This window comes from Uranotaenia lowii, chromosome 3 (genome assembly GCF_029784155.1).
Source record: "Uranotaenia lowii strain MFRU-FL chromosome 3, ASM2978415v1, whole genome shotgun sequence".
NCBI classification, from domain to species: Eukaryota; Metazoa; Arthropoda; class Insecta; order Diptera; family Culicidae; genus Uranotaenia; species Uranotaenia lowii.
Window position 1 is genome coordinate 193,550,304 of NC_073693.1, and position 72,089 is coordinate 193,622,392.

At 35.0% G+C, this 72,089-nt stretch overlaps 1 protein-coding gene across 2 annotated transcripts; it reads left to right on the top strand.

Annotated features, from left to right (window-relative positions):
- Positions 1–14,203: 14,203 nt before the first annotated feature.
- LOC129755872 (paired box protein Pax-3) lies at positions 14,204–56,312 on the top strand. 2 transcript variants are annotated; one of them, XM_055752563.1, is made up of 5 exons: positions 14,204–14,821; positions 14,897–15,209; positions 34,577–34,712; positions 34,787–35,196; positions 53,653–56,312. In XM_055752563.1, exons 1-5 carry the CDS (start codon positions 14,515–14,517, stop codon positions 53,894–53,896), a joined length of 1,410 nt encoding a protein of 469 aa, XP_055608538.1. In that variant the 5' UTR covers positions 14,204–14,514; the 3' UTR covers positions 53,897–56,312. The 2 variants fall into 2 exon arrangements, with proteins under 2 accessions (XP_055608538.1, XP_055608537.1); XM_055752562.1 differs by having other exon boundaries at positions 14,204–15,209.
- The last annotated feature ends 15,777 nt before the right edge of the window (positions 56,313–72,089 follow it).

Sequence of the window (72,089 nt, forward strand, 5' to 3'; positions counted from 1 at the left end):
GTAGTTTTTTGAATGAAATAAAAGTCATGGCTTCGATTTTTTTGAGTTTTTTTTTTTCCTTTGGGCGGTTTGTTTTTCGTCTCCAAGGTCGAGGCGTCGCGAGCAGACGTCGTTAGAAGATAGTAACCATGGCATAGCATACTGATCAGTGAGAATATTTTGGCGCGTATTTCTCAACCAAGCATATTTTCAATGCAAGTGGTGGCGATATGAAGCCTTGATGTGATTTTTTTGTTCTTGATTCCTAGCTCATTTCTACAGCACATGGTTATGAATGACGCCAAAAAATCTGAAATTGAAAAGTCGGGCATCCATTTTTAGAGATTTTCTTTTCTTCGAGAGGTTTGTTTTTAGTCTGCATGGGCGAGGCGTCGCTAGCAAACGTCGTTACAAGATAATAGTAACCAAAGCATACTGTTCATTGATCGCTGGAAAAATTTAAAAATTAGGCGCCTATTTCTCAACCAAGTACCTATATTTCTTATGCACGTGGGGGCGATATGCAACCTAGATGTGTTTTTTTTCTTGCTTATTTTATTTGTACACAGCACATGGTGATAAATGACGCCTAGATGTGACACGGATTGATATCTTATCGATCGAATCAAAACCATATAAACGATTTCAAATATCAAAACCATTTTTAATTCGTGTTAATTTAAGTATTAAATTGTTGCCGAAAAATATAAACTTGGTAAAGATAAATATGAAATAATGTTATGACACTTTGAGGACGTTTGAAAATAAGAAATTGGGAAGCTAGAATGCTAGACACACTAACTGAACAAGAGTCTATTCTCTTCTAATTTGTTTAATTATAGAGGATTTTAACCAATTTGGCCATTCGTCCTCTCAACAAGAGTCTGTTCTTTGAAATAGATTAAATAGAATTGAAGTTTTAAAAGGCCGAATGAACTATTTGATTTTTTGCAAACGTAAATTGAAGTTATCAATAAAATAATCTACTTTTTAATAACAAAAAGTGAGGATATGCATTTTCCGGAAGAATTTCTAACTATCAACTATCAAACTAATTAAGCAAACTATCAACTTTTACAAAAAATGTATACATTATTTCTTCATCTAAAAATTGTTGGGCCCAAAAAAAAATTGATTAAATAAACTTACCTTTTTTTCACCAAAACTGTGTACACGTTTACTGTTTGTTTACACACAATTCAAGTACAAACTTAACATGAAAATTGTGTTTTTGTTTTACATATTTTGGCTATATAGATTCACTTTTGTTGTTGAAAAGTTTTTTTGTGATTGATATTCCAGGGGCAGCAGATTTTTATGATGAACTTTTAATATGACCTGATAGTGTTAAAAATAATATTAATTCCTGTAATTTCTTAGGTGGAATAAGTGAAAACGCGCAATATAGCTATGAAACATCTACAATTTAAGAATTTTATCTTCAAAATGGCCGAGTGTTGAATCTGAAGCTGATATTCAAAATTATTATAAAGGTCTTTGTAAATCAAGGTCTTTTGGTTGAACAGCATTCAGTGAAATTGAAGTACCAAGCATTAATTTATTCCGGAGAAAAACTTAGGATATAGAATGAAAGTTGATAAAACAGACAAACAAGAACAAGTATTAAATTAATTTTAAAGTCTTTTCACTGACGCATCTAAAAAGAGCTATGTGTTTTCATTTACCCCAATAAATGGGACAAATATATACTTCGATATTTCTTTTTGTCAACATAACCAATATTTTTTTTGAAAATATTACTTTTTCCAGAGCATATGAAAGTTGAACTGTGGTGATATTCGTTAGGATTTGACCGGTTTTTCATTTTTGAAAATTAAGATTTAAAGTAAAATAGACACATAATTTTTATTAAGGTTTTGTTTATATGATAATTTCCAGGAAATAAAATGAACTCATGAAACCATCGTAGCCTGAACAGATTATTTATTTTCAATCTATTAAATTTTAAAAAAAATCTGCTTATCAATTAAATGTTATTAAACCTTAAAAATATAACGTAATCCTAAATGAAATCGCAGATTACCACCAACAATGTTCAGGAAATTTTGAAATCAGAACTGCTTGAATTAAAATCTTTAAAATAATGGGTGAATATATCTGAACATATGTTTTCCTCTTTTCAAAACCAATCGTTTCTTTGATTCATTGGGTTAAAGTTCAAAGGAATTAATTTTCATTTTTTGCTTGATTAAAAAAAAGGAATGAGCAATACACAACATCACCAGATTTAATGCCATGACAAGTGCTGTTGGGAACACTTTAAGTTGAAATGTGTAAAGTCTATAACTTAAGTATCAGACGAAACTTTTTGGAAATGATTTGGTGAAAATATGGATTTTAATTCAAACTGCTTCGAAGCATGTGAATGGTGAATAATAAGCTGTTTGAAAATGGTTAGTAAAAAATCTTTTCTTATGTGTTTCATTTCTACAGCTCTAAAAAATACACCATCCAAACCTTATTGGGAGCTGAAAGCGCTGCGTTAGGCAAAATATTCGGCAAATACTCCAAAAATTGTACCGATATTAAAAACAATAAATATAACAAAACGAAATAAATCTACTGAATGGAATACAGCAAATGAAACATACATATTATCAACATACAGTTATTTATTTAACAAGTTACAAAAATTGGATTTTAGAAGACCCGTTGAGTTTATATTCTTTGGTTTAATTTTGATAGAATTGAGCGGGACGATTCGAGTAAAGGGAAAGAAGGGAAATGTAAAGAAAACTAGGAAAAATAGAAAATGGACGCCAAATTGAACATGGTAAGACGAAGTTTACCGGGTCTGCTAGTATACGTATATAAAAGTTGGAGTCAAAAATTTGTTTTTCGCAGTAGCCAGCATATTTTTCTATGTCCCAAATTTCAACCCGGAATCTAAAAAAGAGAGAGCTGCTAGAAAAACAAAAAGAATTCTTCGTTGAGAATTTCACTTTCTAAGAGCCGCTCTATCGAGTATTTCTATTGCCATGTATCAGCATTGGATGCTTATAAACGCATAAAGCTGATTACCTCATCATTATTATTACAAAAACTGTAATACTAGCAGCGTGTCACTGAACCTGAAAACCACAACCGAGCGGCTCAAAAAGGTGGTGTATCCTGAAAAGGTGGCGTATTTTCCCGGTATTTAGGGGAACATTTAAATGGAAATTTTATGACGCTAAGAATCTTGTTTAAAGCGAATTCCTCCGAGTTAACCAACCGGAAAGGCAAGAACAGAGCACGTCCAATTCGTAACTAACAAAAAGTGAGGGGGCGCTAAAGATTCCAAATGGAAAGGTGGAAAAAGTCTTACACAAAGTGTCATGTCGAAGCTGGAAAAAACAGACCTTGATTACACAAAACCACATCTCCGTTCGTTGCTTTCCGCCGGCTGTCTTTTTGTATCGCAAAGCTTTCCAGCTTCCGCTGCTGGAATCAAGTTGTACTCTAGCTTTTGTGTGGGTGGTAGGTATAAGGCAGGCAAGTATCACACACCGCAGGCAATCGGGTAAGTACAAGGTATGAAGTGATGAAGGTACAAATTATCCGGAACGGAAAACACGAGCGAGAGGCTTCTTTATGGCGAAAAGACGATGGCGTCTGTTCCGTGGTGTTTGCTTGGGGCAAACGTTTGGGAGGTGGTGGCTTGTGAAAATCAGAATAAATATTTCTTCGGGAGCATTGGTCGGAAAACACCCTATTTGATTTATAATAGTGTTGAGTAAATTTGCAAACCTGTTGTGGTTTGGTTCTCCGCCACAAGCTCTAAAATTGATATGTTTCGTTAAGAGTAAACCAAATAATTATCCAGCACATGCATTTCAAGTTTATGGAATAGACAATGATCCGGCACAAAAACGGACATCCAGTTTCAAAACCCTGCTATGTCCTGGTTACAAAATTCAGTTAATGTTGTATTTCACAAATATCATGAGTGTCTCGACAGGAATAAAATTATTATGTACCCGGTCCCAGGAACTGAAATCAAAATACCTGTCATTGCTTAACTCAATATAATTTGTAGAGATACTCCGACACTATTTCTATCATTTGATTTTTTATTTCTATTGAAGCCTTTTAAATAAAAAAAAAAAGATATACCCATTATAAACCGGGTATCATGCGTGTCCAAAATGTAATGATTTTGAAAAACATAAGTCTCGTAATATAAGTCGTGGTGCTTATCGGATGCGCACTTTTTAAGTACACTTAAATATTAATACTTAATTACAAAGGATTAACAGCCTTGGACTTCATATGAAAACCGAATAAATTACAAATCGCTCATTCCTGATTGTGTTTATTATCAATTTACTCGGGAACTATGAACATCTTGTTCTGCGAACGACATTGTGCAGTCGTATCCTTCAACTGGCATGAAACTAGAGAAAAAGGTTTTCATTTTATGCGTAACAATTACGATGCTGTGATGATGATCCCAACGACCGGCAATAGTCAACAGAATGTGTATCGTCGTTTGACATCGTAAAAAACCAGCGGCGATATAGAATGAGGACATTCTTATCCTGCTGAAGAGACTTGAGCTGTCAGCGTGTGTAACTGAAGGGATTCTTCTTCAAAACTGTCTCCATCATCCTGCCCCAAACAATATCGCTTTCACCGAGGCAAAGGATATAAATTCTGCCCAGGCATTAAACTAGGATAATTTATTCATATTATGTTTTATCTTTTATAGCCAGCAGGAGCTGCGACTCGAGATTTGCATCGCCATTTAGCGTATCTATCGAAGCGTTTTATTTTATTTCGGATATTCCAAGCCCCTAAACCCTCAGTGTCAAAGGTCTGCGAAATTGTGATATGCCAATGGTAATTTATAGCTCTCTTTACTTTGGAGTGTTTTCCTTTCCAGATGGGTAGACTGTTTCCCATTTTGCTGTAACCGAAAGGATAAAAAACAAATAAATTTCAACCGCCAAAGGCCATGAGATAAAACCAACCGAATGTTTATCATTCAGCTTTTGAACTCGGATTGTAAACAGGATATCAGAACTGCTAAAGATTGAATGAAATTAGTATTCCAGCTTATCGCATTCGAGTTTGGAGTTCATTCAAAGAAAACACCTGGCAAAGGGGTTTTGGTACACGGAACAGAATCATACTTCAATCTTTCGAATTTCAAAAAATGCAACCTGCAAATGCACAAGGTACGAATCAAAAGAATAGTCAAAACCCAAATAAATAACGTTGGACTTCCACCTATCCTCCAACAAAAACTAAAGGACATAAGTTGATTTGAATCCAATTTCAATCAAAAAATAGTTTCATCTCACATTTGCAATTCCCATTTTTATATTGGATAGATTGCTTTTTCGCAAGTACAGTGGGATTTTATACTTAATACTTTCGAACGCTTTGAGCAGGTGGGAGAGTCACATTTGCTCGCTGTCCAAATGCTTTGGGCCAAAAAAGTTATCTTCTTGGTCAAACTGAACGTATGAACTTACGTTCAATATGAAAAATACATAGAGGATCGCGAAGAAATCCAAACTGGAAAATTCCTCATTACCATATTTGAGCATTTTCTCGATAAACACTAGAATAAATTCTAAAATTTAAGATTTTTCAAACTACTGGAATACACGATGCAATAAAAATTTCAATATCTAATTAAAGCTTACTGAAATCTTCATCGGCTACAGCTCCTCTGAAACGGCAAAGCGATTGGAATAGATATGAACAGGCTTCCGAAAAGTACTGGCGAATGACAGTACTCTTGCAAAAGTCGCACATGCACCTCGATGAAACCTTCCCGAATATTTCTTCCCCGACAGTTTTAAAAGGAGCGGTCGTGTGATGTACAGCGAGGCCTCGTTTTACCCCATGCGAGAGTTTGTTCGTGGGTATGAAAGTTTTTTAAGCTTCGTGACAGTTTTGGGAATATCTTCGTGACAGTTTTCAATGCGTTGAATTTCGCATGACAGTACTACTTACTCCGTCCGACTGTAGCCGAGATTCGCTCGGGCCGAGTTAATTTCGAACGAACGTATGAATTTTCCTTTTGCTTGAAGCTACTGCGGGTGGTGATCACCCCAATCACCCTCCCCACCCCTTTTCGCCTAACCTGCACCGGCACCACACATCGCGTTCGGCGCCGATCGTATGCTGCTGCTCGGTGCGAATAGATGGCTCGTTCGATCTATTCAAAACCGAGCAGCAGCGCATACGCTCAGGCATGGGTACGGTATGGGCACAACAGTCACCCGTGACCAGTGATGTCAACCTTCCAGATTTTGTCTGGATCTTCCAGACTTTTTGGACTTTTGCCAGACATTTTTTCAGGTTTCCAGACTTCCAGACTTTTGACAATTCTTTCAGACAATTCCAGACTGTTGGGTTTGGACATAAATTTTCTAAGAAACTATGAAAATTCAATTTGGTCATGGTGTAATATGGCAGGAAATGATTAGGATTTATAAATTATGAATTCATAAGTGTTAGAAACCTATAAATATTGGCAATTGGTTTGGAGATGTATGTCAAATTGAGATTAAGACATAATACGTGACTGATATGGTATGGGGATTACCTACATACATACATTACATACGAGATATAACACCTGACTGATATTGTGACAGAAAAATAGTAATGCAACATTGAGATCTGGGGACCAAAAAAACCCGATCTAATACAGTTAACAGTGGATTGAAGGCTTTCTTACAGAGTGTAAATTATCTTTGGAAACACATGAAACAATGATGGATACCTTATTTCTGAATTATATATGATTAATCTATAAAAAAGATTATGATTGAAGAAAATCGAAAGCAAAAATTACTAAATTCAATATAAAAAAAGATGACCAGTACGTTTTTTGGAGGATAAGCGAACTGATATTCAAGGAGTTCATTTACAATCAAAATATTTCAAACTGTTTAAGTTTGAGAGCCACATTTCTCGACGCTCACTAGTGGTCAAGAGGTTAACCTCCTCAACTCTCATGCTAGATGGCGTTTTTTTTTTTTTTACAAGATGGAAATTTGACTTCAAACCATAACAGCCGGGTGTTTGCTGCCGTGTGTGGGTTCGTCCCACTAAAACCACCTTGGGCTTCGTGTGCCAGATGTGCCCCTTGGTTTCACCCTATGATACTACATCAAGGGGTAGGCTGTGCTCATGCACTTATACATCTCACCCTTTTCCTCTTTCTCAATTTTTCCTCAATTTCTCCTTGATCATCGTTCTGCTTTATCCTTTTTCCTCCTTCTCCTTTTCCTCTATCGTCAACTTCAGACTGGTACGGAAGACCCCGAAACGTGTGCCGGTTAGGTAACGCTTTCATAATAACTCACGCCCGTCACAGCATCCACTATCCCGGGGACCTCGAAACGTGTGCCGGTTAGGTAACGCTTTCAAAGTAACTCGCGCCCGTCACAGCAACCACTTCCGCAGGATTTCTAACCACCAAGGCATGGCCGATTGAGAAACTACCAAGCTAGAATCCCGACACGACCACCCCGAATGGTATCTCCGCTTCCTTTTGCTGCAGGAAAGATCGTAGCTGAGTACGTGAGACCTTTTAAGTCCCACCACACGTATGAGTCCAGATTAAGGTTATACCGCGCCCTAAGATCGCGTTGCTTTTGAATTGAAGTGTCATACGAGGCCCAAGACCTTTCATTAGCTTGTCAAATTTGGTTGACTATCTCGCTCTCTCCGTTCATCATCTTTCCTGATCCTTATCAGATCGCGCATGATTTGCGAGATTTCGTCGACTATAGCACGCCATGACTGTTCGTCGCGACACATTTCACTCACTATGTTTTCAGCGTTCAAATTTTGAAGTTGTTGACGCCTTGAATTGAACCTGGGGCAGACAAAGATAGCATGTTCTGCCGATTCCTCCGTCTCTACGCATTCCGGGCAATAAGGCGAGCTGATAAGCTTAAACCGATGAAGGTATTGCTTAAAGCACCCATGACCCGAAAGGAACTGCGTCAGGTAGAAGTTGACCTCTCCATACTTCCGATTTACCCAGTCTGAAAGTCTCGGGATTAGCCTATGCGTCCATCTTGCGTTGTTCGATGCGTCCCATTGCTCCTGCCACTTGAGCATTGACGCTGCTCGTTGAATATTACGCACTCCTCTAACAGCTCTTGCTTTGTAACATTCCATATCCTCCGCCAGAGTTATGTCGATGGGAACCATGCCCGCGATGACAAAAGCTGCATCTGCTGATATGGTCCTGTACGCACAGGAAACTCGCATGGCTATCAACCGATGTGTGCTCCGTAATTTGGATCTGTTGCGCTCTACCTCTATCGCGGAGCTCCAGGCCGCTCCTCCGTATCGTAGTTTCGACAGTGCTACGCTCGCAAGGAGACGTCTCTTGCTACTCTTTGGACCATGGCAGTTCGGCATAATCCAGGCCAATGAATCTATGACTTTCGATGTACTTTCGCAACAGTATTTGACATGCGCACCAAAACTTAAGCGATGATCGACCATTACTCCAAGGTATTTCAGCTGCTGTTTCGAAGATGTCGTGTGCCCTCCAACAGTAATCTCCATGTGCGGCACAACTCTTTTATTGGTCACGAGCAGAACTTCAGTTTTATGGTGAGCTATCTGAAGCTTAACTCCCTCCATCCAGATGCCAACCCTTTCTACGGACACCGTTGCAAGGTCTTCTACCTCCTCGATTGTTTCGCCGGTAATCATGAGCACGATATCGTCAGCAAACCCGACTATCTGGCAGAGAGTATTGGGAACAAGCATCCTGTGAAGCGCTTTGGCAATCGCTTCCCAGCTGGCATTGTTGAAGGCATTCTTAACGTCGATCGTCACAATGGCGCAGTGACGAACACCTGTTCGCTTCTTTTTATATGCGCGCTTCGCGTACTCTGTCACCATACGGATGGCGTCCACCGTAGATCTCCCTTTCCGAAAACCGAACTGTCTGTCCGACAGTCCACTTCCGCCTTCTGTGTAGATAATAAGTCTGTTTAATATTATCCTCTCCAGTAGCTTACCTAGGGTGTCCAGCAGACAAATGGGTCTATATGATGATGGATGCCCTGGGGGTTTCCCGGGTTTCGGTAGTAGCACCAACTTCGCCGTTTTCCACGAATTGGGAAAAGATCCCTCGTCGAGACACTTTTGTAGCACCACTCTGAAGGTATCCGGAATGGTCTGTACCGCCACCTTCAGCACTGCATTTGGGATTCCGTCCGGACCAGGAGCCTTATTCACCGCAAGTTTCTTAGCGTTAGCCACGAGTTCTTCGTTCGTTACTGGCTCGATATCGTGGGCACCCGTGTCGTACGGGGTAAGTGGCCACTGCGTCGGGCCATGCTGCGGGAAAAGATGTGCAACGATCTCTCTCAGTTTTTCCGGACACTTTTCGGTCGGCGACCTTGGGCCACCGAATCTCGCCAGTGCAACTCTATAGGCTTGGCCCCATGGGTTATCATCTACGCTCTGGCATAACGCTCTGTAGCAGTTTTCTTTGCTTGTTTTAATAGCTCGCTTAAGTGCCACCCTGGCTGCTCGGTAAACGGCACCTCTCGTTTCTCTGTCGGCTTCATTTCTCGCCCGTTGAGCTCGTCGTCTCGCTTTTAGACAGCTAGTACGAAGCTCAGCTATTTCTGAAGTCCACCAGTAAGCCGGTCGTCGCCACCACTTCGGTGTATTTCTTCTGGGCATGGTCATGTCGCACACCGCTACCATCATTTTCGTCAGCTGCTCAGCATTATGGACCTGGGATGAGTCCTGCATGTATACAGCTTCGGTGCACACTTCCTTGTCGAACACTTTAGTCTTCCATCTCCGCTCGTGCACTGGCAGCTGCCTTACTGCCACCGGATTTCGGTTTCCTACGCTATAGCGTATCGCCTGGTGATCGCTGTGGGTATAATCGTCACACACTCTCCAATTCATATCAGTTTTTAATGATGGACTCGCAAAGGTGATATCGATCACTGACGTTCTGTCTGGTAATCCATGCTTGCGATAGGTGCTGATGGATCCAGTGTTGCACAGCTCAACTTCCAGTCTTGCGAAGGACTCTAGTAGACTGTGGCCCCTAGGGTTGTTGCACCTACTACCCCAGTTTACCGCCCAGGCATTGAAGTCTCCTCCTATTACAACAGGGGCCTTTCCTGCCAGTTCGTGAGTGAGTTCATCAACAAGTGATTAATATGAACGTTGCATGGACTTCTTTTGTCCAATTCCCATGAGTGAACAATATGTACTCATTACTGAAATTTAAAGTTGCAAAAGTGATTTATATGTACGTTGTAAGGGACTTACAACGTCACATAAAGGACAAAAAGGGCTCAAAACGGGATTTACTAAGTCATAAAAAGAGCATTGAGGTACTTTCTTCCTGGCTGGTTGGCTGTCTGGTTGAGCATGTGTGACTGCAGGTGTGCTACAAAATCATACCACTACCTCAAGTTTTAATTTCAGTTAGAACAACATCTACACGTGGTCTAGTGGTAGCGTGTTCGATTCTCACCACGAAGGTCGGGGTTCGATCCCCAAGCCGGACAAGTTTTTTTTTCAATATGTACAGTGAGGGGCAAAATAAAGTGTCCAAATTATTTTTTTTCAATTTCTTTTATTTTTCTGGTTAAAATTCAACGAAAACACATCGTAATCATTTTTAAAATATTGTTTATTATGTTCTTTTCAATTTTTGTTAATGTTGCGCTGGAAAAAAAAAAGAAAGTTTTTCTGATAGATAAAAAACAGTTAATATTCCAAAAAAAACAGGGGCAAAATAAAGTGTCCAGATCAGCACAGCTTCAAATAATTCAAACTGAAGGCAAACAAGAACGATTTAATAATGGGTATGGCCTCCTTCAGCCTTCAACACCTCCTGCAAGCGCTTCGGCACACTTTCAACAAGGTTGTGCAAGTGTTGTGGGTCGAGTTCTTCCCACGCATGCTCCAGGGCATCAAAATAAGTACTTTTATTTGTCACACCAGTCTTATCAATCAGAGCATCGAGGATGGCCCACAGATTTTCGATGGGGTTCAGATAAGGACTTTGCGGAGGCCATTCAAGGGGTTTGATGCGGCAGAAATGGAAAAATAACTTCGTCAGATTGGCCGTATGCTACGGATCGTTATCCTGCTGTAAAACAAAGCGCTCTTCGAGGCCCGTCTTGATGAGGGATACTTCGAGGTTTTCCCGCAGGATATTGCAATATGACTCAGCTGTCATGATTCCGTCAATTTTTACCAAATTTGCCTACCCCACCCCAAGAAAAGCACCCCCACACCATCACGTTACTTCCTCCGTTGCTTCGTGCTCGATATCAATCGAAAACGCTTACTGAAGAAGATAGTAAGTTGCTATCGAAATACCGGTATCTGAACTTTTCATTTACCGTGGTTGAATTAAAAGGAATCTTTCGATTGCTTTGATTCAGTGGAAAACATTGTTGTGGACCGACAAATCCAAATTTGAGCTATTCAACCGGAAGAAGCGGGATCATATGTGGCGCAAGTCGGGTGAGGAGCTCCAAGACCGCCATATCCAAGGAACAGTCAAGCACGGAGGAGGTAACGTAATGGTGTGGGGGTGCTTTTCTTGGGGTGGGGTGGGCAATTTGGTAAAAATTGACGGAATCATGACAGCTGAGTTGCAATTGCAATATCCTGCGGGAAAACTTCGAAGTATCCCTCATCAAGACGGGCCTCGAAGAGCGCTTCGTTTTACAGCAGGATAACGATCCGAAGCATACGGCCAATCTGACGAAGTCATTTTTCCGTTCCTGCCGCATCAAACCCCTTGAATGGCCCCACAAAGTCCTGATCTAAGCCCCATCGAAAATCTGTGGGCCATCCTCGATGCTTTGATTGATAGGACTGGTGTGACAAATAAAAATACTTATTTTGATGAACTGGAGCATGCGTGGGAAGAACTTGACCCACAACACTTGCACAACCTTGTTGAAAGTATGCCGAAGTGCTTGCAGGAGGTGTTGAAGGCTGATGGAGGCCATAATAACCATTATTAAATCGTTCTTGTTTGCCTTCAGTTTGAATTTTTAGAAGCTGTACTGATCTGGACACTTTATTTTGCCCCTGTTTTTTTTGGAATATTAACTGTTTTTTTTTCTATCAGAAAAACTTTCTTTTTTTTCCAGCGCAACATTAACAAAAATTGAAAAGAACATAATAAACAATATTTTAAAAATGATTACGATGTATTTTCGTTGAATTTTAACCAGATAAATAAAAGAAATTGAAAAAAAATAATTTGGATACTTTATTTTGCCCCTCACTGTAATTTGATACCTTTCCGATGCGATATATGTAGGAAAGAAAAAAATGAAGCAGCAAAGTGAACAAATCTCGACAAACCGCAATTTGTCGAGTTTGGAATCCGGCGCTTTGCATCATGGCGGCACCATGTATTGAACATAGTCAGTAATCAAGAAAAGGTGATATGAACTAATGCCAAGGGTGCAATTGAGATAGAGAGAGAATTTTTGCTCATTTTGCGATTTTTTGGAAGCTGAATTGAATGGGCGATGGAAGCTGAATAAAAGGTCATTGGGACTTGTTTTGGAACTTGAAAGTATCAATAAGAACTTAAATTTTAAGCTGCACAGAACGTACTTCATATCAATGATGGGGCTGAATAAGCTTTTTTGTACTTGTTTTATGGGACTTTTGGTTGCTTGGGATTTTCAGCCAAGGTCATTATTTTGCGAAGTTATTGATGAAAAACTGGGTTTTCATGTTTCTCCCGAACAAAATGTCTAAAAATTCTATACAAACTTCAGGCTCGTTGAGCGACCCCTTCCCCTGATGCGATCTGGCTCAAATTTGGCATGAGATTTTGTACTAAGGCTAGGATCAGTTTTAACCTGCAGCGCATATTTTTTTCAAAAGTCAGATCATTTGGGCAGTCCTTATTTTAAGAAACAGCATCACCACTTTCCAAAGCAGCCAAAAATAGTTTACCATAGTCCTATTAAAATTATGAATTTCAGAATTGTAACTGAAGCTGATACTTGAATATTAAATTGGAAATTATCATCTGAAATCCGACATTTGAATCTGATGAAAAACAGGACCCTGAACCTGAAATTTTCCTTTCCACAAGTGCACTAGAGTGGTCAATTGAATTGCTAATATAGATATGTTTGAAATTATTTTTTCTCACAATCGCCAGTCGACTTCTAACCATTTCCGAGTAATTTGCTACATAGTAGCGATTACGATTGTGTATCGGATATAAAATAATGCTTTGCATTTTCAAGTATTGTTCCACCACAGCATCCTCAAAAAAATACCTAAACTATTGATGCTTCAAATGACTTTAACCTCATGTGGGAAACACGAAAAACAAAAAAGAACCATTTCACCACTTCACTAGCTATAAGTCCGAGTGGAAATATATGACGATTCAACTTTAACCCGTATCTTTTCAATCGAGGAAAGAAATCATTCTCGAAATCATGTGGGACATCACAGCGAGACGATTCCAGAGAGGGTCCATAAACAATCCCTCCGACATGTTCCGACTGACTTCGGTTTAGCACCAACATAATATGACTGAAGCGATTTACGCAAACGCACGCTATGGCATAGGCACTAGCGGAAGGGTCGCGCTTTCGAAAACCCCGAAAGAACAGAGTACAAATATTATAGCAACTCAACTTTCCTATACCAACTTTACACGTTCCGCTCACGGTTATCGACTCGATGCACGTGACCCTTATGTGAACTGCTGTTGTCGGTGGCGCGACTTTCGAACCTTTTAAGCCACCACGCTTCGTAGAACTATGTTGAAAATGCTCGAATTTGATGCGCGTCATGCTAGTTTCGTGCGGGTTTGGCTCTTTTTTCTCAATCGCTCGCGTGACGGCTTTCGGTACTTTGCGATGCACAGTAAACACACTTGCTTGGCTAAATATGAATGGTGAGACGACGACGGATGCTATGAGCTGGACTGTGCTGCAGATGAGTAATATACCAGCATACCAGCACACTTCACTCTCTTGGACGGTCGGTCGAATCGGTCGAGTAGAGAAATGCGATGCGCATGGGAATATGGGTACGGGAAGAAAAGAAGATGATAACTCCGCCTCCTGCTGATCGTCGAAAGTCGGTAGGGGATCGAAAATGGCTGCACGGATTGTCCATACGAGGGAGGAGTCTCTTTATTGATTTTAATTGGGTATAAAAAGCTGATCAAGACCTATGCTTAATTCATTGATAATTTTGCATTCGCCCCGATATCAGGTCGTCGAGCTCGCGTCGGAATATTCGTAACGTGGAGGTAGCCGCAGAATCCAGATTTTGAGAACCAGCCGCACTTTCGTCCTCGCTAAGAATGATTGTGTCGCGCGTTTGATTCCGGTCCTCCTCCTGACGATCGTGGCCTTTATTGAGATAAATCAGTGTGCCTCTATTAATTACAGTGTTATTTATTGACTTAGTGAAAATATAGCAGTGATTTAGCAAAGTGATACAATTGAAATTAGAGTTAATTGAAATTTAATTAAAGCTGATTGGCTTTAATGAAATAGTTACGAAATGGAATCAGCCGGGTTTGATGATCAGATATTTAGTGATTTCAACGATTCGCTCAGTCCACTTGGAACAAAAGCGATTCATGGTAGTGGACCAAGTGGTCACAACATTCAGGTGGTACTGGGCATTAACCAATCATCACCTGACTCCTGCACACAGAGATTACCTGAAGTGAATAGTATCCTGGCGGCTGGCTCGCCTAGTTATAAAAATATAGATTACACCAATTTGAATAAGGTGGACTACCATGCAAATGGCAAGGTCGATCCTCAGTATTCTCCCAATTCCGGAAAAATGGAATACATCAACTGTAAGCTCGAATACTACCCAGCGCAGCTCAATATTCATAACAATCCGAATAAAATAGAATATGTTACAACCCTAGATTATAACGCCAACGGTCGCATCGAGTATAGCCCGCCGTCGAAACTGACCGAATATGGCAGTGGGAAGCTGGAATATGAAACCGGAATGACCATGTTCCAGCAGCCGCCACCGATGAGCTCGACCACGCTCAACGGACTTAACGATCCTGGCAAACGCAAAAATGACGATGTCAACAGTGCTTCCGGGTCCTCTACACCCACAACGACGACACCGTCGATCAACGGTTCTGGACCGGAAGGATCGGCCAATGCTAGCAAAAAGAACGACAAGAAAAAGGGGGACCCCAACGGAATCAAGAAGAAGAAAACGAGGTTAGTGATTGGTCTGTAGTACGTAACCGTAACTCTTAGGGTACGAACACAGTGAGCGCGAAGCGAACTGCGAAGCGAAATATTCATTCACCGGATGAATTTCGCAAGTTCGCTTTTGAAGGCCGGCCACAGTGCACGCAAATTGCGAAGCGGTTCAACACTGAAAAAAACCTTCGGTGTTGCAAAAATTAATCACACGTGAAAAAATCTTTGCAAATTAACAAAACTGTGAGCGAGGGATACGCACCGCGCAAAAAAAAAACTAATCAGCGTTAATTCCGAAAAACTCAATCAATTAGTAACAGTCGAATTTTGCAGTCTGACGCTATGAAACGCCATCTTAAAATCCAATACGGCGGCTTCCGTTCAACTTTAAAATAATTTGAATGACTGAAAATCGCAAAAAAAAATCTACTAAAACTATGACATAAATATAACAAAATTTTGAAAAAAAATACAATATAATAATAACAAATATTACGAAACGCTGACAAAACTTTAATAAAAATATGGCAATGGTGATAAAAATATTACAAAAATATTAGAAAAATATACCAAATCTATGATAAATTTGACATTGAAATGGCAAAGCCATGACCAAATTTTAAAAAAAAAATTGACAAAAATTAATAAAAGTTGACTAAATAATAACAACAAATTAGTAATAATGCCAAAACTCGAAATTAAAAACTTTGACAAATATTTGACAACATTATGGAAAATATGAAAAATGAAATAAAAATATGACAAATATAATAACCAATCAAAAATTACAAATACAGACCCAGTTCGTTTTGGCAACACGCCCGAAAATTTTATGTTTCCAAAATCGAATGTTGCCAAAATCGAACGGTTTTTTTTGTCACTTTTTTATTTTTGATTTTTAATTCAAATTAGTCAAAATTTATGTAAAACCTTATATTAGCATACAATTTTTCAATTTGACTCAATTATATTAGTTATGTGCAATAAACATGGAAAAATTCATGTTTTTACTGTTTAAAACTATCATAATTAAGCCGAATGAAAAAATTTCATGCTAATATTACGTTTTACATTAATTTTTATTTGTTTGAAATGAAAATAAAAAATAAAAAAAAGACAAAAAAAACGTCTTTTTTGGATGTTGCCAAAAACGAACGGTTTTTGCTCGGATGTTGCCAAAATCAAGCGGGGTCTGTATGACAAAATTTTGAAATAAAATAACATAAATCTGGCAATACTATGACCAAAATCTTACAAATGTGATGAAAATATATGCAACAAAAGTATGAAAAAATGTTACAAAACTATGATAAAACAAAACTATGACAATTGACAAAGGTTGTCATAGTACTGTAAGATTTTTGTCATTTTATTTTTAATTTTTGTCATAATTTTGTCATGTTTTCGTTTGTCATATTTTTGTCATAGTTCTGTCAGATTTTTTGTTCATTTGATTGTAAGTTTTTTTTATAGTTTTGTCTTTTTTCGTTCGATTATATTCGTTTTACCACCTTCTCTTCATACTGAAAGTCTTTTCCAGTACAAATGCATTCGATGATTACTCTTGTATTTGAACTCACGGACATTGGCTTAGGAGGGGACTAACATGCCAACTGAGTTACACATATCACAAGCCCATAGATTTGTATAGATTGTGTCATTTTTTCGTCGTATTTGCGATATATTTTTTACATATTCATCATTAATAAATTATTATTATTATTATTATATGTTTGGATTTGTCTTTTTTTTTAATGTTGTGATTTTTATGTCGTATTTGTCATCATTTTGTCATTTTTCTTACATATATTTGAAAGTATTTTGTTATATTTTTATCTCATTTTTCATAATTTTGTTAGATTATTGTCATTATTTTTGACAAATTTTTGTCATATTTTTTTCAGAACTTTGTCATATTCTAGCCATTTTGCCTTATTTTTTGTCAGATTTTTGTGATTTTATTGTAAATTTGTTGTTATTATTTTGTCATTTTTGTAAATTTATTGTCAAATATTGGCCCTTATATTAGTTCTATCAGGTAATTTTATTATCAAATTTTGATTATAATTTTATCATAAATTTTTTTTCTCATTTGTCATAGTTTTGCCATTTCTGTGATTTTTTTCTCATATTTTTGTCTAATTTTGTAATATTTGTCATATTTTTCGGCTTAATTATTAAACCACATTTGGCGTGTTTTATTCAAAGTTTTGTCATTTGTCACTATTTTTTTAGTCATATTTTTTAATTTTAGTAATAGTTATTCATATTTTCCCACAGTTTTGTATTATTTTTGTCAATATTACTTTAGTTTTATAACACTTGTTATATTTTTGTTTATTCTTTTCAGTGCTTTTTTGCAGTTCTCTCAAAATTTTTGTTAAATTTTTGTCAGTAATTTTTCATCTACTTTTTTATCCCTTTTACTCATTTCTTATATTGTGGATGGACCTTACGATTTTCAGTTATTTATTGCATTTTGAATTAAGCGGAAACCGCCATCTTGTATTTCAAAATGGCGTCGGACAGCCAAATTCGACTTCTACTTATTGAGTACTTTCATCCAATACCCATATTGTGGGAGTTTCATGTGCTTTTCAGTCACTTCCAGCATTTTAAAGTTGAGTGAAAGGGGCCATATTGGATTTCAAGGTGGCGTCGGATAACAAATTCCAACTTCTATCCGTTCAGCCCCTTCACCCTATACACATATTGTGGGGCTTTCATGCCACCGGTCGTTTATTGCCAGTTATAATTTGTTTCAATAGAAAAAGACTGAAACCGCGTTTGTTTCGAAACTCCGCGCTAAAAAACCGTGCATTTTTCATTACCAAAACAGAAACGGCAATGATAATTAAATAAATAATCTTTTGAAAAAATTTTTTTTGATAAATCATTTTACGATAGAAATATCCGAGAGAATATTTTCAGTGTATGTCCGGATGAACAGGATGAATTCGCGCGATCCAGCCGGGTCTTCGCACGAAAATTCGCTTGCACTGTGGCCGATCCATGTTTTTTTCAACGTGTTTCAATGAGAAGCGGTTTTTCGCGCGAATTGGAAATTCGCTTCGCACTTCGCACCGCGCTCACTGTGAATTCGACCTTAGGAGCATTTACGTTATGGTTTTATGGGCAGAGATTGAAGGAATGCGAAAAAACTAGCAAAAAATTTTTAAATATTTTTATAGTGATGATGGCTGGACAAATCTCGACATTGAATTGAGTTCAAGTTTTAAAACAACAAAACTAACTACTTTTGACCTTATTAGCGTAAAGCTCCAACAAATCCGGAAATCTTAACACGGAGTTTAAAAGACAAGATTCTACAAACCTTTATTGATGATTACAAATTTTTGTGCCAATTCTCAATAGGTACCTTGAACCCCTTTCTGCCTATGACAGTAGGTACCCTGAAATATGGAACATGTCTATAATTAAATGGAACAACCTAAATTTAGTAGACATTTTAAAAGCTGCATAGGTCTATAGATTCCTTAAAATTCTGTTTATTTGGCTGAGTCGATTTGCGGTCGACGAATTTCTCAACCTCTATGGTCCAAAAAGCTTTTGTTTTGGTTAAAAACTCATCCATGAATTTTTACAGAATTTTTAAGTAACGTTTACATGAGTAAATTTTAACTTTTAGGTTTGTAAGGAAAATTGAATATTTTGTACTGAAAAATCAACATAATTCTCGCTTCTTCTGTGGAGCCGAGCCTTATGGTTTTTGTGCCAATTTATAAATTCTCCAAATGAAATTTTCCGCTGAACATCTTTGCCGAAGACTTGTTATTTGTATCTTATTATCTCTCTAAATCTAGTTTTTAAGCTCAAAAGAATAAAAAACATGTTTTTATAGTAACCTGACCCATTTCAAAAATAAATCCTGCCTAGTTTCTCAAGGACTTATTTTGGACCACTAACTCAAATAGAGATGTTAATTTTATTGTTAAATGATCATGAACGTTATAATAACTTATGACGATATGAATAGAATGTTCATAAAGTTTTGAACTATGGCATAATTTTATTCAATTCATGATTCTAGCATAATTTTTGGGTGATTTAAAACCTATATGATGTGCAGACTGGCGCTAGCCCAAATCCAATTTGGTTTTGTAAGACAAGTTGCACAGTGTTTTGAAAACTCGGTATTGATTTTTCAAAAGGGCGTATGCGTCAAATATGAACAAATCAGGTTATTATCGAGTGAATCAACAGGCGTTTAAATGAGAATTTGATGAAAAAGCGGGTTTTACGCTCGCTCATGAATAAAATAAGGAGTGTATTCGAAAAATGAATGCAACACATTACTTTGTGAATAACTTTTGAATGCATGGATGGAAATTGATAAAATTTTCAGTGATAGGGGAGATAAGGGCATAATGGCCACTAGACTGCCCCAAATTTGTATGGGAAATTCAAAACCTGTAAAATGTTATGCGCTGCAGGCTAAAATTGATCCTAGGCCCTGTGCAAGATCTCATGCCAAATTTGGGCCAGATCAGATCACGGGAAGGGGTCGCTCAACGAGCCTGAAGTTTGTATGGGATTTTGAGACATTTTGTTCGGGAGAAACATGCCGAATCCATGAAAAACAGTTTTTCATGAATTATTTTGGTTTCCTTCGGCCAATTTCTTTTGAAAACGGGTTTTCTTGAAACCCAAATTATAACAAATATTTCATCCGAAGATTGCAATTAGAATTGAATTAAGATGAAAAAGTTATTAGGCTTAAAAAATGGGCTAACTTTTTTAAGGGTGCTATTCATCATTGTTAATGAGTCGGGGCGTTCGAACATTTCGACGCAGCATTAACCGTGATGAATAGCACCCTTAAAAAAGTTAGCCCATTTTTGAAGCCTAATAACTTTTATTCTTAATTCGAATCGAAATGCAGTCTTCGGATGAAATATTTGTCATAGTTTAGGCTTTAACAAACCGTTTTCAAAACAAATCGGCCGAAGGGGACCAAAGTTATTGATGAAAAACTGGGTTTTCATGTTTCTTCCGAACAAAATAGCTCGAAATCCCATACAAACTTCAGGCTCGTTGAGCGACCCCTTCCCGTGATCCGATCTGGCCAAATTTGGCATGAGATCTTGTACTAGGCCTAGAATCAATTTAAGCCCGCAACACATAACTTTTTCAAAAGTCGGGTCATTTGAGGCACTCTAATGGCCACCTCAAGGAAAACGCTTATTCAACCGGGCCGGGCCGGGCTGATCTCAAATTTTGTATAAAATATCCGGGCAAACCCGAATAAAACCGGGCAATCTGGCAACCTAACTTTAATTCAATCACGAAAAAAAAAACTTCAGATACCAGTATTTCAATAGCAACTTACTATCTTCTTCAGTGAGTCAATCGAAAACGCTCACTGAGAAGAGTGTAAGTTGCTACCGAAATACAGGTTGTATCTGAACTTTTTTTTCCGTGGTTGAATTAAAGAGAATCTTTCGATTGACAATTGAAGGATTTGACTCACCAAACTGATCGAAAATAGCAAAATTTGCATGTGATTTTGTGGTCGGCCTAGGATTTTTTTTAGCCGTAAACACTAAAATTTGGCTTTCGAATCTTGAAACTTTTTGAAGCAATAGATATTTAGTTCATTACAAAATGCAAATGTATTATAATCAAATATTAGTCTTATAATCTCTTACTTAACACATTAAGGACCGCGAAATAATCTCAACTGAAAAATTACAGATTTCGGAATTATGAATCTTGACGAAATTTAACGGATTTCGTGTTTTTGAGGAATTCAAAGTGCATCGTTTGATTTTTTTAGGAACGTAATTTATTTGTTGAACTTAAAATTTAAGATTATGTTGAAGGTTACGACCGGATGTTTTTCATTAAAAATTTTCGGCTTTTTCGGTCTTTTAAGTATATTTTGGGACACGAATGCCATAAGGATGGTTAAGTGTCACTAATAAGCCGCTGCCCGTGGCGTAGAGGACAGCCTTTAAGTCTTCTAAGCCAGGGGGTGTGAGATCGAATCCCGGTCACGGCATACATAGTGCACTTTCGGTGGGTTCGTGGTTTTAGCATTTGTAAGATGCTAGCCATCATATCCTCGAAAGATGTACGCTTAGAGTTAAGAAAAAGGGAATCTCTTCGAGGAAACATCATGTTTCATTGAGATCCTGTATGTGTTTGTGTTCGTTTTTTTTAAAAACGAGGAAGAATGACCTTAATGGGTTGAATTCCTATGAAAAGAAAAAAAAATATAAATTTTTATACGATTTCACTAGATTTTTCATATAAAACAAAGTTTATTGCCAGATACCACTTTTTCCTAGTGTGGTTCGTTTATTTTTTTTGAAAATTAAAAATTACTGAAGAAACAAATAATTTTTCTAACTGTGTACGCCAATTTTATGTTCAAACTTTTGATGCATAAGCGGTATGATATTTAGCGGTATGTGCGGTATGTGGATATATATTTTTCAGAAGCCGCTGAACTTGAAAAGTGTTGCATATGTTAACCCAGTTAACAGTATCTGAAATAACCATTAAAATACTTGACGTTAAAATCACAGAATCAGCACAAAACAAACAATAGCATTCAAAATCAATATGTATACAAAGTACATATTTCAGTACAAATTCCTTCCCGTGCTACAACCCGTGCTATTTAAAACGGCCATCGACACGAAAATAAACACCCAATCATTGTATGCTAGAGAATCTCATAACTATCATCGTTTTGAGAACTTTTATACATTGAGTTGAAGTCATTCAAAAAGCTTCTGGTTGATCTGAAAAATCAAATGCTTCAAGTTTATTCGAATTCAATATTTTCACTGCATAATCGATAAATTCCAACAGCTCCCATAAAAAGGTCTTCCAGATATTCAACTTAAATATTCTTTACAGATGTAATCACCGTTTGAAGTACAATCGAATAAAAGAAGAAAGAGGGGACTTTTTTCCAATGCGGAAATTGTCGCTTTGGATCTGTTTTGCTCTTCAGAATGCATCCAGAGAAGATACAACAAAAGTGTTCTGCCAGAAACTGTTTGTCATGCTCGGATTTTGCACATATCGATAGAAACGAGAAGACTATTGCCCGACCGACTATGTATGACAATCAAAATTTCATGTTTGCTATTGAACTTATGTTACCGAGCGCAAGATGTACGGTTCAAAATTCCCCAGTATCCTAGTAAAAGCTGGGTTGCTCAAACACAAAACTTCTCATGGAAATCTCACCAGAAGCAAGTTGCTCTGCTTAGAATAGTGCGACCAGGAGAAATCTGACAATATCAGAAGCAAAGTATTTGTATTCATTTGTATCGGAGCCGGATAAACATACCTCCAACTGATTCCGAACATAGCTATAACTAACAGCACATAAAAGATGCTGATAAAATAAATAGAAGTACATTCCTTCGCTTCGAACCGTACGTACGGATAGTAGTGCTACTCAAAGCCCTTTCGGAGTATCCGTTCCATGAATGGATCCAACTTCGACTCTTCCCGGGGATAGTAGAATGAACAACTTGTCCATTGTGGCATCAGGAGGTATTTGTCTATCTCCTAGAAAATGCGATTAGAATGGAATTGAAAATCACTTCACCAGTGCGTCTTGCTCTAGTGGCTTAAGCATTGGCTGTTTTGTATATTGACGTTGTGCGAGAATCACAATTTTTGGGCTTTAAAGTCGAAAATGTAGTTTAGGAATAAAACAAATTACTGTTGCAAGTTGTTTTCCATTGCTGTAGATCTATTAAATTTAAATTTACTCTACAAAAATGGAACTTTCCTAGAATAGAATACATAAGTACATAAAATTTATGTACGTTTAATGACATATTTATATTTTCAACGGTTGAAGTTGAGAGCTCTAAAAGTTAAGATTCAAGTACAGTCACAATTTTTCTTTTGGTCCTCTCACTTCCCTTGAATCAGAGAACAACAGTTTTTTCTAACAGAATTTTTTCTCATACATATTTTACTTCACATTACATAACACACATGTACAGAAGTGTATGCTTTTAACAGTTAACAAAAGTTATGTTGAGTGATTTACCAATCGTTGAGCTAAGCTTGCTCATGATTTTGGTCATTAAAACTGAGTTCGCTCGATTTTTTGTCGATTTTGCTCATACAAAACATTGCGCAACTTTAATTACAAATGCAAAAAAAAAGTTTAGCAATTCTAAAATTTAGGTTTCTTCGTTATACTGTTTTGAATTTAAGTGAACAATCATTTCTGATCATCGAGCAAGGATAAAGCGCCTTTACTCGCTCTTGAAAATAAACCATTCGAGGTCTTAAAAAGCTTGAAAGGTAAAAACGCTCCGCTAATGTATACCCGCTTAGAAACTGAGCCATTTGATCAACTTTACTTGAAAGCTGCTCAACTTATTAATGGGCAAAATTTCAATCCAGACTAGAATATGTGCAACTGATATGAACATCACACTGTCCAGTAGTTTATAGCTGTTTAACAGGGGTATGCGTTTGTCTTTTGGCATTGATAAACAATAAATTCAATTGACACCACTACTTGTGGCTCGCAAAGCATTGCATGAAAAGTAGTCATGAAATACTTCGTTATGCACCCAGCAGTGATGTCAATTGAATTAATTGTTTATCAATTCCAAAAGACATACGCCTTTTAAACAGCTAGTAACTTTTTTGCCTGATAAGATAAAAAGTTAATGTCTTGGACAAAGTTTTTCAGCGGAAAATTTACTATGGAGAATTTATAAATTGGCACAAAAACCATAAGCTGACTCGGCCCCACAGAAGTAACGAAAATAACGTGGACTTTTCAGTACAAAATATTAAATTTTCCCATACAAACCTTAAAGTTCAAATTTACTCATGTAAACGTTACCTAAAAATTCTGCAAAAAATCATGGATGAGTTTTGAACCAAAACAAAGCTTCTTAGAACCCAGAGTTTGAGATATTCAAAAATGACCCCAAATCGACTCAGTCTACTGTCCAGTTTTTAATTATGTACTTATAAAAAGAAAGAAAATAAATATTCAAATGAACCGAAGAAGTACTTAGCTTCGCATCACCAATAGTTTGTCATCTTTTGTATACTCTTCCTTCATATAAAAAACTTACTAAATTATAGAAATATTTGAATAGTTCTATTTTCAACCCAATCGAAACATTGAGAAAGGATACTTATCGTAGAGCCATCGGAAGGCTTCAGCAATCTTTCAGCGGTTCATCAGCAGAGAGCCAACAACTTTTATGATCGTATAGCATGCATTGAACTAATTATTTTCGATTATCCGGAAAGTTTTCTTTCTCACAATGGCACTATGAGTTTCTAGAGTTATCCAGATTTCAATACAAATAGAACATGGACTGATTTTCAAGATAAAGTAGATTTTGCTTGCCCGGCGGGAGTTCACTTCAGCAATGCAAACTATCTTTTTCATACATTCACCCATATCAAACTTTCGGAACAACTTGAATACCGTCAACTGGGGCAACATCCAACAATTTTCAACTTCAATGGCTTCTAAAAAACTTATGTTCACAGAGAATCCTAACCCTTATGCATCAAAAGTATTAAGGATGATGGGACATCAAATTGGCGTAGTTATTATTGGTTTCTTTAAAAAAAAGTATTGGTTTCATTAGTTATTTTTAATTATCTAAAAACATGCGATTTTCACCTTCCTTAGAAAATGGGGTAACTTGCAACAAACTTTGTTTTTAATGAAAAATCTTATGAACACGTATGAAAATTTATAGTTTTTAATATATTTACGATGCTTTAAAGACCATTACGCATGAAAACACCAATTGCAGTAATTTTTTGGTCTGTAAAACCTTTCAATTTTTTCTGAAAATAAGGATGCTGCATACATTTAGGGGTTAAATAATACTATGAAAAATTTTTCAAGCTGAAATCATAAAAATAAATATTTGGATAAATGAAATTTCAATGTTTACAAACGCGTGATGCAAAACATTCATATTCCAGCACATGAAAACGCGATTTACAAGGTGTTTCTTTGATTTGAATTATATTACATTTTATCCCAGACACCTAATTGAATTATAAAAATATTTATTTAAAAAAATGAGAGTTTGTTCGAAATACCAATAGTGTTGGTACAGCATTATAAAACCAGTAAAAAGTTTGTAGGTACTACTATCAAGCCGATCCGTCATACTGAGTAAAGTTTTTGACGGCATCGAAAATGTTAAAATTTGTACATTTAATGCTCGATTTTTCAAATTTTATCTTCTAATATATAAAGATGAGTTGGACTATATATGTTTGTTTGTTTGTATGCACCTTATACAAATCCACACCGCTTAACCGATCAGCTTGAAATTTGGTATAGTTATGTGTTTGGTCCATGGTAAGGTTTTAGTAATGGTTTTGAGCCCCTCCCACCTCAAAAAGGGACCCTCCCATACAACTTACGTTTTTATTCTTACGAACAAAAAGTCATGGCACCCATTTTGCCAGCCGATTTTCGTTTCCTTTGGCGGGGTTGTTTTCACCATCACCATGGGCTGGGCATTAGAAACGACCATCCAGAGTTCACGTGTACTGGAAAGCAAATCAAAGCTTGCTGAGTATAAAAAAATTGAAAGGGGAAATTTTGGCGGGTGTTTTATCCTTCTACTGTTCAAAGCACGTGGTACCGGTGCGAGGCATTTCATTGCAATAATGAGCCTTCATTTAGGATTAAAAAAAACTACTCGCCTGTTAGAAATATATTGATAAGCACAGTGGTTTTCAAATCGGTCTCAACCGTCGCTGGGGGGTCGTTGAGAATCTTCTAGAACATGCAGTGTGTAAAGTATGGATACATTAATTCATGTTCATTATGAATTGACTTTTTCAGTTGAATAACTATTTGGACTGAAAACTAATGTTCCAGCTTTTAGGAACCAACCATTTTCATATTTTTGGAACTCCTCATAGGGAAAAAAATAATATAACTGAGGGTTGTAAGTTCAAGTCTGCAATCTCAACACTTTGATTGCCGTGTAGGAATTTAATTTACAATAGGAATTAGACAATTAAACGTTCATTTTATGCAAAAAGTTAAAACCAAATTCAACGCACGAGACTTTTAGTAATTTAATCTGAAATGTTTAGTTTTGTGCAATTCAATTTCATTTGTCAATTTTTAAATTTAAAGTTATTATTGATCATCGATGTGTTCAATTCTACCATCCAATTAAGAAAACTTAAAAAACACAAAACATGCAGAGTAAGTCTTTTATAAGGTTTCAGTGGAAATCTATTTAGAAATTTCTAAGTACAAAATAAAACTTAATAGGTATTCCTTTCTACAAGGAGATCTTGAAAAGAGGTCGTTAACATTTGTTTACAAGCTTAACACATTGGATTTTCACTAGATAACACATAGAAAAGATAAAAAAATGTTATCATTTGATGAAAAAAAGGGTAATTCAATTCAAGCTTCCTAAAAACTGGTGGGTGTAAACTAAGGTTGCCAGAATTTTTTTCCGGACGTATCGGGACCGGACAAATCCAGCCAATTTTAATGAAAAACCTGGCCGAATCAAGCATTTGATTTCAAAATGTTCAAACCGATATCCGTGCAAACTTAATCGAAACTGCGGAATTATTCAGTAAAAATAATGAAAAATATACTTGCCATATTTTTTTTCAACAAATCACATCAGCAGATTTTTAATTTAAATTGTTTAAATTGTGTTTCAATGGATCGATGGAAAAAGCTAATTTTCCGAGTGGAGCCGCCACTAGCGCTCAGAGCTGTCAAACCTCATGATCAAAGTAGCAGAGAAAACACAGAAAAATCAACAAAACATGGCACTGTGTTTTACTATGAGAAATCACGCGGGAAAAATCGGAAAAAAATTCAATCAAATTTTTACTAGGAAGAATACACTTTGTTTAAAAAAGTTCGTATTTCAGAACTCTTCCATTCTTAAGATATTGAAAAATGAGGAAAAATTGCAGAGATATACATGTTTGATAAAAAAGTAACAAAGCAAATTCAGATCACTGATTACAAAACAACTTCTACGTACAGTACATTGATGTAATCGTTAATCTCTATGAAAATAGAGTGTTGAGAGGCTTCAGAATCACTATAAAGAATATAAAGTATGAGAAAATGAATAAAATCACAAAAAATGAAATAATTCAAGTTTTCGGACGAGATCATTTAGGTCCGGCTGATTTTTTCATGTTTTACATGGATATTCAACAAGTTCTGAAAAGTTCAGTTCCGATCTCAAGATTTGAAGCTTTTTTAGAATTTCACCAGTGTCAGTTTTTGGACCTATCCTCTATGAAAAGTAATTATAAAACGATCAGATCAGTTTTCTAGATTTCCAGGTCACCCGTCTTTAACTTTGAAACTAGGTATCCTCTAACGGGCTACCTATATTGTCCTAACTTTTCAAACATGTTTTTATGCAAATAAGAGCTGGCTAGAAGTGTTTAAAATATAAAAGGGCAGGCACTGAAAGGATAGGGGCCTGAGTTCCGCTCAAATATATGTAGGGGAGAGTGGGGTATCGTGGGCCATGGGGAAACGTGGGCCACTTTTAATATCTCAGATGTGTGTTGAGATAAAAATCTCAAACCAACTGTCATCGTCGTCGCTTTGCGGAGCATGTATTCCTAAATGTTGTTGACTGAAATACGCATCATTTGCTTCTTTTATTTATCAAGCTTTAAAAAGTTAGAAAAATTTACTTACATAATTAAAAAAACACCCGCTAATTTCATCGATGGGGAACCTTAAGTGCATAATAAAAATATGCTCATACGCTTATGATCTTATGTTTGTCATGATCTTTCACGTGGAAAAGGAATTTTTGATGAAACATCAATAAGTCACACAAACGCAACCAATTTGCAAATCATAGCTTGTGGGGAATCGTGGGCCACACATCTTTAACCACCTATATTTTTATGTTTTTATACACATTATGAACTTAAAATACGTTTTCCCAATCTGTATAGTTTTCTTATGCCAAATGAAGAGTTATGGAAAATATTTTGTCCATCCTATAAAAGAAATTTTGCCAAAACGTTCGCGAGCCAGGATTTGGAATCTATGCGGTCATACACAGCTCTCTTTTTTATTTCATCATCTAAAATTGCTTTTAAATAACGAAATGAATTAGGAAATCACAGTTTTGGGTCAACTCATAACCTTTGCATGTTATTTGGTCAAATTGGATTTGGTGGCCCACGATTCCCCACCATTTTTCAAAATCCAAAAAATATTGCCTTTTTTTAAACAGTCAGAATTTGGGGAAAATAACTTATTAAAAAATTTAAAAAAATACCTTATGATACCTTGAAAATGTAGAAAACCATACCATTTTTTATTTTCATTTTATCTTTTATAATAAAGAAGTTATGGAACAACGAAAAAAAGTGGCCCATGATTCCCCACTCTCCCATATAATTTTTCCCATTTTGTATAAAAGATTTTATTTATATTTTATTATTTAATTTCCAAAAAGTAATCGTTAAATATAACTTTTTGATCTTACGATCGTAACCAAAAGAAATGACAGTCAAATTGATGAAAACATTTCAATACAGGTTTGTATTTCGAAATTATCGAAATTTTTCGGTGAGTTTTAATACTAATCAAACAAGAGCTACTCCTCGAGTAGCTCGAAACTTATAGACAACTAGTAAATTTTGTTTGACACTTGATTAAAAAAAAACACTTGAATAGATTAATAATCTAGCTTAATTTCAATATAGCTGAATGTCAGTTGGAACATCTGAGAAGTTTTTTATACTATGAATAATAATCCTTTCCATTCCAGTAATTCAAGGGTTTTTTATTCAACAGTTGAGGAATGAAAATGTTATGGCTAGTCATCTGATCAATTTGCCAGCATTCAATTTGCAGTTGAATTTATCTAAAATCTAAATGATTTCATGTCACCCTAATCTGATTTGCTTCAGTACCGCCATCTGATTAAAATAAAAAGGTTTTGATTAAAAACGCCAGATGGCAGATTTGTATCTCTCTAGCGGAAAACTACGCAGGAGGTGCTTAAAGAGATCCATTATCAAGCTTCCAAACACGAGTCATGATTTTTTTCTAAAACTTGCCATTTAAAAGTTCTTTTTGAACGTAAAAATGCAAAATAATAATAATAATAAAATCTCAGTTTATGTTACGTTTCATAAGTGATGTGAATAAATCCGGGCTTTTTGCAACAAAATCCGGGAAACCGGGCCAGACCAGACTTACCTCAAATTTTGAGTCAAATGTTCTAGCAAATCCGGATAATTCCGGGCAACCTGGCAAACTTAGATTGATATGTTTTTCGTGATAGAATGGATAAGCATTCAAGGGAAATTATTTCAAGTTTCTATTAGTAAACCTAAAAACTATTAGTTATTCAATAATATGAAAACGATAAACTTTGCTAGTAACCCCAATTAAAACTTTAAGAAGACTAACAAAACTTACAATGATCACATGGTCAAACATGGTCCTATTTGTTATGATGATGAATAAAAAGCTTTCAAAATTTCAAAAAGTCAAACGACTCATTTCGATTTATATTTTATGTGAACCCGAGCAAGGCCGGGTAAAATCAACTAGTACAAAAATATTTTTTTTTAAACTAGCTTAAGATGCGAGAAATTATGTCATCATCATTTTGTTATCATCAAAAGAGAACTTTATTATAATACATTTAATTAAAAATTGATTCAGTGTGGTGTAATATAAATGTGCATCTAATCCCGCTGTTGCGTGATGCCCCGTTTGACGGTACCCTTTTCAACAGTTTGTTTAATTATTTCTATTTAATAATCGTCAAATGATAATAATCATCCCTTGAACGAAAAAACACTTTCGATGCCATCAAAGTTTCAATAAGCATAAAGTAAACGATTGCTTTTTTGGATTTGCTCTAGAGTTTTTCAAGGATCAATTCTTGGACCCTCATTTTTCTCTCTTTTCATAAAAGACCTTTCAACAGTCCTACAACACTACTCAATTCAAGTAACTTTTAGTTTCACTGAGAATTCAAGACAGAATCCGAACTATCAGCAAAATGTAGAGGTAGATTTTCTATTATGGGACCTTGTTCGGTGTATGTAAGTCGATAAAGGGTTTCGAAAGTGTTGTTGTTAACCTAGGCAAAATCAATAACGAAGAAGATTTCAGGATGTTTCAAAATGAAATAAGTGATGCAACAAAAGTCTTCTTGAACAGAACGTGGAATAATTTTGGAATATTTTAATTACAAGGAAAAATGTCCATCATATGAAATTGTTACATGAAAAAATCTACGATTAGGTTGCCAGATTTTTTTAGCACATATTCAGGCCGTGCAAATCCAGAGAGTTTTATATAAAAACCTGGCAAAACCAGGCATTTGTTTCAAAATTGACGACTAAAAATCCCGGTAATATCCAAGAAAATTTTGTCAAACCCAGAAATGACTCAACAAAAGTCAAGAAGAAAAATTGAAAAAAAAGTCATCAAAAATCATCGATTTTAAATTGTGTTTTCGGCCTCCAAAAAACCTTTCATGATTAATTTAATTAAACTTCAAAGTACAATCTGTTTTTTTTTTGTGTTCGATTTGCCATATAAAGTAGATAATTCGGCAATTTCTGGCATTTTTCAATGAAATCCGGGCAACCGTATTGTATTGTATTGTATTGTAACGTTGTGTGGTCTTCCTTTTAAATCTTATATATAAAAATGGAGGCGTTTTATTTGTGATAACATCACGTATGAATGGTCGGTCGGAATGAAGTGAAATTTGGTATCCGAGGGTTTTTTGGGTCAGAGATGGTTTGTATAATAGTTTCAAGGATCTCACTTTTTATGTAAGGTGGTCCCAATACAAATTCAACTTTATTTGTTACGATTTCCATAAGAATCTATTCGCGAGCACGATGCAGTTGAGGACGTGTAGATAAAATTAAACATTTATAACGATTTATACTTAAAAAGGTAAAACGAAGTTTACCGGGTCAGCTAGTTCCTCATAAAAACCATTTGGAATCCGTTCAGAAACAATTTGTTCTATTCGCTTTATGAAGTTTTGGATGGTTTCAAAGTCAATAACCAAGCTACGAATCACGGTTTTTACTTATAAATATAGAACCGTTAAGTGTGAGGAGAAAATTTGCTGCAATATCTTTTGTAAACTAGACAATCAGTCAGCGCGTTAAATCTGCTTATATTTACTGAATCAACTAACTTGTCGCCAATCAAGAACAAGAAATCTGATCATTTTAACCTCTGTTCGAACTTATTATGAAAAAAGTAGTCCAATAAATTGTTTTAAGCAAAATATATACTTTACTCTGTCTAAATATAGGATGTTTGTGGCCCCCAGCTTACACAGTTCGGCGAAATTTTCCAAATATTGAAAGTTTCCATCTAACCCGACTTTCCCTAACTGATAATTTCAAAAGTGGTTTCGCATGAGAGAAAGTTGTGAGAACCAAATGACAAATTAAGGTTTTTCAAAATTTGTTCAAAAAACAAATTTTTTTCGTTTGTTTTTCATTTCAGCATATTGCGTAAAAAGTAAAAAGTATAAGCTTATAGAAGAAGCTAACAATTGATTTCTAGATTAAGAATTTTTAAGAAAACTTGTCCTTTGAGCGAATTTTGTGTGAATTGTCACTTACACTAAAACTTACTTTTTTCAACAAAAAATATTCTAAATCATTGGTGAGCAACCTTTTGAACCAACGGGCCAATTTAAATTTGAAATTTTGTCGGCGGGCCGCAGTTGAAATATTTTTTTTTTAATAATTAGCAGAGCTTCACGTCATATTTTAAAAAGTACAAATTTTTGGCCCAATGAAATCTAAAATTGAAAAAATAAAACGAATTCGCGTGTAAAAACAGAAATTCAACACGACTTTTTAAAAACCCCATATTAAAAAACTATACATCACTGAATCTTTGCCATTTTAAATTCTCTCAATTCTTTAATAGTACTTCTTGGCGAACATTCGTTCTCACAACATTCTTGTTAAAACCGATGGTAATATTTGTCATCACTTCCATTTAAAAAATTTCTGGAGCTTACAGTGATAACTAATCGTGTGAAAAATATATATTCAAAGAAATCACCAAAATAACCGTCTTCTTAGCGTTAGAAGTTGAATCGTTAATAAACTTTCTGTGATTTTTTTTCCACAATTAAAACTTGCCCTCGAAGCCTAGATATTTTCTCTACAACCGGTTAATAACCCCATTTTTCAAATTGAAGATCTGTATCGGATCATTGCATTGATATGTTGAGCAAAATTGTCGAAATCACAAAAAAATGTTTAATTTCACATATTTTTAAGCAACTAGCTTCAAAACTACATTCTTGATTCTGGAATTTTTAATCTTATTAAGATATCATTGGGAAAGGATTTCTAAAGCTATATTATTACTTTGGTAATTTGAAATGAATTAAATATATGTTAAATAACTTCGATAAATCGATAAATGTTTGTTATAAATTTTCTTTCAAATTACTGAAAAAAAAGCATCACAGTTAATTGCACAGACCTTTTGGATCGAATCACAGAATTTCAGATATCTCTTGTTTTCATAAAAAACTAATAATTTTTGTCAATAACTTTGATGCCGACTGATTCATGTTGATAAAAAATCTAAAATCGTTCACCTAGGTTTTATTATAAAACTTTCGTAATTTTCGTCAATATTCAGAAAAAAAATTCACATGGTTTTGGTTTAATTTTTTCTGCCAGTATTTGAATACTAACAGAACAAACCTTTTTATCGAGTTAGATAAAAAAATTTGAAAAAATATCCGCTGAGCATATTTTATATCATACTACTTTATTTTAGCTTGAAACGAAAATAATGACTTCTGTAACGGACTTCGAAATTCCTTTGATCATGTGTAGCTTCCGATTTTCGGCAGTTCTTCCGATTCACTTTGATGGATTTTGCTTTTCAAAATGGTAAATAATTAAGAAAAATGTATCCTGAATAAAAAAAAACTCCAATATTACGTTATGCCAATAAAAAATATTGCATTTATGGATTGAACAGAACATAATAAATGCTTGAAATGTCAAAAAAAAGTTGACAATCTGACTGATTGTGGGGCAAATGCAGATAAGTGCATATTTGATCAAGTTATATAAAGTTAAGGCATAAAAATTAGAAAAAAGCTTCGCGGGCCGCACAAAAGGGTCTCGCGGGCCACATGCGGTTCGCGGGCCGCGTGTTGGTCACCCCTGTTCTAAATGAACAAAACATAATTTGTTTTTTTAATTGTGTAATTTGAATGCATCAAGGAACGCAAATCAATCCAATAGTCAGTTAAAGATGTCAGAGGCCCACTTGTAGTTGGTTAAAAATTTAAATGTGCAACTCGAGACCCCATACACCCAACCCTCGGGTAGTGGTCATATCACCTCTTGTCTGCAACTCCGATTCTCTACCTCCCCGTGGTACTAGCTGGGGTGCGAGCAACCTTAGCGGAGATCGGGTACCCAACTCCGGTGGATGCTTTGGTCGCATGCAGAATGAGTTAGGGGGCTTCGTACGCGTCTGTTCTCCATGTTAGGGGCGGCGTGCGGAGTGCAACAACGTCCTGGTGGTGTTCGGGACCCAAAACAGCAACATCACGACGGTCCTCCTGCGAGATAGTGGGGTTAGCTGCGGGCCTTGCGAGCCTGTGACTACTAAAAAAACACAAGCAACGAATAACGAACAAATTTAAATAAGAAATGCTGTCCACTCAAGAAGTTAATTTTTCGAGAATGAATGCGGTTCGTATTTACAAAGGAAGGATTTTGATCCATGCCATCAGGGGCGTTTCAGGCGAATGAGGTTTTGTAGTAGCCAGTTTTTTACCTACTTCATTTCAATTATAAATATGTGTAAGAACATTCAAATTTGAACTAACAGCCCTCCTTAGATTCCACTGCGTGTTTTGAATTTTGCATTACAGATTTTACCAAAATTTGTTTAATAAGGTAAACTTTGCATTACATTTTGATTTTTATTTATTTTATTTTTTAATACAGTAACTGATTGGAGGGAACGGGTTCAAATTTTTTTTTTTTCATTTTTATGGTCACATTTTAAACTAAAAATTTGTCATTAGTTAAAATTTAAAGTGCACTGTTATTGAAAAAAAATCCTTTAAAGACTCTCCGTGTGGTGCAGTGTGCATAAAAGGAAGTCCAGTAGATTTTTTGTTTCTGATATTAGAAATCCGTCTTTTCTCCATCGAGGCCCAGAATCCTTAGCTAGGGCAATCACTGCCATCGCATTGGAATCGATACTATACAGCCGAAATTTCCATCCATTGCTTGTGTGACAGTGAGCTCTGTCCACAACTATATGATCTGATAACAATGAAGCATCTCAATCAACTTGTTACCATTCGTTTTAGGACCACCTTTACGGCGTACCAGTTGGAAGAACTGGAGCGAGCCTTCGAACGAGCACCCTATCCGGATGTGTTTGCCCGAGAGGAACTGGCACTGAAGCTCAACTTAAGTGAATCCCGGGTTCAAGTTTGGTTCCAGGTACGTAGGTTTACAGAGACAATTTACTGCAAACACACAATTCAATTAACCTTCCCCCCTCTTGCTGAACCCAGAACCGTCGAGCGAAATGGAGGAAACGCGAGCCACCAAGGAAGTCAGCCTATATGGGCAATAACAGTCCATCAGCTCCTATGAACGGTCCAATTGGCACAACGTTCACACAGTTCCCGCAGACAACGACTGTAACTCCACCGGGTAGTGTGGAAAGTTGGCCCACTTACCAAACACCGTACGAGCTGAGTCCTCATTTCAATCTACTGTCTCCTGCCGCTAGTCCTTATGGTTCCTTCACCACCCAGTACGGTACTTACGTGCACGAAAGTCAACTATTCCCGGTAAGACAACATTTCGATTACGGCAGTCCATCAAGGCCCGGGGGAGAAACGGAAGAATCTCATCACAAAGCTGAGCATTACGCATCGTTGGACGACAAGTTCGACACGCACTGCTCCGTCTCCGATGGGTAAGTCCCCAAAAACAAACTCTACTGCTGCTCTTCTATTATCCATTCTAATTCGATCATAAACTTGATTTGAATCTTGGTCCTACACACATATTCATAGTAGATGGGTGGGTACCTACTTGCTTTCATCGCCGGAAATGAAGCAATAGCAACGATTATTTACGGAGAATTAGAGTCAATTTCATTCTCTCCCCCATGGAGATTTAAAATGCATATGACAAAAAGCTCCTGCTGACGTTCTGGATCCAGCTGGGATGCAGAAGAGTCACTTGACTTTATTTTGCACGATCCGTAACTTGACGGGTTCGAAAGTAGTTCTACTTTGGAGTGGATCCACAGAACATCATAACAGACAGGCACAAATGCTGTGATTTCCGCCCAATGTGATTCTGCCTTTCTGCAGGAGTCCCAAAACGGAAATGAAATACACATACCGAATTGAAACGAATCGTATTGAATCCAGGCCTGTCTCAAAATGGCTCAGAGATAATAAATTTGAAACAATTGAAGTTTTTTTTCCCCTGCTTTCCTACTATTAGGTACTAGTAGGTGGCCAGGCCACGGTCGTACAATATGCCCAAAAGTGGCTTCTCTAACTCAAACACACCACCACGGCCATTCGTGGGCCAGTTTCTCGGTTCGCCCAAAACACATGGAACGGCCATCTGAACACACATACTGACAGTGCCACGTACGAAACCAAGGTTGGCGTACAATTGGACACATAGTCGCCCACAGTTAGAAGCCATTTTTCACTGGTAGAAAGTAACTTTGTGTGCTTTCCCATATTGAATCGAACGCTATAGATATGAAGTAGGAATCCAAACGCTATCGAGGGCTGAGGAGGGCAGACGAAAAAAAAACCATCAGACAGATCAGTGGAGCCGATAGAACGTGTCCCAACATCTTGATTCAAGCCTGAATGAAGACACCAAGAGTTGCAGGGAAAAAGTTCAAATTCACGATAAAAAAACCCCTGTAGTGTTGGCTAATGTGTTTGTATTAGCTTTGAAAACACTTTAAAAATCAATTTATCTGCAGTGTTTGTGAATCAATTCTTAATCATCTGTTTCCAAAAAGGATGGTTTGGGACATTTTGAAGCCCAACTCAACTGATTTCTGTTATTGTAACTTAAATATTTGTCATAATTATGTTTGAGGAAGTTTTGACAACATTTATCAACTAAGCTTATTATTCATGTTTCGTCTAATCTTATTTTATTGATATATCATCCTATACTGTATATGAGCCCATGTATGTATATATGTTCTTGAAGTTTTTTTTTACATATTTTTTAATGCGGTATATTTCAAAGCATCCAAAATAAAATTTCATCTCATTTCTAACATTATTTAAACAATTAAACTAGCTGTTATGGTTCATTTTTTTTTCTGACGTAAATAATTTCTTATACGAAGAGTTTTTAGTTAGAGGTAAAACGAGTTATTTCCTTTGATTTTTTTTTCTAAACGGATTCATAATTTGAAAATGCTATCTGATTCTATAAGTATATGTATACATAAATGGATTTCTGTTTGTCTGTCTGTTTTCTAGAGAATCGGAAACTACTGAACCGATTTGCTTGATACTTGGCAGTGGTTGCTTTTGAGGCCAGGAAAGGTTCCTATTACAGTTCGAGATCCCTCCCTCTTACTGGAAGAAGGAGGGGTCTCCCAAGAAAAAGAGAAATCGGTATCGAATTTTGTATACGGCGAATGCGCCAACATCACTGTTTCTAGAAAAACGCGTTCAAAGTTTGACAGCTCCATATACTCCCAGAAAAAAATTTATTTTGTTTTCTTTATTTCTCGTAAACCAAATATCTTTCAGTTAACGTTGTAAACTCAAAATGTAGGTCTACGAACGTACTTTATCACCCTGCTGATAACTCCATTTGTTTACATTTGGCGCATTCGCCCTGTTCAAAATTCACTACCGAAATGTTCGCATAACTTGAGAACCATTCAAGCAAATGGTACCAAATTTGGCATGGGAAGGTATTTGGCTATGAGAAATATATTTATGAATATTTGGTATTAATCCCTTTTTCCAGAGGGAAATAGGATAGGGGGAGGGAGGCTCTCTTACAATTTTTTACTTAACTCGAGAATCAATCAAGCAAATGGAAGTAGATTTTGCATGGGAGGGTGTTTGGGTACGAGAAATGTTTCAATGATGATTTGAGACACTTCCTTTCTTCCAGTGGAGAGAAAGAAAGGGAGAGGAGGGCTTCCTTACAATTTTCAATGCCTAATTCGATAACTTTTCAACCAAATCGAACCAAATTGGCATGGAAGGCTATTTGGATATGGGAAATATAAGGGATATTTGGATATGGGTTTGTGACTCCTTCCGACTAGCATTGGGAAGATAGGAAGAGAGAAGATGGCCCATACATGTTTTTGCAATACTCGATAACTGATGGAGCGAGGGGAATTCAATTTGACATTTAGGGTATTTGGGTGAACGAAATGTTCCCAAAATAGTTTGTAGCTCTTCCCACCTTCCATTAGAGAAACAGAAACAGAGGGTAGGGGCTCCCAGATTTTTTTCATAACTAGAGAAATAATCGAACAAATGGAAATAAATTTGGCAGGAGGATATTTTTATAAGACTTTATCGTTGTTTGAGACCCCTCCCTGATCCCAGTGAACAAATATGAAGAGAGGAGGGAGCCACCACAGTTTTTTGTTAAGATGTCGAGAGTTAATAATTCGAAAGGCACTGAATTTGGTATGAGATTGTATTTCGATACGAGTTATGTTTCTATAATTATTTCGGAGACTTTTCTTCTCTCATTGAGTGAGATAAGCAAAGGAAACGGATGTCTCATACATTTTTTGTGGCATATCTGTAGAATTAGTCATACGGAAGAAACGAACTTTATCAGGGGAGGGTATTTGGGATGAAGAAATGTTTCTATGCTTATTCGGTAACTAACTCTCCAGTGGGATCAATACGGAAGAAAAAAGCTCTCATACAAATTTTTGCATAAAATTTTAAGCAAATCGGGTCAAATTTGTCATAGTAAAGCATATGTAATGAGAATTTTAGACTCATTCTTTATTTTTAGTGGGGAGTTAGAAAAGGGAGAGATGTTCACTTTTTTTTAAATAACTCGAGAAATGATGGAGCAAATTTTGCATAGAAGGGACTTGGGTACGAGAAATATTTTCTTGATTATTTAATAGGGGGACTCTCATAATTTTATTTTAAATGACTTGGAAACTGTTCAAGCAAATTTGGCTTGGGAGAAGAGTTTTATACAAATAAAACATTTATTTTGACAGAATTTAGGAATGAATAAATTAATAGTCTTAAGTCTTAATTTTAAATACAAAATAATGATTTGAAAACAAATTTTAGGTCAGGTTTTGAGAACAGCTAAATTTTGACCGTATCACCCTTTAAATGCTTTCTATAGAGCTTCAGCAACTTCTAAACCAATCATAATGTATGAGACAATTGTAGATCATGGCTTGTTACAACTTTATTTTTAAGACAGCGAACCATTTTATCCAATCTAGAGGAGATGAGGGCATAATGCCCACCTTAAGGAAAACGCTTACTTAACCATAGATAACAGCTGTAATATGTGAATAACATGATTGTTTCGTGTTCAGACACTCAAATAGTCTATGGCCTAATTGGATGAAACTTGAAAAAGTAGATAAAAACGTTTGAAAATGCATTTTAAAAATTTTTGCCGAAAGCTGAAAAGAAGTCACTGTAGAGGCATAATGAGAAACCCCCTGAGGCAGTATGAGCACCATTAATGAAGGCATAATGAGCGTTTTCTGCCGGGGAATCTAGCAGCGAATTCGACTCGATGAAGTCAACTGACTAATAGAGCTACAGCATAACTTGTATCGTCTGACAATTTGGCTTATTGGTTAGATGTTGGAGAGGTAATCAGTAGACCCGAGTTCGATTCCTGGTCGAGGTATTTTTTTTTTCATTTATCATTCATGATCATGATTGCACTAAACGGTGAGGCGTAGATTCATAAAAAAAAAGCAATAACAAAATAATCTAGGTATGTTTGTAGAATTCAAAGAATGACCACATGCTCATACATTATGTTTCTGGTGTTTTGTTTGACGGATGATGCTTTGATGCTATTAGCCGTATAATGTAACAATAAAAAAAATCAATCATGAATGGTATGTGCAAAAAAAATCCCCTCGAACAGGAATCGAACTCGAGTCTACTGATTACCTCTCATACACCTTACCAATAGGCCAAAGCTGTAGCTCTATTATTCAGTTGACTTCATCGAGTTGAATTCGCTGCTATATTATACAGCAGAAAATGCTCATTATGCCATCGTTGATAGTGCTCTGTTCGCCTCTAGTGAACAAATTAAAGTAAAAAAGCGTTTTAAAATTGATTAAAGTGAAAAATCAAAAATTTTATGGTGTTAAAAATTGAGAAACAATGTGTAGATCATGTTGCAGTGCGTACATTTCAGATCAAGATGATTTAAAGGTCATAAAAGCTTATTTGGTGGTGCTCAAAAATTATAATATTTTCGTCACTTGAGAACCTAGCTGGTTATTATTTAATATTTCGGTAAATATGAAAAGGATATTTCTTATTTTGGTGAAAAATTAATACTATAGGTAGTACGAAACAAGTCCTTATAAAAATTTCTTTAAGAAAATACGTACTTATGTAGAAAAAAGAAGTGCTCATTATGCCTTGAGTGCACGTTATGCCCTTAGCTCCCCAACAACGTGTCAGGTTCTAAAAACTGTTTTTTTCAAGAGATTTTTTTTACTTTGACTGTAACTCCTGAGGGTTATGTGATAGGACTTTGACATATTCAACAAATTTATGTATTTTGATCAGATGAACAACTTTGTCCAAGACATCAAAGCCCTAATATGAAAAACAAAAAAGTTAGCATTTTTATCTCGCTATCGGTGGACCCCTCGGCCTAAATGTTGATACAGCCCCGTTCGATTTTGGCAACATTCGATTTTGGCAACATTCGATTTTGGCAACATCCGAGCAAAAACCGTTCGTTTTTGGCAACATCCAAAAAAGACGATTTTTTTGTCACTTTTTTATTTTTTATTTACATTGCAAATTAATCAAAATTCATGTAAAACGTATTATTAGCATGAAATTTTTCAATTCGGCTTCATTATAATAGTTTTAAACAGTTAAAACATGATTTTTTCCATGTTTTACTGCTTAAAACTTATATAATTGAGCCAAATTGAAAAAATTTATGCTAATATAAGGTTTTACATCAATTTTGACTAATTTGAAATGAAAATCAAAAATAAAAAAGTGACAAAAAAAAAACCGTTCGATTTTGGCAACATTCGATTTTGGCAACATAAAATTTACGGGCGTGTTGCCAAAAACGAACGGGGTCTGTACTAGAATATTCTCCATGTAAAACTGAACAATGTTTCTGAAGACATCAAATGTCTCATCCCTGGGCGCTATTAATTTCGTACGGCTAGATTGATGTTCTGCACCACTGTGCAATGTCATGATCAAGTTAAATGATCAAAATCATGGTTGCTGCGACTGTTTCCTTCTATCTGCCGAAGATTACATTTTTTCAACTGTTGGGCGACAGAAATTCGTAGACGACTTTGATATTTTTTCTGTTGCTTGACTACTAGCCGCTAGTCATGTTTCGCAGCCTTGAATGGTATTTGTAAAAAAAATTGTCGGGTTCAACTTCGAAAATAAAATGTGTTTAGGTGATTTTAATTTCTCAATTTGTATTTCAGTGTATTTTAATTTTTCAAAATAATGACTTTCCGATTCCGACATCTTAAAAGTTCTAGGTTTATTTCGTCAGCATGTTTTCTAAAATTTCAAACAATTCAACAACCTATTTTGGGAGTTTTATATCCCTTTCTCAAAAACATTTGGAGCTTTAGTCCCAATTTTTTTTAAGGATATTCATCCTTTTAGGATGTTTCATCCCTCAGCCCCGAGCTTTTGGCTCTACTTCACTGGAATGCGAGCTAGATACAGATTCTGGGATCCAATATTTCCGGCAGCACCATTTCACACTTTGTCCAGCCGAGGTTGAAATTAAAAACACACATCCGCCCACCGGCATCCATTTGGCGGAACGCCGGCCACCGTTTAAAGCCCACTTCATAACTACACTTTGACAGCGGAACACATTTCCATTGCTTATGGCTGTTATAAAAGGTAGGACGTGACAGTAACGGTTTAACATTTTGCCACTTTTTGCTGTGAGCGGTTTCAATCGAACGTAATTTGTCATATCTGGGACTTCAGGGTTTCCACACGAACGCAAAAAATGCCACCATATTATGTGTATTTGTCAGTGGGTTTTCCAACGTGATAAATCAATCAAAACATCCGAAAAGGGTCGTATGCACTTCATGACCAAACCTTTTTCCTGTGGCCACAATAAACCAATAATGATTAATCACGGCTTGATGAGGGTCCCCATTGATGGAAGGCACGTTAATGCTGATCTTTGAATCGGAAATCGCGACCCCCATCCAGAAATTTTTACGACGGTGTAAAATTTTGTAAGAAGAAATAATTTGTCAATTGTTACTTCTAAACAAAAATTTGTTTGTTGAAATATTTTGTTGAAAATTTGTCTTTCTAAGTAAACTGTGGAGTATGTTTAAAATTGCTTTAAAAATGTTAACAAAAAAAAAACACATCTTTACTATCAAGAAAACCCCATAGAATCTAAATAAGGAAAACTAATCCAGTCGATTGGTTAAGGCACATGGAACAGTGAAAAGCCTGAATTTGTTTCAGTTCACAAACTCGCGCCTTACAGGTTGTTTTATAAATAACCTTAAATTGATAGAGGACACTTCTGCCCGTATCTCGGCATTGTTATAAGTAACATTAATCTTCCTGCTGCCGAAAGTTTCCTCACAACAAGGAAGGAATCGTTTATTTTGCACAAAACATTCCCAAAGTTGATCTTACCGAAACCTAATGGAACTATCAATCCTTACAAAATAACTTTTGTCGAACCGAACGGAAAAACTCACCCAACAACGATATAATGAGGAAAATTTAATGAAGGTACCACCATATCGAATGCTAACCTACATACATACATACATACCTCTTGAGGGTGAGGGCAAGCAACATCACGGTTTCTCGGAAGCAATAACTGAGGTTGTGAGATCGAGCCAATCGCTTACATTCCCACCACATCAAGACTCTCCGATACGATTAGGGTGTACCATCGTTTAGCCATATTTTGTATCGTGAGGATGATGTACGATTCATTTCGTGCGTAGCATGAAAACTATTAACATATTTATATAATGAGCAATAATAAAACAGAACTGGAAAGATTGGAAGGAATAAAAAAAATTAAATCCCAGAACCAACTTAGCATGAATATTTTTTTTTACACACGAACTTACATGAAAATATATCTAAATACACCAAACCAGAAGCAAGCAGAAAGTTTTGAGCTGCTGCGCAAAGTTGGTCGTTTGTAAGTTGTTTCCGTAAACTTTGTTGTCAATTTTCAGCCCTCCTCTCTGTGGCAAGATAATCGATACATTTAGTGTATATCGATAGATGCCTTTGCCGTCTTCCTTTCGGGTTGTTGGTCATGTTCAGAAACTGTAGTTGGTTCATGGTAAAAGTTTTTCCCTTTATCATCATGCTACTTACACGAGCGGCGGCAATGAGGTGATAGAATGATTCACGGTTTTACGATAGTACACATCTATTTCATTTTTTAAGTGACCGGTGTGCTTTTATAAAATTCATATAATATTTTACCTAGAAGCTGCAAAGTTCCAATTGTCAAATAATTCAACTTCCTATTGTTCAACTCACCTCCAATTTATTGTTGTTTACTCCCAGAACATTCTTCAGCAAACGGGCAGCGACATCTCGATAGTAATTTCTTAAACCCTGAGGTCTAAAACGCTTCGTTTTGGTTTAAAACTCAAATTTTTAATCAACGTTTACATGAGTAAATTTGAACTTTTAGGTTTGTATGGGAAAATTGAATATTTTGTACTGAAAAATCAACATTTTTTGTTTCTTCTGTGGAACCGAGCCGAGTAAATTCAATTGACACCACTGCTTGTGTCCCGCGAATTATTGCATGAAAAGTAGTCATGCAATACCTAGCTAGGCAACCATCAGGGGTGTCAATTGAATTTATTATTTATCAATGCTACAAGACATACCCCAATTAAACAAATAAAAACTTTTTTGTGTAATAAAACTCGAAGTTATGGTCTTCGACAAAGTTGTTCAGCGAAAAATTTCCTTTGAAGAATTTATAAATTGGCACAAAAATTATAAGCAGGCTCGGTTCCACAGAAGAAACAAAAATGATGTTGTTTTTCAGTCAAAATATTCAATTTTCCTATACAAACCTCAAAAGTTTACTCATGTAAACGTTACTGAAAAATTCTGAAAAAAAATTATGAATGAGTTTTGAACAAAAACGAATCCTTTTGACCCTAGGGTTTGAGAAATTTAAAAATGACCTCAAATCGACTCATTCTAATGCACAAACACGTTAAAAAAGGAGATAAAATAAATAAAACAGGATGAATCTCCGATTCCCATTAGAAATGAATATGAAAAAGTTTTTTTTTTCAATGAAGTCAGTTTTTTACTATGCGGTGTTACCTGCAGAATACGATTAAAATTCGGAAAACTTTGACCCTCAATTGAATATCGAAAAAAAATCTTTCAATTTAATCGCGAAGCAACATCTAAGGATTGCAGCAATCCTTAGAAGACAAGAAAGAAGAACATTCTATTTCCAAAAAAAAGGTAGAGCTTGATAGAAAATGATTTTACTGTTACATTTCTTACTACACATAAACTTGTTGAACCAATCTATTGCGAGATAAGTGCGTTGAAGTGTCACAAGTAAGATGTTGTTGGTGGTTTAAATTTAACACCCTCGTATAGTAGAAAACTACGAGAGAGTTCAGCGTTTCATCAACAGAATAATTTACTGATTTATAACTTTAAAGTAGCTTTGGGTGAAAACAATCATTGGGCTTCTTCGTCTTCGAACAATCAATTTCTATCATACCTATTTGATATTCCTTTAAGGCACTTCAATATTTTTGAAAGTCACAATTTTTAAAGATCAAAAAAGCTTAAAACGCAGTAACCCGAACTTTTCTTTAATCTTAGCGTTGATAAATTAAAAAAAAATAAAAATTAAGAAAAATCTATTAAAAATAAAACACAGGGGACTCTTTTTAAAACGTTTGAGATGTTAAAAACCAGGTGCCTTAAACGGTCTTCAAATGGCCATCTTAACCCTCATCCGCATCAGATTTCATTACCCTAATCAGCACTAGGAGTGTCAATTTGACACTACAAGCTAAAATCGTTATAACTTTTGGCGTGTTAAACCGATCTAAACAAACACGTTTTGCTGGACGTGATGCTTGTGGTTCTAGAAATTCAGGAATGATTTTACGTTTATAATTTTCATATTTTTGTGAAATCTCACAGCGTGAATTGTTGCATCTCACTAGAATGTAGATTAAATGTGCTTTCCAATATACTTTTGATTCGTTCAAACAAAGTAAAAGCACTGAAAATCCAGGTACAACCTGACGGTGGATCACAAAAACAGATGAAGTTTCAATTTGTAAAAAAATCGCACAAAGTAGTAAACTTTGAATAATATCAGAAAATTCAACTTTTGTTGCATGGAAAATCTAAAGACAGCAAAATGTTAGAATTTTAATAGATTTTGTAGTTATATTTTTTAAAAAACTCTACCATCGCTCAAACAGTATTTACAAGCAATCGAATGAAAAGAAGGTTTTTCAGACCACTTTTTTTAACTTTTTGCGACCATTTCATTAAAAAAAATTTAAAAAAATATTTCTTGGCTTCATGATGTAGACATTAACTTCAGCTCTCATATGCATAAGACAAATATTTTTTGGACGTGTAATATATGAACTACAGCAGTTTTCATGAGGCATGTTTTTTTCGGATTTTTTTTTCTTTCATGCTGAATAACGAGAAAACTAGAAGCTTTAGCTATATATAATGTTCTAAACATATTTTACTTTTTTATTGATATAAGTTTTATATGAAATTCATAATAATTCAAACGACTTAGATAGATTTTACTTTTGGAGTGTCAAATTGACACTCTAAGTCGGAAAAGGGAGTTTTTTTTGTCCAGGCTTCCAGGGTTCGTCCATAAAAAAGTAAAGATACAATATTAAAGAACTTTTGAATTCATTTAGGGTCCCCGAAGAAATTTTTGTATTTTGAAGCTTCTGAAAAAAGTTACAAGCCTTCAAACTTGCAATAGTGTCAAAATGACACTCTAATGCGGATGAGGGTTAAGCTAATAATATGAAACTGGATAATGCTCTTTTAGGTTTATTATGGAATGATATAAATCAGAGAATCATTTTAAGAAAAAAAAATCGTCAAAAACATAGTTTATGCTATTTTGTATTTCGACACTGAAAACAGTATCGAGACGAATTCAGGGTCCATAACCCCATTCCGCGACCTATCTACTTGATTATAAATTTTAAGTCGTTGACATGGTTACGATTTATTGAGATGTGCTTCGTGTTTGGTAATTAATAAATTTTAAGGGATTGTATCAAATTTGCATAAAATTGTGAATGCAACTCGTTGCAAAACTTAAATTTTTCAGCACTCGACGTAGTTGTTCATAAATTTATGACTCGTGCTTAAAAAATCTACTTTTCGCCAATTGTTACATAAATAACTATTCGGTAACTTTTTTTCTATGTTTTCGTAAATTTTCAGTACAAGTCTGTAGTATAAGGTATTTATTTTTTTAAAAATAGTCTTTAGGGGAGATGAGGGCATAACGAGCACCCGAGGCATAATGAGAACTACGCTTTTCTACGAAAGTGCGTATTTTCTTAAATAAATTTTCATGAGGATTTGTTTCGTACTTCCTATAGTATTAATTTTTCACAAAAAAAGGAATCTCCTTATCATCTTTACAGAGATATTTTAAAAAAACTAGCTTGGTTCTCAAGTTACGAAAATATTATAATTTTTGAGCACCACGAAATAAGCTCTTATGATCTTAAAATAACCTTGATCTATAATGTACGCACTGCAACATGATGTACACATTGTTTCTCAATTTTTACCATCATAAAATTTTTGATTTTTCACTTTTATCAATTTTAAAACACGTTTTTACTTAAATTTGTTGACTAGGGGCATATAGAGCACCATATTATCGAGGCATAATGAGCATTTTCTGCCGTAGAATCTAGCAGCGAATTATAATTGATTTAAAGCCTATTGGTAAGGTGTCGGAGAGGTAATCAAAAGACTAGAGTTAGATTTCTGTTCGAGGAGATTTTTTTCCATTCACAATTCATGATCGATTTTTTTATTGTTACATTATACGGCTAGTAGCATCATCCTCCGAACAAAGCACTTAATGTATGAGCGTGCGTGAATTGTTTGTATTCTACAAACAGACCTAGATTATTTTGTTATTGCTTTGTTTGATGAATCTACGACTCACCTGACTTCATCGAATTGAATTCGCTGCTAGATTCCCCGGCAAAACCGTACAGCTTACTCTGATTAATGGTGCCCATACTGCCTCAGGGGGGGTTCTCATTATGCCTCCACAGTGACTGGTTTTCAGCTTTTGGCAAAATTTTTTAAAATGCCTTTTTTAACGTTTTCATCTAGTTTTTCACGTTCCAGCCCGTTAAGTGTCTGAACACGAAACAATAATGTAACCTCCATATTATAGCTATTTTATATGGTTAAATGACCGTTTTCCTTAAGGTGGCCATTATGCCCCCATCTCCCCTACGTTTAAATAATCGGAAATCGATTAAATTCAATCAACCATTAGAAATCCAAAAATTATAAATTGATTGAATCAGTACCCAAGTAACCATAAGCACTAAAACATAGCCCTTAATCAACACTATATTCCCATATATAACTCTGTATTAATGCTTGTTTTGCACTATATGCGTAAATAATGCAAATTTAATGCTAAAAAGGCGAAATAGCGGGCTGATTAAATGCTATCACAACATAGCCTTTAATAAGCATTACAATTGCTGAATTAGTGCACCATCAAAACTTCATTTTTCGTAAGCCGTTTAAAAGCATCAACAATGCATACTTAGAACACCTTTTGTTTACTTAATTATTATTTTTTGAATAATTAAGATGAACAAAAATCAAAAGAATAATTAATTATTATCTACAACATCAATCAACATGCTGAATGGAGAGTTATGCCTGCTTAATGAATTCTTCTATGAAATAAGAAATGAATATAATTGACATATGGATTACATTTGATGAGTCTCGAACCGAGGATCCCGCAGCAGCCTTTATCTTTCCTTGCGCCTTTATCATTTCGACCACTCTCGATGCTGATAAGGTGGATGAAAAAAACCCGTACTTCAAGTACTCCCAAGTAACCATAAGCATTAAGCCAAAACCCTGAATCAGCATTAAATCAACATTTCTAATGCAAGTTAGCATGAAATCAACATTTCTAATGCAAGTTGGCATTATATCAACATTCATAATGCTTTTAGTTTTATATAAGCATTATTAATGCATAGAAGCAATACAGAAAATTAGCACTAATGATAGCACTATATGCACATATAGAGCTACTCTACAAAGTTAACAAGCATTAAGAGTGGTGTGACCCGGACAGTACTTGAAGTACGGGTTTTTTTCATCCACCTTATCAGCATCAAGAGTGGTCGAAATGATAAAGGCGCAAGGAAAGATAAAGGCTGCTGCGGGATCCTCGGTTCGAGACTCATCAAATGTAATCCATATGTCAATTATATTCATTTCTTATTTCATAGAAGAATTCATTAAGCAGGCATAACTCTCCATTCAGCATGTTGATTGATGTTGTAGATAATAATTAATTATTCTTTTGATTTTTGTTCATCTTAATTATTCAAAAAATAATAATTAAGTAAACAAAAGGTGTTCTAAGTATGCATTGTTGATGCTTTTAAACGGCTTACGAAAAATGAAGTTTTGATGGTGCACTAATTCAGCAATTGTAATGCTTATTAAAGGCTATGTTGTGATAGCATTTAATCAGCCCGCTATTTCGCCTTTTTAGCATTAAATTTGCATTATTTACGCATATAGTGCAAAACAAGCATTAATACAGAGTTATATATGGGAATATAGTGTTGATTAAGGGCTATGTTTTAGTGCTTATGGTTACTTGGGCTGTCCGGGTCACACCACTCTTAATGCTTGTTAACTTTGTAGAGTAGCTCTATATGTGCATATAGTGCTATCATTAGTGCTAATTTTCTGTATTGCTTCTATGCATTAATAATGCTTATATAAATGTTGATTTCATGCTAACTTGCATTAGAAATGTTGATTTAATGCTGATTCAGGGTTTTGGCTTAATGCTTATGGTTACTTGGGTAGTTCGCTAGCACACATTTAAAGAAAAAAATAAGGAAAACAGAGATTTTTTATCACATTGACCGATACACAGAAAATTATTCAAATCAGCTTCAGTTTGGTAACAATGTTAGAAACAGCGTGAATAACAATCCTAATAAATTTGGCTGTGATCCTAGGAAAATTGAGAATATCAAGGAACTTAAAATTTGAGTGTACAGAAAATTATTCAATAAAGTTGTTTGGACTCACTGTATTTAGTATATTGATCATATCATAGAATCAGTTATACTGATCAGTAAAGTAATTAATGATCTAAGAAGATAACTTTTTTCTACACCGATTGAAGATGTTTTATTTCCTCCGTTGTTAAACTTTTGTTTATGTTTTATATAAACATCGTGTTTCTGAGCCGCCGTGTATAAAAGTTTGTTTCATACCTTCTACGCTATCATTTGAAGGATGAGTTCCAAGAATCCCAGACATAGTGCATTTTTTTGCCGGAAGTTTATTCGGAAGAAGTCAAACCTCCGAAGTAAGATTTGGTTCTGGCCCGATTGGAATATTAAATAGAAACTTAACTGGAAAGCCATATTTCAAAACAATTGAGTACACGGAGAAAAAAGTATAGTATTTCCAACAATAATCCATTTATATTCAATCATATATCTGGTTGCTTCTCGGCAAACTATTATTATTAAAATTTCAACAATACATATAATAGACAATCTGATTGATTTCGTACATTCAACAATGTATATAATACATTCAACTATAGATGTTAGATTAATTTTGTGCATTCAACTATAAGTATAATAGATTCAACTATAATGCTTGATTGATGTTATACATTCAACAATAATTATAGTAGAATTAACTATAATTATATGATTGATTTAATTATAAATATGATAGATTCAACTATAATAATATAATTGATTTTATTATAAATATGATAGATTCAATTATAATAATATGATTGATTTGATTATAAATATGATAGATTCAATTTTATTTCTATGATTGATTCACTGAGGTCAACTTTAAATATTGTACATTTAATTTCTGTTTATATATTGGAAGTTATCATATCTGAAGCATTTTTTTATGGCTACGTTTTATTATCTTTTAATTTATTATTTCCGCATTTTGCATCTAGTTCGTTTTAGCCGCCATGATGCTAGAAAACCTGACCGGAAATCCCGATATCCACGTCCTGGTTCACCGCTATTGTTCTTTTTGCATCTTGATGCATGGTTGCCCAGGAAATTGTGCGTCTTAACTAATCGGTCCCGGAAGACGTCCGTGCTTCTGCACCCGGTGAAGATTGACCTTGTGGGGAGAAAATTTACTAAACATCATGACATAAACCTATCATACGCTGACTTACCATAATGCTAGTTTCCTGTGGGATCCTGCCAGGATCGCGTAAAAGAACGTCGAGACCCACGTCTCGATTTCCCGGGCAGCCAGAGTAGGTGTACCTTTCCCAATTCCAGGAACTGTCGGCCTTCTACACGACCGCTGCCAGGAACTGGTAGAGGAAAATGTTTCTCCATCATCGGAGAGCGCTTGCGCTTTGCCACCGATGTCTGGAACTATCGGCTGAGCCCTAAAAACAGCGATACGATCGTTACAGGGAACACGTATTGGGTCCCACACTTAATATTTTTTTGTTTTTTGTTGATGGACACTATAGTATTCAAGTAACACACAATCTATCATAACAATATAGTTTTATTTACTTTATTTATGGTTCAATACCTAGAATCAATCATACATTTGTAGTTGAATCTATCATATTGACAATTGAATCAATATTACCACTACAGTTGAATCTATTATATTTACAGTTGATTCAAACTACAGTTGAATCAATTATATTTATAGTTGAATGCCTAAAATCAATCATAGAATTGTAGTTGAATCTATCAAATCTACAGTTGAATCAATTATACCATTACAATTGGATCAATTTTTGTCGGTATAAATCGAATATGATAAAAAAAAGTCCGCCATGTATGCAAATTTGTTTTCCCGCGCGGAATTTAAGTGAAAAAAACAACCTTGTTGTACTCTTTGCGATAAGCAGTGCAACCAGATTGCTAAAAATCAGACGGTTCATTAGGAAAAATTGAACAATAAAAGAAGCAGCAAATATGGTCACTGGCAACGGTGTGCATGCATTGAGAGGATGTTCGAATAATATGTTGTATATCGTCCAATTTGTATAATTCTTATCGCTTAAGCCAGGTTAAAAATATGTATGTACATTGCCTCCACCTTGGTAGGTAAATGCTTTTCCTCGAGTTTTATGCTATGATTATTTGATGTATATGACACGTATAGCAAAATTTATTGAGAAATATACCTACAAAACGTTTGCTGGGATATTTCTATCCACAGTTTCAACCTAGAACTTTCAGTAGACAGGTTATGAAATAAAAATGTTAGGCTCTAAAGTTGAAATAAGGTATCAAAACGCATTTTTAATCCATGACCAACTGCAGATACGTTTAATGTGACTCTGAAATTTTATATAGGCTGTGGTGTGGTAGCCAAAATTTTAGTTTGGAGTAGAAGTTATATAGAAAAAGAAACTTAACCGTTGTATTAAATCCCACTTATCGAAGTAAAATAATTGAACAGAAGATTCAACAAAACAGAAATACAGTTGGGTACTCAAGTATTGTCAAGTATTGAATGCAATACTTGACAATAGTTATAAGGATTTCAAAGTTAAATACCAATTGCAGGCCCGTGCGAAGGATCCGTTCATGGGGGGGGGTTTCCGAAATTCAAATTTAGCTAAAAATAATAATAATAATACCAAAAATACACAATTAACAAGAAAATGAATTCATAACCATTTCCTTACTCATGATTATCACACAAACTCAAAAATAATAAATTTTACTGATAAAAAAAATCAAAATTTTTCAAAACAAATCACAATGAAAGTTTCAAATCAATGATATTTTCGGTAAGTCATTGATAAATTTTTCAAAATTTTGTTCCTAAGGCTGAACTAGAAATTTGCTTCAAATTAATTTCTAAGCAGTTTAGTTTTCAAATTTGAAATAAATTTTTCCATAAAAATGATTTTAAAAAAATCTAAATCTTCAAATAAATGTCAGATCAGGTAAAACATTAGCCATGATAAATTGTTAGGAAAATGACAATAATTGTTATTTCTTATTTACCTTAATTGACATTTATTTTTTTCATTTTCAATTGAAGGGTTGATTAAAAAATTCCGCTGTAGTGTTTTGAATTTGAAAAAAATAATAATCGTGATTTGAAATGTGAATTTTTGACTAGGAAAAAAATGAAGTTTATGTTTTTAGAATGAAAAAATTTAAAATTGAAAAACATAGACAAACTAATCTAAAATATTTCTTAAAATTTAAATAACTTGTCTTTTAAATTCGATAATTTTATGTTAAAATTTAAAAAAAAAACTGTACAATAAAATTTGGTTAAATAATTTGAAAAATTCAAAAAAAAATGAAGTTGAAAATGATGGGGTTTTTAACATTGAAGAAGGATTTTTTTCTAATAGACACGACTTACCATTATAAAAACTTATTTATAGAATTTAATTGATAACTCGAGGGAACAGCATTTTTGTGCTTATGTTTTAAAAATTGATTTGGGAGATTTTGGCGTCCTGAACTCGAATCTTTTGTCAAATTTGAGCTATTACATTTAGTTTTGCTTATATGAACTTTTAAAATGTGTCAGTTTTGAGTGTAATCAATCATTGATAACTGTTTAACTATTAAACCTACATTTTAGAAGAAATCTGATTATGTTTACGTTTATTATATTTCATTCAAATAAGAAATAATATTTTGATAATGAAGATGATGCATATTCTAAAAAAAAGTAATATTCAACAGTTTTTAAACATGGGAAAGATATCATTACAAGTATTTTTGGCATTATTGTCAGAACCAAATTTCATTTGGTTTAAAACTTCGTTACAAATTCGTTAAATGAGAAAAAGTAAACAAATAGTAAACTTCTAACTTTTATCGCAGAACTCAAAATGACTTGAAGATGATTGAATGATGATTGATTCAAATCTTTTTTTTTTTAAGTTATGTTTTTGTTTTCAAGTTTTGCTTTCTTAAATAATTTTAGCCTATTTTGAAAAGTTATTTCAATAACAAAAACTGATGGAAAAATTGCATATTTAGATTCACGGCACTCAAATTAGTCAAAATTACGTTTTGAATACATTGCACCTCGGAAAAATGTAAATTTTTTGGCCTTGTGTAATTTATAAAAACCTGCTCAAATGTGATGCTGAGAAAATCAAAAACAATATTAAGCATAAAATTTTTAAAGGCAAAAATGATTCTATTTCAATCAAATTTTTAGTAATAAGGTAAAGGGTATTAGATTTTAGATTTTTTTTGCAAATTCTGTGTGTGTAAAACGCTTAGTTCATGGTTTCCAACTTGTCGATGTATAAGATTAGTGTTCGATTAATTCATTTTGAGGTGAAAATGGTTCGTTCCAAACTCTGTACTTGTTATGTAACATTTCTACACTAAAGACGAGGAAGGATTTTTGTAATTCAAGTTTATAGTTTCAATACAAAAGGTTAATCAAAATTTTCAATCAAAAATTAGTATCAATTCATGAACGTCATATAGTGTCGTTAAATTAAATGTCTAGTCTTGAGATTCAAGAGTAAATTCTGCCGGAGGCGAGCCAAATTTCTGACTTGCTTTTCGACACTTACTTTTAAACACCTTTTAATGTGTATTTTTTCGATACTACGGTGAAAATTTTACTTGGAAAAAATCTCCATGGGGGGGGGTTAAACCCCTAAACCCCCCCCCCCGTTCGCACGGCCTTGACCAATTGGTTAATGTAAAACTGATAATTATGATAACAGGAAACGAAATGATTCTTGAGCTATCGCATTCTTTTCTTTATCAAAATAAAACACTTTCATTTCGACAGAATCTAGCAAACCAAACTTAAATATGTTTAAACCAACGCTATAATTTTAAATTCTTTTGTTTCAGTGTGGCGAATGGCAAATACGTCGACGACACCAAATATATCCATGCGGTTAACATCATCGATGACCAAAAGTACACAACCGGAAGCTGTCACCTGGAGGACCCGACACTGAAACAGTCTCACTATGGACCACCACCCACCGGGCCCTGCCAGCCGCCTTCCGGGGATGAGGCCGATTCCATGGGCGTTGTCAAGGCAGAGGATAGTGTTAGTCATAGCTACGTATTGCCTTCTTTTTTGCGCTGAAACAAATGCTGTCGGCAAAACGTTCTTAAACCAAGCAACGGAAAGGCGATGTCGTTCAGCAGCAGGAAGAGAAGAAGGGAATCAATCCTGGAAGCGAAAGGGGATGCCCAGATGGAAGGGATTGGATTCGGGATCAACCAGAGGGACTAAAATTCCCTCACATACGATATAGCGTAAACCCCTCACTGCAACATACGTAGCTTTGTTGTCCGATCTTTAGCCCATGGGATGCTTCAAACTCCTATATTTATTTTTCATTCAGCATCCACGGATTACTCTCTGTAGATTTAAGAGATGTTCGGTTTTACCACCAGTGAGCCTATGTAAATAATCCTGCGAGTCGAACAGGTATAACTAGACAGTCGTAAAAATCAAAATTACTGTGTGGAAGCGTAGGTACCGACACCGGAACCCATTCGCATCTAATGAAATCAAAACCTGAAGGTTTATTTGGACATTCGAATGAGATCATCAACAAGTTTCAACCCCACAGCCGACAATAAAAAGGTGATACATGGTGTAGAACAACGTTTGCTTCCTCGATTGAAGGTATCCTTTTTTGGACGGAAGGCTCATGAAATAACTTCTTGTTTGATTCGAAGATAAATTAAATGGAACCCGAAACCTGGTCGGAGACGAAAACAAAAAAAAATCAAAGGATAAACATTCGAATAAACTGCTTGTAAAGTTGTAAACTGTTTGTGAGATCCTACCTGTTAAAGCACCATAAAGCCTGATTCGATTTCTTATGCCACCCATCGAAGAGTGGTATCTGTCCAAATTATTAAGAGGGTGTATTCCACGATGAATTCTAACGCGTTGGAAATTTGGCGCTATCCTGTCTTCTATTTGAACATTCTATTTTGATGTTGAAAATAATTCAACATCAATGCAGGGCAATTAAAGACCTTTAATAGTGTGAGAATCCCTCGAAATCAATAAATATCGACAGACCAAGAACTAAGCTTGATAAAATTGGAAAGAGTGATGCTCCATCTTTATCTGATTTAGCATGGAATTCGACCTACGCAACCAGTTTGTATCAGTGAACCAATCAACATTTGCTTGTTCTCGTGTGTTTACGTAATCGGAAAACCTCTGGAAAGCAAATCCAGAGCAAATTTTTATAAATTTTGATTAATGTCAAAGAACAGATTCCAATTTATTAGGACTTTAAGCTGAAAAAAAGATCAGGAAAAAAATCATTAATTTGTAAAATATTCAGAAAAAATCAAATTTTCATCATTTGTCAAACACAAGATCCCACCACCAGTTGAACTGGTAAAGCGTTGACACTGATTTATTCCAACTTTCGATCCAGACGTTCTCCCCTATGAATTCCGGGCGCTGTTTCCGAAAATCTCAGTACGAAATCAATTGATTCTCCCGGCTGAGGCCGAAGGAAGTAAAGTACATATAAAAAGAAAATATCGCCGTTATGGAGCCCAGCTAGGCATTCAATACGCAACTGTCGCTGTGTGTCGTTATTTATTCAATATCAAATTTCCCATCATTCAGTAAACAGTGCCTGATTGATGAAAACATGAATATTAACATGAAAAAGGACGATTTTGTGGTGAAGAACTGCGACTTGCTGTTTAGCCTCAAGGGGTAAACATAACTTCTGTTATAAATTGAATAGTGAGAATTTTCCCAAATTTTCTTCTTGCGTATACGTACAAAGAGCCTCATGTTCAATGACAGGATGGATAAATGTGATGTTTGGTGACATCAAGCATCATGGCCAGAATTGTATACTAGCTAAATGGAAAACAATGTGGAACACAAAAGCTCGTGGCCTGTTCATAAACTAAACAATATTTGATATCTAATTCAAAGAATAGATAGGATCTTCACTTCTCGGTTCAAGACAAAGTTGAAAAATATAATTTTTAATCTAAAATCAGTCAGTTTACCTGTTGGACTCCTTCATCTTTTAGCCACTCTATTTTATTTGTTAAGCATAAATATAATATATTAAATAATGTACAAACAACAAAATCCAAAGTCTTGCCAAAGAGAAAGAACATGACCTAGATGTCAAAAGTAGCCAATTATTCTTAAAGGTCTTCATACAAAAAACGTTAACTTTGAAAATAGTTTACTTCGACTATGGTTAAGTGCAAAATGCTACCGTTAGGCATAAGAAAAAATCATGTTTAATTAAGCTGTTTTCGCTGAAGTTGTATAGCATATGTCTGAAAGTGCCTTGTAAATAATGTGGTCATTATTCCATTGTAAACTGTCAAAATAATTAGTTTCCATTCTCAAATTGTAAACAGCTTAATTCATAAAACCACCAAAATGTAGTAGAGATAGAACAGAAAACCAAACATGCGCATTGTGTTTTTCTTTACTTCTGTTAGACGAAATACTCTTTTGAAAATGAAATAAATGTTTTAATACGAGTAAACAATCTAAGACTTATTTTTTACATCCTGCTGTTGACTTCAAAAATCTTCGGGAACATGCTGATTGCTTCTTTTTAACCCTAATCCGCTCATGAGTGTCAATATGACACTATTGGTAGTTTGACGGTATGTAACTTTATTCGGATGCATCAAAATTATACAATTTCTTCAGGACCCTTAATGGATTCTTAAAATCTTTATTTTTGCTTCTTACTTTTCTTATGGACGCATCCTGAAAGTTTGCGATTTTTTGAAAGTTTATAGTTTCGGAAACCTCGTAATGTTGTTTCTGAGAGATTACTCACCTTCAGTTCGCCGTGATTCAAAGTCTAAGAAAATAAATCCGAACAAACATGCTTCGGAAAAAGACTGTAGAACAGCTACGTTACGCTTAAAAAATATTTCATAAGTGTCCCAAAAAGCTGAAGTAAGAAGCTATACATTGCACATAATAGTATATTTTTTTGAAAATTTTTTAAGATCATGACCACAAAACAAAAAAGTGTTGTAAAAACCGTACTTTTCAAACTATGAATCGTTATAACTGTTTACATCAAACCAGATGCATTTTTAAAAGGGGATTTAAAAGTTGAGTAGTTTGGCATATTTTTGCATTTTTAGGTTGTCAAAATACGAAACACAGAATTTTTGACGAATTTTGATTTGTTTCAAATTCGACGAGAAATACTGCGTTTTTGACAATTAGGCTGGAACAAATATCAATTTCTTCTTTTGTCATCCACAATATTTCTATGATTGTTTGAGACCCCTCCCTCTTTCCAGTGAAGAGATAATAAGGGGGGGGGCTCTTTTATAATTTTTTACATAACTCAAAACCTAATTAAGCCAATGGAACCAAATTAGGCATGGACGGGTATTTGGGAATGTTACATGTTCTAATGATTATTTGAGACCCCTTCCTTCTTCCAGCGGGGAGAAAGGAAAGGGGGAGGGGAGTTTCATACAATTTTAACTGCATAACTCGACAACTACAACAGCAACTGTAACCAAATTTGGCAGGGAACGATATTTTGGTACGAGAAATGCTTCTATGAAAATCCGGTATCCCTGACTCCTTCAAAGAGGAGAATGAAAACGGGGAGGAAAGGTCTCCTTTACAATTTTCAGTATAACTGGGGAACTGATCGAACAATTGGAAACATATTTGGCATGTGAGGTTATTTGGATACGAGAAATGTTTCTATTATAAATGAAAGCCCCACCTTTTTTCAGCGGAAAGATATAAAAGAGGAAAGGGGGGATTCCATACAATTTTTTAGCATAACTCTAGAATTAATCGAGCAAATGAAACCAAATTTGGTTTCATTAAGTATTTGAGTACGAAAAATACTATTATGAATATAAAGTTCTCCTCCCTCCAGTCAATGGGGAGAACGGAAGGGGGATGGTACTTAATTTCAAGTTTATGCATAACTCAAGAATTTATTAGGCAAATTAATCCAAATTTGGCATGGGATGGTATTTTAATACGAGAAATTTTTCTATGTGAAACAAGGAAAGGGAAGAGGAAAGCTTGCATTTAACTTTTTTTTATTACAAAATCCAAGAAATGAACAAAACTTAACATGGAAAATCATTTTGGTATGATTCTATGATTATCTGACACACCATACTCCTTTAAGTGAGTAGGTACATAGGATGAGGGAGGTTAGCCCAACACAATTTTGTTAGCATAAGTTCTCAATTTATGCTCACAAAGCCAATAAATGGAAACAAATATGGCATGGAAAGGTACTTGGTTATGAGATATGTTTCTACGATTGTTATAGACCCTTACGCTTTAAAGTGGAGAGAGAAGGGGAGGTGTTTGGAAAAATGGGTATGATTATTAAAGACCACGACCTTCATTCATCAGAGGATGATGAGAAGGACAGGGGGGAGGGGCTCTCTTATCAGTTTTAGCATAAATCCAGAACATATCAAGCAAAAACAACCATATTTTAGCGTAAGATTAATTTGAGACCCTCCTTTTTCAGGGCAATGCTAAAAGAAACAGATTAAAATTATCAGAACTAATAGAAAATTAGTTTAAGTCATCTTTGTATTGCAATTTGAAACTCCAGCTGCAGCTCTCATTTCATAGCGGTTGCTTTTGAATTATGTTATAATTTGATTCAAAATAACACCAATAAAACAATAAAATTTTGAATAATTTCATTTGTTTTTAAAAGGTGTAGCAAAGCACACCGGGTCAGCTAGTATCGAATAAAAACAACACAAAGTCGCATTAATTGTCCGTAATAATTAAATTTGTAGTTTTTTAAATGAAATAAAAGTTATGGCTTCCATTTTTTCGAAACTTTTTTTTTCCTTTGGGCGGTTTGTTTTTCGTCTCCAAGGTCGAGGCGTCGCGAGCAGACGTCGTTAGAAGATAGTAACCATGGCATAGCATACTGATTAAAGAGAATATTTTGGCGCGTATTTCTCAATCAAGCATATTTTCAATGCAAGTGGTGCCGATATGAAGCCTTGATGTGATTTTTTTGTTCTTGATTCCTAGCTCATTTCTACAGCACATGGTTATGAATGACGCCTGGATGTGACTCAGGTTGACATTTTGCTGATCGAATAAAACATATAATATTTGTTTTGCCAAAATCTGAAATTGAAAAGTCAGGCATCCATTTTTTATAGATTTTCTTTTCTTCGAGGGGTTTGTTTTTCGTCTCCATGGGCGAGGCGTCGCAAGCAAACGTCGTTGCAAGATAACAGTAAACAAAGCATACTGTTCATTGAACGCTGGAAAAATTTAAAAATTAGGCGCCCATTTCTCAACCAAGTACCTATATTTCTTATGCACGTGGGGGCGATATGCAACCTAGATGTGTTTTTTTTCTTGCTTATTTGTACACAGCACATGGTAATAAATGACGCCTAAGACCAAGTCCACCGGGCGTTGCTATTTCGGTCGGTATTTTAGATGGTTTGATTGGTTGCCTTTTTATCTACTTACTAATTTTCACACCCATTGAAGCCATCCAGGTTTGTATTTTTGTTTGTTTATTTTCTCATAGTGATGACCGGTTGTGTTGCTACCGGGTTGCTACATAAACGCATCCAGTAACAACCTACTGCTCGAATGCTATTTCTCGAATCAAGTTAGCGACTGTTGGTGCGATGATGGGTTGATAGATATGTTGCCGAATGTACTCGATTCGAGGTTTAGCAACCGTTGGTGGGCATAGTCTAAATGTGACACGGATTGATATTTTATCGATCGAATTAAAACCATATAAAAGATTTCAAATGTTAAAACCATTTTTAATTCGTGTTAATTTAAGTAGTAAATTGTTGTTCAAAAAATATGAATTTAGTAAAGATAATGATGGAACTGAAAAAAATGAAATAATGTTATGACACTTTGCGGACGTTTGAAAATAAGAAATTGGGAAGCTTTACAATCTATTTCGTATAATCCAATACGCCTGGAACGCTAGACACATTAACTGAACAAGAGTCTATTCTATTCTATTTTGTTTAGTTATAGAGGATTTTAACCAACTTGGTCATTCGTCCTCTCAACAAGAGTCTGCTCTTTGAAATAGATTAGATAGGATTGAAGTTTTAAAAGGCCGAATAAACTATTTGATTTTTTGCAAACGTAAATTGAAGTTATCAATAAAATAATCTACTTTTTAATAACAAAAAGTGAGGATATGCATTTTTTGGAAGAATTTTCAATTAAGAAAGTAGACTAAAGCAAGTGCAAACTATCAACTTTTACAAAAAATGTATACATTATTTCTTGATCTAAAAATTGTTGGGCCCAAAAAAAATTTGATAAAATGAACTTAATTTTTTTTTTAAATCATTCACCAAAAAACTGCTTACACGTTTACTGTATGTTTACACACAATTCAAGTTCAAACTTAACATGAAAAGTGTGTTTTTCTTTTACATATTTGGCTATATAAAAGAGACTTTTGATTCACTTTTTTGTTGAACAGTTTTTTTTGTGATTGATATTCCAGGGGCAGCAGATTTTTATGATGAACTTTTAATATGACCTGAAAGTGTAAAAAATAATATTAATTCCTGTAATTTCTTAGGTGGAATAAGTGAAAACGCGCCAATTAGCTATGAAACATCTACAATTTAAGAATTTCATCTGCAAAATGGCCAGAAAGGATATCCCGAGTGTTGAATCTGAAGCGGCTATTCAAAATTATTATAAAGGTCTTTGTAAATCAAGGTCTTTTGGTTGAACAGTATTCAGTGAAATTGAAGTACCAAGCATTTATTTATTCCGGAGAAAAACTTCGGATACAGCAATGAAAGTTGATAAAACAGACAAACAAGAACAAGTATTAAATTAATTTTCAAGTCTTTTCACTGACGCATCTGAAGAATGCCTATGTGTTTTCACTTACCCCAATCAATGGGACAAATGTATACTTCGATATTTCTTTTTGTCAACATAACTAATATGTTTTTTGAAAATATTACTTTTTTAAGAGAAAGTTGAACTATGGTGATTAGGATTTGACCGGTGTTTCATTTTTGAAAATTAAGATTTACAGTAAAAAGACACATAATTTTTTTAAAGGTTTTGTTTATATGATAATTTCCAGGAAACAAAATCAACTCATGAAACCATCAAAGCCTGAACAGATTATTTCAATCTATTAAATTTAAAAAAATCTGCTTTTCAATTAAATGTTATTAAATTTTAAAAATATAACATAGTCCTTAATGAAATCGCAGATCACCACCAACAATGTTCAGGAAATTTTGAAATCAGAACTGCTTTAATTAAAATCTTTAAAATAATGGGAGAATATATCAAAACATATGTTTTACTCTTTCCAAAACCAACCGTTTCTTTGATTCATTGGGGTAAAGTTCAAAAGAATTAATTTGCATTTTTGCTTGAATAAAAAAAAGGAATTTGCAATACACAAAATCGCCATTTAATGCCATGACAAGTGCTGTTTGAGAACACTTTAAGTTGAAATGTGTAAAGTCTATAAATTAAGTATCAGGCGAATCTTTTTGGAAAAGATTTTGATGAAAATATGGATTTTAATTAAAACTGCTTCGAAGGATGAGGATGGTGAACAAAAAGCTGTTTGAAAATGGTTATAAAAAATCTTTTCTTATGTTTTTTAATTCTTCAGCTCTAAAAAAATACACCATCCAAAGCTAATTGGGAGCTTAAAGCGCTGCGTTAGGCAAAATATTCGGCAAATACTCCAAAAATTGTCCCGATTTTAAAAACAATATAACAAAACGGAATAAATCTACTAAATGGAATACAGCAAATGAAACATACATATTATCAACATACAGTTATTTATTGAACAAGTTACAAAAATTGGATTTTAAAAGACCCGTTGAGTTGAAATTCTTTGATTTAATTTTGATAGAATTGAGCGGGACGAATCGAGTAAAGGGAAAGAAGGGAAATGTAAAGAAAACTAGGAAAAATAGAAAATGGACGCCAAGTTAAACATGGTAAGACGAACTTTAACGGGTATGCTAGTTATTTGATAAAAATTTACTTGATTTATAGGTTTTGTGCAACGATATAGTATGCAATTTTTGTTGCATACAAGCTTCCGTGCAATTTATTCCAATTTATTTGTTTATCGCATTATTTTTTATTGTCCTGCACCCACCCCCCCACCCCTCGCGAAGTTCCAACTCCGAATGACAAAAGAAGGATTTGAAATTTGTTCCGGCCTTATTCATCGCATAAATATCAGACAGAAATAACATAGAAACACTTGCAATAATTTTTATTTTAAATAACAGCTAAAAACCATTCAACTGAAAATTAGAGTAAGATGAAACATAATACAAAGGCACTCTTTACTTTTATTATCACAGAACTTTATAGAAAATGGCAACTCCTTCTCAAAAACGTGAAAATTCTACGTACTACTTATTTAGGGAACTAAACAACTTGTATCAGATTTATATTTATCTTTACTTTTTTTTTCTTTCTAGGGTTTTAAATCACTCGAGTTATTCATCCTATTTATCTTTACAGAGACCAATGCCCATTATGTTGAGTGGACATTCCATCGAATATATCCGTATTATGCCGAAGGACAATTATGCCATAAGGGTATATACGCCACGGGCGATAGTAGGTAAATATTAGCGAGAAATAGGCCTCAGCCATAACCTCAAATTTTTATTTGGTTGCGGCCTCCCCAGTGATGCGAGGTGCCTTACTAAAATCAGTATTTCCTTGCTTTAAGCTAATTATAATTTTTCGGAATTGATTAAATTACTGAACTATCAACAGCTAAAACCTTTGAATTCATTACGGAGCGTCCCTAAATGGATGAAGCTAATGTGTACTGGTTTGCATTTATAATCGGATTTAATTATAATCGGATTATTTTATGACCCTGTAAATCATCATTATTGAATTTTAGCAATTGTTTAATATTGATTTAATAAAAAATAAGTTTAAAAAAATTGTTCTTCCAATTCCCTTCGATTTTCCAAATAAATATCCGACAGTTTTTCTCGGTGTATTTCGCTTCGTTTTCATCGCGTGCTCTGTAAACGGTTCTGAAAAACTTTCGCGCGACGGATATTTCACGTTATTTAAAAAAACACTCGCCCGCTCGCTCACGTGCACTCTGTTCTCGACCAAAAAAAATTGTATTGAAAAAAAAAATCAGATCAGATAAAAAAATTTTTTTTAGGAAAATTATAATCATTTTTATTAATAATTCATCTTAATTTACATTTTTTACTTCATTTTCAATTAAAGCGTTGATTGAAAAATTCCACTGTAGAATTTTGAATATGAAAAAAAAAATTATCACGATTTAAAATGTGATGATGACGGTGTAGTTGATGATTGAATTTAATTTGATAAATTGGAGAAAATATTTTATATTACTTCAACAGTGTCAGTGATCAAAGTGAGAGATAAAATTCTCTAAAATGAAATTCTTCCAGTTATCAAAATAAAAGGCAAAAGAAGTTCAAAATAATAACTTTATATATGTTCAATTATACTGACAAAGTACATATCATGTCGCGAATCTTTTTTTTTCTGGGATTTTCATCCTGTTGGATGATTCATCCCTAACACCCTAGTCGCGAATTAACAATAAGTAACTGATAAGAAAAAGGAATGCCAACTTTTGTTGTAAATATTGAAAGCACAAAGCAAATACCGTCAACTGGGGCAACATGCAACACTAAAAAACTTCTAAAAAACTCACGTCCACAGATAATCATACCCTTTATGCATCAAAAGTTTTAAGGACCCCAAACTGACGTAATCAGAAAAATTATTGGTTTTTTAATTTTTTTTTAATTTTTTAAAAACATGCGATTTTCACCACATTTTGAAAAAGGGGTAACTTGCAACAGACTTTGATTTTTAAGAAAAATCAAATGAAAACGTATTTAAATGTATAGTTTTTGATAATTTTCTGTAGTAATGCAGTAATTTCTGGTTCTGTTGAAACTAATTTTTACATTTTTTTCTGAACATGCATACATTTAGGGGTAAAAAAATACAACAAAAAATTATACAAGCTGAAATCATAAAAATAAATGTTTGGGTGAATGAAATTTAAATGTTGACAAATGCGTGATGCAAAACAATCATATTTAAGCACATGGATTCGAGACTTACAAGGTGTCTCTTTGATTGATGTTCTCAGAACACTAAATTTCAGAATTTAAAAACAAAGACGAACTTCTTAAAAACATTTCTAAAAATTTAAATAATTTTAAATTTCAACTATTTAAACCTTTAGAAATGTTTTAAAGGTAAATTTTGGTAAATTCATTTAAAAATTAATTTACTACTTACTACTGTGATTTGAAAGTAAAAAAAAACTGCACTTTAAAATTAGGTGAATTTATTTGAAAATTGAAACGAAATAAAACAAAAAGTTCCTTTAACATCTAAGAAGGATTTTTTTTTCAATAAACACGTCTAACGTCAATGTTTTAATGATTAATTTGTATCTTTTGTCAAATTTGATCTATCACCTTAAGTTTTGGTGATATAGAGTTTTTAAGTTTTAAAATGTGCAAATCGACATTTAAGAAAAAAATCTGATTATGAATTTTTTTTATTATACTTCATTTAATTAAGGAATAATATTTTTCTGGTGATGCATAATCGAAAAAAGTAAAATTCTACAGTTTTTACAAATTTGGAAAGATACCATGAAAAGTATTTCTGACATTATGGCAGAAACTTAAAAAAAACTTGAAATTGAAATTTGTTGAAATGTTTCTGTAACTTGTTAGTTTACTATCGCATTAGGGGTTTTTTTTTGGTAATCAATCAATCAATTTGGAAGATTAATCAATACCACGTTTTGCAAAACTCACAGCGTGGAAAACTACCGGCCAATATCGATTTTAAATTCAATGTCAAAGATCTTCGAAATTCTGATGCACGAGCGAATGTATGCCGCTGTTAAACCTTTGATCTCGGAATATCAACATGGTTTCGACAAGAAAAGGTCAACAGTTACAAATTTGATGTGCTACGTAAGTTCACTGAAAAAAAGCATGGAGAAAGGTTGCCAGGTGGATTCAGTCTATATTGACTTTGCCAAAGCTTTCGACCGTGTGCCGCACAAAATACTGGTTGCAAAGTTGAATCGACTAGGATTCCCGGCTTGGGCACTCGAGTGGATTGCGTCATATCTAACCGACCGCCAGGCTTTCACCAGAATACGAAACACGCGCTCACGAATGTTTGCCACACCGTCTGGAGTTCCCCAGGGGAGCCACCTCGGACCTCTGCTATTTATAATCTTCGTGAATGACCTGTGCTCAACACTTCAGTCCGATACACTCTTCTACCCCGATGATCTGAAGATTTTCCGGAAGATTCATAACACTGTTGACTGTTTGGCCCTTCAAGCTGACATCGCGAGACTAGATGAGTGGTGCCGCTTAAACGGAATGCTAGCAAACGCGAAGAAGTGCAAGGTTATAAACTTTTGTCGTGCAAAAAGAACGATCCTTTTTGACTACCAACTAACCGGAGTAAGGCTGGAGAGCGTGAAGTCTATTCTCGACCTCGGAGTGAAGATCGACAACAGGCTCACATTTGCTGAACATGTCGCGCTTACTTCTGCAAAAGGTTTCGCTGCTCTCGGTTTCCTGCGTCGCAACACCAAGGATTTCGATGACGTTTACGCATTGAAAGCCATATACTGTGCATCAGTACGTAGCATCATGGAGTACGCCGTCCAGGTATGGGCTCCAGCTCAGAGGACACAATGCCATCGTCTTGAACGGGTTCAACGCTGTTTCTTAAGATACGCTCTACGGCGTCTTCCCTGGAACGACCCGATCCAACTACCACCGTATGAGGAAAGGTGTGCACTGATATGCCTAACCTCACTCGAAAAGTGTCGCATCGAGCTGCAGCAAGGTTTTATATTCGACACATTGACCAACCGTATTGACTGTGCTTACATTCTACAACGTGTTAATATTTATGTACCAACGAGAACACTTCGACAACTTCAGTTTCTTTCAATACCTTCAAGACCACCGTACTGCTTATGGTCAAAACCATCCTATTGACAAGTGTTGTGAACTTTTTAATTTAGTGTATCGTTTGTTTAATTTTAATATGTGCAAACGTCGTTTTAAATTAGGTTTAAGCAGAATTTAGTAGTTTTTAAGTTATCAGTCTGTACGGTAAAGCTTAGTTCTTTTAGAAATGGGACACTTTCATTTGCTAATAGCTCGTTAACTAGTTATTGGATATTTAAAATTTTGACAGCATTTTGTTGCCTGTAAAAAGTACTATTCGACCTATTTTTTTCAAAATTTAAAATTTACGCGTTTTTGAGATATGTACGATACAAGAGAAAAAGAAAAAAATAATTTTGCACAGTTTCCTTTAAAATTCGTCATTATCAAATTGATAGCTGACAAAACCGTTGATTTTTCAAAGAATTACTGAGTTTTTGTGGTGGATAAGTATGCAAACACTGTTAATAATGTCTACAAAGTTCAAATCAAGCATTGGAGTGAAGCACATGATCGGCAACAACGGTTAAGGATCATCAAGGAAGTCAAGTCTCATACCAGCATTTTTAATTTTCAATAAACGAAAAACTAAGGGTAGATCGCTGAAATCTCCAAAAACATTTTCACCGATAAGCTGAAAGTGTTGCCTAGTGATGACTCATTGACATCCAACCTCAAACAACCATTTTTTGATAGTTCCTAAGCTCTTAAGCTGGAAAACCGGTACCGAAAAAAAAACCTTCAAAAATGTGGTGAAAAATAATCAAATTTGTTCATTTCGAAACAACTGTATCCACTTAAATGCTTCCAGTTTCCAGTTTCCAGAGAAGTATTGGACCAAAAAGTATCAGAAATTGAAGAACTAGGGTGTTGCCACCTAAATTATAGATTTTACGAAGTATAAGTTGGAGAAACTGATCAATACCATGACTGAAAAAAGTGTGCGCCGGCCAATGGGAGATACCAAGAATAAAGTAAAAATTTCTTTAACAAAAAACGGTAAATATTTTTTTTTCAATTTTTTTCATAAAAGATCATAACATTACCTTCTTTTTCGTCATAGAAAGTATTTCGCTCAAACGAATGGTTTTTGAGATACAGGCATTCGTAACTGTCCCATTTCTAAAAGAACTAAGCTTTAATTTAATCCAAAGACGAAAAAATAAAAAAACTATGATATATTTTTTTTTCCACGTAGATGAGATAAGAAGATTCTAAAAGTTGATACTCCATAGTAGGAAAAATAAATCTTTTTTTTTTTTAAATTGATGTGTGAATTTTCAAAGAATTAATACAGACCCCGTTCGTTTTTGGCAGCACGCCCGTAAATTTTATGTTGCCTAAATCGAACGGTTTTTATAGCACTTTTTTATTTTCTTATTTTTATTTCAAACTCATCAAAATTGATGTAAAACATAATACTAGCATAACTTTTTTTTTAAATTTGGCTTGATTATATTAGTTTTAAGCAGTAAAACAAGAAAAAAATCACGTTTTTACTGTTCAAAACTAATATATTAGGCCAAATTTTAAAAATTTTGATTAATTTTAAATGAAAATTAAAAATTAAAAAGTGACCATAAAAAATCTTCTTTTTGAATGTTGCCAAAAACGAACGGTTTTACTCGAATGTTGCCAAAATCGGGAGTATGACATTTGGCATAAAGCCATTTGGTATAATGCCTTATGGCATAAAGCCATTTGGCATAAAGGTCGTTTAGCATAGAAGTCATTTGGCATAAAGCCATTTGCCATAAATTGAGATTCAATTTTCGGACAAAGTTGCGAGTTTTATTTTCTTAAGTTTTGCGGCATCGCAAACATGGAGGATGCAGGGGATGAGGCGGCCCAAAGCCGCCGAGGCTCCCCAACCCGAAGTGGCCGCTGACCCGCCGTCGGAAGCGGTGGGCTTATTACATTGGTCTAGGTCGACTGGGGCCTCCTAGGTTTACGTGAAAGCTAGGGGTGATCCCATAGGCCCGTCCGCCGCGCGAGAGCGCGAAGGCCAACATTTCATAAAAGTTTGAGAGCGCAGCGTGAGGAGGCTGTTTGTTTTCTATTTGTTTTCATCGTCTTGGCTTTTGTAAAACCGCCATAAGTAAGGCGATTAGACCTAAGCTGGAACCGACTCCTCACACTGCGCGTTTGAACTTTCATGAAATATTGTCCTTCGCGCTATCGCACGGCGGACGAGGCTAAAGGATCACCCTAGCTTTCACGTAAACCTAGGTAGGAGCAAGGTTTGTTGATACACTAGGTTCTCGGAATTTCACAGTAAGTAGGCGAGGAGTGAGCGGGGCTCTCAATGAGTTTGTTTATTTTTTGCTCAGCTTTTCTGTGGTTTGTTGGTAAATAAACTTCATGAGTTCCGCATAGTTGCATAGCCTACATAGAAACAATGGCTGAATCGGGAATTCGATATTCGGTAACACCTCCTGAATATATACACACCTTGGGTAGGAGGCCCCAATAGACCTAGACCATAGGTCGGCAACCTGCGGCTCGCGAGTCGCATGCGGCTCTTTTGATGTAAAGCTGCGGCTCTTTAGCTCACTGCGCTGAAATTACAATTTTTTTGCTTTCTACTGTTTTTGAAGTATCCGCATAGTAGTGAACCTGTATATAAGAGAAGTGACATCTGAAACACAAAATTCCAATCGAGCTAAAGAACTGTCAAAATCGATTCCAATCGATCCAAGCATTTTGTCCCAGAGCTTTTACCTTTCTTATTGAAAACTCAACCAAGGAAGGTATTGTGATTGTTGTTATAGTTCAAACAGATAATTTTTTTGGCTGGTCACATGAATTTATGATTAGGTGCAATTTATTTCAATGCTTTGGTGAATCGTGTTTCTAGTTAGAAAACTAACTAATTAACGAAATTCTAGTCATTCATACCGTTTATCGCGATCCTTCGGGCATCGAGTTCAATGTTGTTTTGTTGGATTGAAGGAGCGTTCACTTTAGAGCTTGAACATTGAGCCAGAAAACAGTGCTGGGGATTTTTTTTGTCCAAGATTTCGGCGATGTTGCCACATATTTTATTTTAAGAGGGATCAGATGTCGCTTCTCTTATATGAAGGTTCACTACCGCATAGATATCAAGATTAAATTTATTATACACCGTGATTGCAAAGATTAACTGTTTTTTTAACAACAAAAACTTAAATCAATTTATTTATTTTTAAAACGTGTGTATGTTTTTGAATGAATCAAACCAAAGAGTTGAGCTAACAGGAAAATCAAAGTTTATCATATACAAAAAAGTTTTGAGACAGCCTCTGTTTTGTTATCAAACAACGTAACTCTCATCAAATTTTATATTGTAAAAACTCTTAAATTGCCTTCTTCGGAAATTGATCAGTTGAAGTTTGCAAAATTTAACAACCATTTCGCCAATATATTTACAACTTTGACGCCTTACAAAGAAATTTTGAGAAAACCACATCAATCTTATCTAATTTATTTGATTGAAAATGATAATTTTAATGTATCTGAATACAGTTACCTCATTAGTATTCCAGATTTCCTGGTTTTAATCGGTCTTGCCCAGATTTTCAAAGAAAAATTGAGAATGCCTGGTCCGATTGCCCTGATATCGAGGAAAAAGGCCCGATTTTTTCCAGGATTTATTTTTTAACAATTTCTACCTAATTCTTACTGTTTAACCCCGTACCCTAGGCTCTATTGGGTCACTGCGATGTTATGCTTTCTTGTGTTTATGGAAGTTCACGGTTTGGAAACAAGCTCAAAAACTAACATGAACCTGACAGGGCGGTAGCACATAACCTTATTCGATATGAGATCATAGAAAATTTTCAAGCTTTCTCATGAATATTCCCCAGAATTAGCTTATCCTTTCCAAAATCCAGAAGTATGAGAATAAAATACTTCTGGATTTTGGAAAGAATAAGCTGATTCTGGGAAATTGTCATGAGAAAGCTTGAAAATTTTACGAACATGTACCATCATGTCACCATCTACCGCCCAGTTAAGCGGTTTTTCAACTTCAAACATGTATAACAAAAAATCGACGGCAGATTTTTATTCGCTTTCTTTTGAAATGCATCTCAAAACTACTCTAGTTTCATTAAAAAAATTTAGTGGAATGCGAAAAATGTACGCTTTTCATAATAATTAACTAAACTTAGGGGTGTTCCACTGGCCCTATTACCACTGATAAGCTGATATAATTCCCCCTGCGTAGGAGAAAAATTTTCATCGCCCAGAGCTCCTGGCGCCAACTAGCTCATCATTCCCTAAGCTTCGTTTCCCGATCAGGTAATAATACCAATAGCTAAATTTCGATTTTTCGCAAATCATTCAATTTTCATTTGACAATTTGAAAATATTTTTTATGGAGAGTTATGTAACTCAGTTAGTTTAAATTTTAGTTTCAATGTATCGGATCAATTCCATTCTTATTGAAGGAGAGTTTATGATCTTCTGGCAATTTCGGCAATCATATGATCTAAAAAGTATATTCTCTAATAAAGTGCCAAGACTAAATCGTTCACCAGAAGATCTTTTTTAAAGAACTGGGAATGTTTCCTCGATAAGACAAAGAACATTTTCTCTTTGAAAGTCTTTATATCTTTAACTTTTATTCATTTGCTTAAATTAATTCTTAAAAACTATTAAACTTTTATTCTTTTATATTGTGAAATTTTTTTTTTAAATTTTAATATCCTTTTAATTGTAATAGTTTTTTCTTAATATGGAAAATTGTTTTCATATGTAGGCACGTTTCAAATTGTGGTCCTCAAATTCAAAGCTCAATGAATCTAGTACATTTCAACCATCGGGACCTTTTTCACTGGGAGGAAAACATAACAAAAATTGAACACCATAGCAACTTATACTTTTGCACGCAGAAAAATTGAAGCAGGCTAAAAATGCATGGTAAATAATAAAATTTCTATATATTTTTCTACGTGTCATTAGAACACGTGGAGTAATTTTTGAATGCTAGCGCCCCAGCACAACCAGTGGATTATTCACTTACTAAGCAGTTAAGACACGAACCTTTGGTTGATGGAAATGTGGTTCAGAGTTATATCAGCTTATCAGTGCTATTACCGCCCACTTAACTTTTTCGGGTATCGATAATGTTTTCTCAAGGAAAAACTATCTAACAACACGGAAACTGTTCTTTTTAGTATTTTCCATGTAGCGAGCTGCCAAAACCATATTTTGGAACTTGAGAGAATACATTTTGAGAAATTTTTCCCGCAAATTTTGTACAAATTTTAACAAAGTGCATTGACTGACAAAATGATGATTCCCGGCAAACAGCCTCAAGTAACCTGTTGCTTTCAGCGAAAAAACTTCATTTTCTAACATAATCCAAATAAATGCTTCTTACAATTTACACATTTGACACAATACTTGCGTTAAAAAAAAAGAAATTGTGCGTGACCGGTCATTAGGAACCCACACTTTTTTTTATACATCAATTACCGCCCATCACTAAACGCTTCAAGAAACAACAACTATTGAAAGAATCGAAAATTTCCCGATGCAAATCTGTTCTACGAAAATAAAACTATCATTTCAAGTCGATTTTAGGTCAAATAGGTACTATCTAGTAAATAAAAATCCTCTTTGCCCTAGAAGTACAGTAAAGCTTAGTTCGCTAACAGGCGTCGAATTCAACAATTTGACCGGAAACCAAAAACCAAACATTTTATTCCTGGCTATAGTTAGCATAATTAAGTGATGTTTTTTCAATGAAATGGTCGAACAATGATGCCGACACAGAACACAGGTCTTATTTTTGGAGAAAACATCCCAGTTTTTTCAAAATACAAACAAAAGTGTGATTTTGGGCGGTGAATGGTGACTTGATGGTATTCCCCTTTACTTTGTTATTTGTTATGAAAATATAAATTATGTTAATATGTTCAACTCTTTCACTTTAATATCATACAAAGTCACATTTTCGTAAGTGACGGAAAGAATTAACACGTTCGTCGCCACGTCACCCATATTCGGCAGACGGGTGTATTTCCTGGGGGGGCCCGTCACATCAAAAAGCAGGTGACGCTCTCTTACTTGAGTTTACCGCTCAGCTTCGCCACACGTTTCATATATGGGAGTTCTCCCTCTTTGCTTTCTCTCTCTGAAAATTTCTTTGGGCCCGGCTAGCAAAACTACCAAAATGAGCGTGGCGACGAACGTGTTAACACGTGTTTTGCTAGCCGGGCCCAAAGAAATTTTCAGAGAGAGAAAGCAAAGAGGGAGAACTCCCGTATTTGAAACGTGTGGCGAAGCTGAGC

Excerpts from the sequence above, each read along its gene's own strand:
- LOC129755872 (XM_055752562.1), top strand. The coding sequence starts at position 14,515 with ATGGAATCAGCCGGGTTTGATGATCAGATATTTAGTGATTTCAACGAT. Across the intron at positions 15,210-34,576 it reads ATCAAGAAGAAGAAAACGAG|GACCACCTTTACGGCGTACC; the intron begins GTTAGTGATTGG and ends CATTCGTTTTAG. Across the intron at positions 34,713-34,786 it reads GGGTTCAAGTTTGGTTCCAG|AACCGTCGAGCGAAATGGAG; the intron begins GTACGTAGGTTT and ends TGCTGAACCCAG.